Consider the following 72,089-nt stretch of genomic DNA (forward strand, 5'->3'; position numbering starts at 1 on the left):
GATACCGTGTAGGATTCTATTTGTGCATATAAAAATACATGTGCTGAATAGGCTCCAGAAAATGGGAGACAGTAATTCACATATTTGTTAACTTTCAAAACACATGGAGAACTATTTCAATTAAAATTTGCTAGATTTATAACACCTACCATTTATCATACGAAAGGCAAGTCCAACTATACACCATGCCTCCTGTGAACCTCTTGTATTTCTATTCTGTTTGGGTTATTTTTCTCCATAATATTAGCATTAAAAGTCAAGTCTATTAGGGTATGTGTTAGTGTCAGGGATTCAGTATTTCGAATGGAAAATTTGAAAATGTATCCAATGTGTATGCAAATATGTGCTACACAAAAAACTTCCCACTCTCATTCAGAACAATGCCTTGACATTACCTTCGCCCCACATAAGACACAATTAGAGGAGAGGAGTTAGAAAATCTGTGAATACATATGTGGAATGGAAAATGCTCAGGAGTTCACAAATTTGGAGGTGGTAGAAGAGGTTCCAAAAGTAAGGGACAGGGTAAACACTCCACAAACATGAAGTTCTGCCAGCCTGACATCTGGAGAAACTGCCTCTAAGGTTTGGCAATGAAATATATGCTGTTGTCAGGAGCATTAGCTTCATTTGGAGTGACACCATCAAAGCTGGGTCTTCATCTATGTGACATGGATGACATTGTTTCTTATTTTCCAATGAACATGAGGCAGCAGTGCTGAATTTTCTATTTCTATGTAACTTGTGGCCACTGGGGTCTAAGTGTCTCCCCGTGTGCAATGTAAATCCATTTGGTCATCCTCCACTATTCATGGTGTTTCTAGCTGCTGCACTGGGAGTTTGGAATTTGCTTCATGAATTACAAAGAGTTCAACAGGGACACAGTGCTGAAGTGAGTTCTGTCAATTGTGGTGGGTCGGGTTCTACAGGAGAATGCACCAACCAGGCTTCTATCCCACATTGCTTGCCCCATTGACCATAGCAACCTGATTTTGAACATTGCCCTGAAACCTCTCCATATAACAATATGCTTTTACATATAAGAGTCTACTGGCTGCAAAATGTCAGTCACAATCAATTTGCAAGCCAATGGCAGATCCACATGGCCCACCACAGATGTTTTATCACCCACCTGCCAACCAGTGCTCTAGGACAACTACTCAGCAGGATCCAACTTACTGGCATCTCTGTTCTACACCATTTTCATAAAACCAAGTCAATCAGGGCACTGTCTTACATACTCATGATCAGCAACAGGACATCCAAATGTTCTCCTGCCACCCGGTCATGGGAATTTCAAAAATTTTTATGGTATTTATCTAGCCAATTTTCAAGAAAGAAGTTGGAGGCACTGTGGGTTTCAATTTATTCAGGAACCATTAAATGGTGACTAAGCTCATTTCAATGAAAACTCTGGAGAATTCTCACAGGCAAGGCTTCCCAAAGAGTGGCCAAAATGTCAGATTAAGCCAGGCCCATTTAGGTCTACAATGTGAGGTCCATGTGTGTTTTGACTCTCAAAAATGGCTGCCAAGTCTTTAAGAATAAAATCATGTGATATCCTGGATGAGATTTCCTGTGATCTTTGGAAAGTCAACTTGGGCTTAGATGTCACTTTCCAAGGCAACTCTCATGCATGGCCATCTAAAATCCCAACACAATTCATGGCAATACATCTCTGAGATCAGTACCAGAACTCAGTCTCTAAGGGGAATCACACCAGAGTGCAAGCCCAGGTGGACCCAGTCATCTCTTCCAACCACCATTCAAATGTCCACAATTAAAACCAAAACACTCCCACATGGCCCAAATCTTCTTCCATATATACACTCATCATAACCTGTGGCTGGAGGTTTCCATGAGGGGAGCAGCCCACGTCAGTGTCCAAAATAAGCTTCCTGCCCCTCATTTGCCTAAAGTCAGGGTGGCGTGGACACCCTTCCTGTAAACCAGGAGTGATCAAATAGGCCTTCCTTTAATACTGTTTGGCTTCTCCAACTTGAGGACTACTGACTTTGAGGTTTAGATTCTTTAAGTGAATTGGAGTCATGAGAAAAAACAAGCATCTATGGGCTAGCCTCTGCTGGGTTTTGAACTTATTTGACCCAAAGGATCCCTGTTCTCACTTGATGGATTTCAGGAACCTACCAGAGGAAGGCAAGAGAGTTAATCAACAATATCTGATCTTTTTGCCATTTTGGTTTTGGATGCATGCATGGGATCTATCTTTAGATCCATCAGGTGCTGAGAATCTAAGCCACAGCCTCACACAGGGCCAAGAGACTGATTCAGACATATCCCTTTTCAAAGCAATTAAGCATGGATCCACAGGTGATGCCCATTTATTTGCATTTGAAAACTGTTTTCTTCAGGCTTCACAAAGTGGTGGCTTGAGGCAAAGATCTTCCTGACATTCAGGGCAACAGAACAATAGGTAAGCAAAAGGACCAAAGCAGGGTTTCTCCACTGAGACTTTCCTGGTCAACTGATATCTGAGATTTCTGAGATGCTAGCCATTCCCTTCAACTATCTAGTACATGGCCATGTCACAGATATTGGAGGTGGTACATATCTTGGACACAAAACCATGATACTATTCTGGAGTGTTGCCAGAATTGAAGGAGAAAACAGGAAATTATGAAGCTAGTAGGTGTTGCCCATCTATAAGGCAAGCCTGAGTCCACTCATATATTGGGCACAATGAATGCTGGAAAGCTTTCTAGTAGACAGGAAACATCCATTGATCCATTCTCTCTTCTAATGTCTACAATCATGAACACAGTGGGATACACAGACACTCGCATTGTCAAAGGACTTACTAAAAATAGTCCACTCTAAACCAAACAAACCGCCTTTCCTACCTATTCTGAGAACATGAGCCAAAACCACAAAATCACACCCACACCCAAAAAGGCACCTCCTTCCCCCAAGTAGGTCTGTGACTCTCCGGAGTGTCCTCTGACTGGTGGGCCATACTATGTTTCCCCAAAATGACCTCTCCTGTCTCAGTTCTGGTCTGCATGGCCAACTCTGTGAAGTTGTCAAGAGCCAGTGGTGAGACACTACCTGCTTTCTCAGGAAAAGCCCCTCTTCAAAGGTTTCCTGGCATTTCGTCATCCTCACATCTGTAGGTTCCAAGAAAGACTGACTCTGTCCTTGGTAAATCCAAACATGTGAGACCACTGGGACTGGGACAGGGACTGTCTCTGAGTGCCTGGCTTCCTGGATCCCAAGTTCAGAGAGTTTTATCACCAAGGAAGTGAGGTGAGGTCACTTTCTTCAGGATCTGAATTATGTCACTGCCTTGACAACCACTTTGCCCTAACAGTTGCTTCCAAAATTCCCATGAGGTGGACGCTGCCCCAGTTTTCCTGTAACACTTTCACAAGTTAGAATGTCATATCAATCATAAGCACCCCGGAACAGCTCTCCACACAGAACTGGTTTGGTCCATCTTGTATACATTAAGAAGAGAGAGAATGATTCAGACACAACCCTTCAACCCGACCAGGATGATTGCCATGGAAGATGACTTTTGCTTTCTGAGGTCTTTCATAGCTGTCTTCATCTTCACCAGGGATCATTTCTAAATGAACATTTGAGGTTCTCAGCAGGTGAAGATACCCTACATTCCTGTATTTTAATACCAACTCTGTCCCTGCTCTTCGGTAAAGTTAGTGTATGGTTAGGGTTAATTATATGTTCGATTTGGGTTAGGAATCATTCTGCAGGATGAATAAAGGGATTGGGTACCTGCGATATTTATAAGAATATATAAGTGAAATATATGTATGAAAACGGAAATCTAAGAAAGATTTCAAGCCCAGAAGGGCATTGGGCCCTTGATTGGGATACATAGTGTTGAATTACGTTCTGTACACTTGTCTCAGTTAAATCAATATACAATGGCATAGGACCGTGTACCTTGGATGATTGAATGTAGAAGAGAACATCCAGTCAAAAAGTGATAGTCGGTAGGATTAGAAAGATAGTCGGTAGGTTTAGGAAGAAGAGTGAGAATATGATTTGGAGTAAAAAGCTTATTTAGCAATAGGGTTTCGTTTAGAGAGTGAATGTAAATGTCAGTACATGTGAAGAGTCATTCACAATAATGAACTGGGGAAATTATGTAGAAAAGCAAGTATCAATAGCGACATAACGAAATCAGGCAAAGTATAAATGAGTGATAGGATTAGACGTTTTCAACAGGGTTGAGTTTGAATATATAATCATAGATAAAAACAAATATGTTGTCACCAATGGGATTTACATTTGAGAGCATTAGGCAACCTGGACACGGATGTTATTAGTTATCCATGTTCACTTTCCTTTTAGGCTTTGGTACAATCATAAGTGTGACCTTTACATTTTTTTTGTTCAGAATATTACTGTGGTAAAATGTATATGTAGATCAGGTAACATGAGTATTTCTTTCACTATGTCTGGGAGCAATATTTTGAAGACATATACATTAGTATTAGGGGTACAAAGAGGTGTACCCTGTGTCTATGAATATAGAGATAATGCATGAATAGACGATAATATGAATAAATAATGTAACTGGTTCCACTTTAAATAATGGATTGAATTGAAATCTGAAAATATATAAAAAATCTTATATTGATATATAATCATTCATTCCAACCAGTTATATATCTAATGGTAATATTAGGATTATGGTTTATCATGAAGGGTGTTTGAGTTTTGCTTTATAAGTGATGATGTTAAACGAATATAATGTGTTTGGAAAGAAGTCTCATGAAAAGACCAGTCAAGAAACATAGAAGAATCATGTGTTCTGAATCAGGATGTGATTGATCGTGAAACAAATGCCTATAAAGTTTCTAACTTGTGAACGAAATATATATCCTATGATGTGCATTAACTGAAGGAGTAGTAATGTACCAGTGTTGAATAAAAATGAAAGTCAAAATACACATCATGTCCCCTAAGAATATACTTGCATTGATGTTAAACTAGCTCAGTAACTGTAGAAATATTAGGTTTTGTTTGCACCTTTCACTGAATTTAGTTTTCAGTACTAGAAAACAAATATGTATTTCAGGTGGATGATTATTTCTGAGAATAATCTTGTGGAAAGTTGATTATAAATACACATATATGAATATGAATGAATTTAGGGAGTGTATAATAAGACACATATATTTCATATTTTAAAAAATCTGGAGAGTGTATATATATATATATATATATATATATATATATATATATATATATATATATACACTCTCATACATACACACTCCCATGCACAGATATAAAAATTAGCAATACAGGAGATCCATCATGAAGGCAGGCATGGAAAAATCAAGTCTCTGACCTCTTCAGCTGAGCGGGCATAGGGAGTCGTAAACTGTCTAAATGCTGTTTGCTCAGAATCAGTAGGCAATGTTGACCTGATGTGGATCTGGGGCGAACAGTCTGGGCCCCTCAGAACACACACCGAGCCTGGATGGGCTGCATTCAACCTCCGGTTTGCCTGGTTCTCATGACTCAGCACTAAGATCCCACTGAAATAACTGTTCGGCCCTTCTGAACTTTCAGAGGTAAAAGCCAACCAAGCCTTCAAAAGCAGTGGCCACAGGATTGAAACGGCGCTTGGGAGAGACAGTCAGGACCCACCCGTTGCGTTGGTTACCTTGCAAAGGGAACAAACGGTCACCATTTGCATGGGATACCACCATAGCATAGAAATGACTTCACGGGCAGAGGAGATAACTTCATTAAAACCAGCGTGACAGGTGTGTAATCCCCTAGCCATCTCTCTCAACACAGCGGGGAAACCTTAAGGGCCCCTCCCAGCTCAGCCTTAAGGGCCTCTCCCAGCTCTCCCGTGAGCACGATAGCCAGACCTAGGGAATCAGGATTGGCTCGGGACTAGCGCGTGGAATTCCCGGCTCCTGATCCCACAAGTGCTGACAATTGAGGTCTCTTACACCACGTACCGGGGGCATGGCTCCCAGAGGGCAAGAAAATTCGCTGGGGGTCCTCAGCCCCAAGCTCTACAAAACTAGGGTCTAAGGGAGGCAAACAGGGAGAGTGTGCCCAGGCGTTCATGAAAACAGGGCTGCCAGGAGTAGAGTTCTGGCTTGTAACCACTATTGTGGTGAGCGTCACAGGTGAGCAAGGCATGGCTTGAGGAAGCACAAGAGAAGGCCCTAGGCACTCAGGATTGGAGATCCACCAAGTCTGGGAGGAAGAGCTGCTGCACAGTGATTGGTTCCCACTTATTCAGAGGAGAAGCTTGGCCCAGTGCACACAGCTCCACCTACTGAAAGAGAAGTTAATTGAACTCTATGACTGCATTTATTATTATTATTTTTTTAATTTATATTTTTTCTATTTCTTTCATTTTCATTTTTGTTGTTGTTGTTCTTTAACTTTTTTAAATGTTTTTATTTTTTTTATTTTATCATTATTATTATTAATATTATTTTAAATTTTAATTTTCATCTTTTAATTATAATTATTATTTAAATTTTTTTTCTTTATTTATTTTCTATTTTTCTTTTGTCTTTTCATTTCTTTTCAATTTTCTTATTCCCCCTTCCTTGAATTCTACCTGCCTACTCTCATTCTCTTTAGTGACTTCTTCCCTTCCCTTCTAATATCTTTCCTCCGAAGCATCAAATAAATTTATAAGAGTAAGCAGTAACTCAGCAGTCAAACAAAACAAGAAGTAACATGAGCAGCATAAAAAAACAAGGAAGCAAAGGAGTACAAACAACAATGGACAGCCTAAATATTCAGAAGGAATCATCAGAAAAATGGTCATATAAAGAACTCAAGGAATACCTTAGACAGATGGAATGGAACCTTAAAGAGGATACGAGACATCAAAACCAAACAGTGAAAGAACACATTGAAAATGAATTACATAAACAGATATAAAAAGAAATTAAGCATCTTTATTAGGAGATAGAGATTATAAAAAAATCAAACAATAATTCTAGAAATGAAGGAAATGATAAACCAAATTAAAAACTCAATTGAGAGTATCACTAACAGAGTGGAGCGAGTAGAAGACAGAATGTCAGATAATGAAGACAAAATATATCATCTTGAAAAAAGTCTAGCCAACAAAGAAATGCTGGTAAAAAGTCATGAGGAAAACATCCAAGAGATATGGGATATCATAAAAAAAAACAAACTTATGAGTCATCTGGATAGAGTAAGGTACAGAGATTCAAACCAAGTAAATGAGTAACCTGCTGAATGAAATAATTACAGAAAACTTTCCAGAAATAAAAATGGAAACGGATAAAAAAAATTGTAGATGCTTACAAGACACCGAGCACAAAAAAATCACAGTAGACCAATGCCAAGAAACATTGTTATGAAGATATCCAATATACAAAACAAAGAGAAAATATTTAAAGCTACAAGAGAAAGGAGGCAGATTACAATCAGGGGTAAACCATAAATGTTAACAACAGATTTTTCATCACAGACGCTGAAAGTGAGAAGATCCTGGAACAACGTATTTCAAACACTTAAAAACAATGGATGACAACCAAGAAATCTGTATTCAGAAAAATTAAGTTTCAGGTAAGACAACTAAATAAAAATATTTTGTGATAAACAAAAGCTAAACGAATTTGCAGCCAGAAAACCAGCATTGCAAAGCATCTTAAGGAAAACACTACACGAGGAAAAAATGAATATCAACAACGAAAACCATCAGCGGGAATTTCCTCAGTAATGACAGAGGGAGGGGGAAAAGCTAATCATGGATAAACAAACTAAATTTTTAAAAAAAGATAAATAATCAAAGACGGGTGGCAATACAAACCATATATCAATAGTAACTCTAATCGTTAATGGCTTAAACTCTCCAATAAAGTGACATAGGCTTGTAACGTGGATTAAAAAAAAACAAATCCAACAATATGTTGCTTCCAGGAGACACATCTGAATGGAAAAGACATACACAGGCTGAAGGTGAAAGGTTGGGAAAATTTATACCATGCACACGGTCCTTGTAAGCAAGCAGGGGTGGCCATCCTCATACAAAATAAAATCGACTTCAAGACTAATTTAATCAAAAGGGATAAGGAAGGACATTATATACTGTTAAAAGAAACCATTCACCAACAAGACATAACAATTATCAATATTTACGCAGAAAATAATGGTGCTGTGACATTTATAAAACAAATTCTCCTCAATTTCAAGAATCAAATAGACCACAACACAATAATTATGGGAGACTTCAACTCACCTCTCTCACCATTGGACAGATCCTCCAAACAAAAGTTGAATAAAAAAAGTATAGAATTCAATATCACAATCAATACCCTAGACTTAACTGACATATATAGAATATATCAACCATCATCAAGTGGATATACTTTTTTCTCACCAGCACATGGATCCTTCTCAAAAATAGACCATATATTATGCCGTAGGGCAACACTCAGTAAATATAAAGGGGTGGAGATAATACCATGAATTTTTTTCTGATCACAATGGAATGAAACTGGAAACCAATGGTAAAAGAAGGAAGGAAAAATCCTACATCACATGGAAAATAAACAATATATTACTGAATGATCAATGGGTTACAGAAGACATAAAAGAGGAAATCAAAAAATTCTTAGAGATAAATGAAAATACAGACACAACATATCAGATTCAATGGGACACAATGAAACAAGATTCAAGAGGCAAATTCATCGCCTGGAGGTCATTCCTCAAAAAAAGAAAAAAAAAAACAAAAACAACAAATAAATGAGCTCTCACTTCATCTCAAAGCCCTAGAAAAGGAAGAGCAAAACAACAGCAAATGTAGCAGAAGGCAAGAAATAATTAAAATCAGAGCGTAAATCACGAAATTGAAACAAAAGAAACTATTAAAAAATTAACAAAACTAAAAGGTGGTTCTTCGAAAAAATAAATAAGATGGACAGACCCTTAGCCATGCTAACGAGGAGAAGAAGAGAGAGAACTCAAATTACTAACATACGGGATGAAAAAGGCAATATCACAACAGAAGCTACATAAATACGAAAGACAATTAGAAATTATTTTGAAAACCTATATTCCAATAAAATAGAAAATAGTGAAGACATTGATACATTTGTTAAGTCATATGATTTGCCTAGACGGAGTCAGGAGGATACACACAATTTAAACAGACCAATATCAATCGATGAAATAGAAGAAGCAATCAAACGACTACCAACCAAGAAAAGCCCAGGACCGGATGGGTATACAGCGGAGTTTTACAAAACCTTTAAAGAAGATTTAATACCAATACTTTTCAAGTTATTCAGGAAATAGAAAAACAGGGAGCTCTGCCAAGTTCATTCTATGAGGCCAACATCACCCTGATTCTGAAACCAGACAAAGACACCTCAATGAAAGAAAACTACAGACCAATATCTCTGATGAACCTAGATGCAAAAATTTTCATTAAAATTCTGGTGGTTTGGATACAAAGGCACATCAAAAAAATTGTGGACCATGATCAACTAGGATTCATCCCTGGGATGCAAGGAGGGTTCAATATATGGAAATCAATAAATGTTATTCACAACATCACTAGACTTAAAAATAAGAACCATAAGATCATCTTGATAGATGCAGAAAAACCATTAGACAAAGTAGAGCATTCCTTTATGTTCAAAACATTAGAAAAACTAGGGATAACAGGAACATACCTCGACATTGTAAAAGCTATCTATGTTAAGCCTCAGGCTAGCATCATTCTGAATGGAGAAAAAATGAAGGCATTCCCTCTAAAATCTGGAACAAGACAGGAATGTCCTCAAGGAGCTAGATTCAAATCAGAGACTCTGCATTTGATAGAAGAAAAAGTTGGTTCCGATCTACATATTGTATGGTCAGGCTCCAAATTCCTTAATAGGACACCCATAGCTCAAGAGTTAATAACAAGAATCAACAAATGGGAGTTACTTAAACTGAACATTTTTTTTCTCAGAAAGAGAAACAATAAGAGAGGTAAATATGGAGCCTAGATCATGGGAACAAATTTTTACTCCTCACCCTTCAGATGGAGCCCTAATATCCAGAGTATGCAAAGTATACAAAGAACTCAAATAATTAGACAATAAGATAACAAATAACCCAATGGGCCAAGGACCTGAACAGACACTTCTCAGAGGAGGACATAGAATCAATCAATAAGTACATGAAAAAATGCTCTCCATTTCTTGCAGTCAGAGAAATGCAAATCAAAACCACCCTAAAATACCATCTCAATCCAGTGAGATTGGTAGCCATTATGAAGTCAAACAACAACAAGTGCTGGCGACGATGTGGGGAAAAGGGTACTATTGTACATTGCTGATGGGACTGAAACTGGTGCAGCCAATTTGGAAAGCAGTATGGAGATTCCTGGGAAAGCCGGGAATGGAAGCACCATTTGAACCAGCTATTGCCCTTCTCGGACTATTCCCTGAAGACCTTAAAAGAGCGTACTACAGGGATACTGCCACATCGATGTTCATAGCAGCACAATTCACAATTGCTACACTGTGGAACCAACCCAGATTCCCTTCAATAGATGAATGGATAAAAAAAAAATGTTTTTTTTTTTTTATATACTATGGAGGATTACGCAGCACTAAAAAATGACAAAATCATGGAATTTGCAGGGAAATGCATGGCACTAGAGCAGATAATGCTTAGTGAAGCTAGCCAATCCCAAAAAAACAAATACCAAATGACTTATTTGATATAATGAGAGCAACTAAGAACAGAGCAGAGAGGAAGAGCATGAAGAAAAGATTAACATTAAGCAGAGACATGAGGTGGCAGGTAAAGGGAGAGAAAAGAGAAATTGCATGGTAATGGAGGGAGACCCTTATTGTTACAAAAAAATTACATATAAGAGGTTGTGAGTGTAATGGGAAAATAAACAATAAGAGAAATGAATGACAGTAGGTAGGGTAGAGAGAGAAGATGGGAAGAGAGGGGAGGGGGGATAGTAGAGCATAGGAAAGGTAGCAGAATACAACAGTAACTAATAAGACATTATGTAAAAATATGGATGTGTAACTGATGTGATTCTGCATTCTGTATTTGGAGTAAAAATTGGAGTTCAAAACCGACTTGAATTTAATGTATGAAATATGATATGTCAAGAGCTTTGTAATGTTTTGAGCAACCAATAAAAGAAAAAAAAAGTAGCAATATATATGCCAATCGAAATTCATCATGAAATATATATAATTCAAAGATCGAAAAATATTCATTTTACTGAACATGGATTTATGTATAATGTTATTAAACTAGGAAGCTCACCCATAGGTTGAATTTTCAGTTCCAACAGCGTTTAGGAGGAGTGATCTCTTCTCACAATTTGCATCTGCCAATTCAGCCACCTCACATGTGTGTACAAGTGATATCAGGTAGGATTCTATATGTGCATATAAAAATACATGTGCTGAATAGGCTACAGAGAAAGGAAGACAGGGATTCACATATTTGTTAATTTTAAAAACACATGTAGAACTATTTCAACAAAAAAATTGACTAGATTTAAAACTCCTACATTATATAATGCAAAAGGCAATTCCAACTATACACCATGCCTCCTCTGAACTGCTTGTATTTCTATTCTTTTTGGGTTATTTTTCACCATCATTTTAGGATTATTAGTCAGAGACTAGTAGGGTACGGGTTAGTGTCAGGGGTTAAGTATTTCAAATGGAAAATTGGAAAATGAATCCAATGTGTATGTAAATATGTGCTACACAAAAATCTTCCCACTCACATCCAGAGCAATGCCTTGACAATACCTTTGCCCCAAGTAAGACACAATTAGAGTAGAAAAGTGTAAAAATCAAGGAATACATATATGGAATGGAATATGCTCGGGAGTTCACAACCTTGGAGGTGGTAGAGGAGTTTCCAAAAGTAAAGGAAAGGGTAAACACTCCACAAACAAGGAGCTCTGCTGGCCTAAGAATTCTTGGGAAATGGCCTCTGAGGTTGGAATCCTGAAATATATGTTGCTGTCATTAGCTTTAGCTTCCTTTGTAGTGAGACCATCAAAGCTGGGTCTGCATCTATGTGACCGGGAAGAGATGGTTTCTTATATTCCAATGAACATGAGGCAGCAGTGCTCAATTCTCTCTTTGTAGGTAAACTGTGGCCACTGGAGGCTAAGTGTCTCCCAGTGGGGACTGTGAAGACATTTGGTCATCCTCCACTTTTCATGGTGTTTTTTGCTGCTGCACTGGGAATTTGGTATTTGCTTCACAAAATATAAGAAGTTCATGTGGGATACAGTGCTGGAGGGAGTTCTGTCACTTGTGGTGGGTCAGGGTCTGCAGGAGAATGCACCAACCAGGCTTCTATCGCACAGAGCTTGCCCCAATAACCATAGCAACCTTATTCTGAACATTGCCCTTAAAACTCTCGATATAACAGGATGCCTTTACATATAAGGGTCTCATGTCTGCACTATATCAGTCACAAGCCATTTGGAAGCCAATGGCAGATCCACATAGCCCCTCCATGATGTTTTATCACACTCCTTCCCACCACTGTTCTAGGCGCACTACTCAGAAGGCTCCAAATTACTGGCATCTCGTGTTCTACATCATTTTCATGAAACCCAGTCAAACAAGGCACTCTCTGGTATACACATGATAAGCAACAGGACATCAAATTTTCTGCAGTTCCACCTGGTCATGGGAATTTCAAAAATTTCATGGTATTTATTTAGCAATTTTTCAAAAATGAAGTTAGAGGCACTGTGCGTCTCAATTCATTCAGGAACCATTAAGTGTTGAGAAAGTTCATTTCAATGAAAGCTCTAGAGAACTCTCACAGACAAGGCTTCTCAAAGAATTACCAAATGGTCACATAAAGCCAGGCCAATTGACGTCTACAATGTAAGGTCCATGTGTGTTTTGACTCTCATCTATGGCTGCCATGTCTTTCATAATAAAATCATGTGATATCCTGGCTGAGATTCCAAGGCCTCTGTGGAAAGCCACCCTGGGCATAGATCTCAGTTTCCAAGAGTGAGTCTTATGTGTGTCCTCCTAAAATCCCAACACAATTCATGGTAATACTTCTCTGAGGTCAATTCCAGAATGCAGTCTCTAAGGGGAATCACAACAGAGTTCAAGCCCAGGTGGATCCAGTCATCCCTTCCAACCGCCACAAAAATTACCACAATTAAAATCAAAACACTCCCACAGGCCCATCATCTTCTTCCATGTAGACACTCCTCATAACCTCTAGCTGGAGGTTTCTATGAGCCCAAGGTAGTGTCCAAAATAAGCTCACTTGCCCCTTATTTGCCTAAAATCATGGTGGCCTGGACACTCTTCCTGTGAACCAGGCGTGATCAAATATTCCTGCTGTTAAAGTGTTCCACTTCTCCAATTTCAGCCTACTGGCTGTAGGGTATAATTCTTTATGTGATTTGGAGTCATGAGAAAACCCAAGCACATATGGGGTAGCCTCTGCACGGATTTCAAGAACTCATTTGACCCAAATGATCCCTATTCTCACTTGATGGAGTTCAGGAACCTAAAACAAGAAGGCAAAAATATTCATCCACAATGACTGCTCTTTTGGACATTTTAGTTTTGAAAGCACATGGGATCTTTCTTTAAATCCATCAGGTGCTGAGAATCTAAGCCACAACCTCATACAAGGACAAGTGGCTGATTCAGACACATCCCATTCCAAAGCAATTAAGCAAAGAGCCACAGGTGGTGTCCATTCATTTCCATATGAAAACAGTGTTCTTCAGGCTACACAAAGGGGTGGCCTGAGGCAAAGACCTTTCTGACATTCAGGGTAATAGAAATAGAATTAAGCAAATGGCCCAAAGAAGGGTTTCTCCACTGAGACTTTACTGGTCACACTGATATCTGAGTTTTCTGAGATGCTCTCATTCCCTTCAGCTATCCAGAACATGGCCATGTCACAGAGCCTTGTGGTGTTACATATCTGGGAAACAAAACCATGAGTCTATTCTGGAGAGTGGCCAGAATTCACGAAGAAAAGTGGAACTTTAGAAGATAATAGATGTTGCCCATCCATAAGGCAAGCTGCAGTCCATTCATCAATTGCGCAGTATGAATCGCGGAAGCTTTCAACTAGAGACAACACATCCATTGATGCATTCTGTTTTCTAATGTCTACAACCATGGATACAGTGGGATACACAGACATAGAAACACTCACAATGTCAAACGACTTACTAGAAACAGTCCACTCCAAACCAAACAAACCACCTTTCCTACCTATTCTCAGAACATGAGAAAAAACCACAAACTCACACCTACAACGGCAAAGGCACTTTCTTCCCCTAAATAGGTCTGTGACTATCCGAAGTGTCTTCTGACTGGTGGGCCATATTATGTTCCCCCAAAATGGCCTGTCCTGTTTCACATCTGGTCTCCTTGTCCAACTCTGTGAAGTTGTAAGGAGCCAGCGGTGAGCCACTACCTGCTTTCTCAGGAAAGGCCCCTCTTCAGAGCTCTGCTGGCATTTGGCCATCCTCATATCAGCAGGTACCAAGAAAGACTGACTATGTCTTTGGGAAAAGCAAACAAGTTAGCCCACTGGGTCTGGAGTGGGACTGGCTCTTGGTGCCTGGCTTCCTGGATCCCAAGTTCAGAGAATTCCATCACCAAGGAAGTGAAGTGAGGTCACTTCTTTCAGGAACTGAATATGGTCACTGCCTTGGTAACCACTTTGTCCTAACAGTTGCTTCCAAGGTTCCCATGAGATAGAGGCTGCCCCAACATCCTGTGACACATTCAGAAGTTAGAATGATATATCAACCATAGGCACCCTGGAACAGCTCTCCACAGAGGCCTGGTTTGGTCCATCTTCTCTACATTAAGAAGAGAGAGGCTGACTCAGACACATCAATTCATCCTGACCAGGTTGTTTGCCATGGAAGATGACTATTGCTCTCTCAGGTCCTACATAGCTGCCTACATATTCTCCCAGGATCCTTTCTTCATGGATCTTTGAGGTTCTCAGCAGGTGGAAGATCTTCTACATTCCTATATTGTAAGACCCACTCTGTCGCTGCTCTTAAGTTAGTTATATTGAGGGAACAGTGTATGGTTAGGGTTAATAACATGTTCGATTTGGGTTACGAATCATTCTGCAGGATGAATAATGGTATTGGCAACCTGTGATATTTACAAGAGTATACATGTGAAATATAAGTATGAAAGCAGAAATCTAGGTAAGATTTGAAGCCCAGAAGGGCATTGGGGACTTGAGTGGGATACCTAACTTTGAGTAATGTGCTGCACAGATGTCTCAGATAAATCAATATACATCGCACCTTGTACCTTGGATGATTGAATGCTGAAGAGAACATCCAGTCAAAAACCGATATTCGGTAGGATTAGGAAGGAAGTTGGTAGGTTTATAAAGAAGAGTGAGTATAGGATTTGGACCAAAAGTTCTTCAGCAATAGGGTTTCGGGTAGAGAGTGTATGTAAATGTCAGCACATGTGAAGAGTCAGTCATAATGATGAACTGGGGAAAACATGTAGGAAAGCAGATATCAATAGAGATATTAGGAAATCAAGCAAAGTATAAAGTGTGTGATAGGGTTAGACATTTTCAACAGGTTTGAAGTTGAATATATAATCTTATGAAGAAACAAATATGTAGTCACCAATAGGATTGATATTTGAGAGCATTAGGCAACCTGCACATGGATGTTTTTAGTAATGCATGCTATCTTTCCATTTAGGCTTTGGTACAATTGTAAGTGTGATCTTTGCTTTTTGTGTCCGGAATATTTCTGTGATAAAATGTGTATGTAGATCAGGTGACATGAGTATTTCTTCCACCATTTCTGAGAGCAATATTTTGAAGATTTATAAATTAGTATGGGGGTAGAAATAGGTGTACCCTGCTTCTATTAATATAGACATAATGCATGAATAGACCATACTGTGAATAAATAATATAACTGGATCCACTTTAAATAATGGATTGAATGGATATCTGAAAATATATAAGAAATGTTATATTGATATACAATCATTAATTCCAACCAGTTATATATCTAATGATTATCTTATGGTTATGGTTAATCATGAAGGGTGTGTGAGTTTTCCTTCAAAATTGATATGGAAATCGAAAACAATATATTTGGAAAAAAAAGTCTCATGAATAGACCAGTCAAGAAACGTAGAAAAATACATGTGTTCTGGAGCAGGAAGTGACTAAAAGTGAAGCAAATGCCTATAAATTTGCTAACTAGTGAATGAAATATATATCCTATGATGTGCATAAACTGAAGAAATAGTAATGTACCAGTGTGGAATAAAAATTAACGTCAAAATACACATCATGTCCCATAGGAACCAACATGCATTGATGTTAAACTGGGTCAGTTAATGCAGACATATTAGAATTTGTATGCACCTTTCACTGAAGTTAGTTCTCAGTACTAGGAAACAACTATGTATTTCATGTGTATGAGTATTTCTAAGAATAATCTTGTGAAAAGTTGATTATTAATCCACATCCATGAACATGAATGAATTTAGGGAGTGTATATAAGACACATATTTTTCATATTTTTACAAATATGGACAGTATATATATATATATATATATATATATATATATATAGATAGATAGATATATAGATATATAGATATATAGATATATAGATATATAGATATAGATATAGATATAGATATAGATATAGATATAGATATAGATATAGATATAGATATAGATATAGATATAGATATATACATATATGGACACACACACACACACAAACACAGAAATTAAAAAGTAGCAATATATATGCCAATCGAAATTCATCATGAAATATATATTATAAAGATGCAAAAACATTCATTTTACTGAACATGGGTTTATGTATAATGTTGTTCCACTGGGAAGCTCACCCATAGGTTGAATTTTCAGTTCTAACAGCGTTTAGGACGAGTGATCACTTCTCACAATTTGTATCTGCCAAGTCATGTAACTCAAAAGAATGTACGTTTGATACCATGTAGGATTCTATTTGTGCATATAAAAATACATGTGCTGAATAGGCTCCAGAAAATGAGAGACAGTAATTCACATATTTGTTAACTTTAAAAACACATGGAGAACTATTTCAATTAAAAATTGACTAGATTCATAATACCTACCCTTTATCATGCAAAAGGCAAGTCCAACCCTGAACTGCATGTATTTACGTACTGTTTGGGTTATTTTTCTCCATCATATTAGGATTAGTAGTCGGAGTCTATTAGAATATGGGTTAGTGTCAGGGATTCAGAATTGCGAATGGAAAAATAGGAAAATTAATCCAATGTGTATGCAAATATGTGCTAAAACAAATCTTCCGACTCTCATCCAGAACAATGCCTTGAAATTATCTTCGCCCCAAGTAAGACACAATTAGAGAAGAAAAGTTGCAAAATCTGTGATTACATTTCTGTAATGGAAAATGCTCAGGAGTGCACAAACTTGGAGGTGGTATAGGAGTTTTCAAAAGTAAGGACAGGGTACACACTCCACAAGCATGGAGCTCTGCATGCCTAAATCTTTTTGAGAAACTGCCACAGAGGTTGGGCACTGATATATAGGTTTTTGTCAGGATTTAAGCTTCCTTTGTAGTGATACCCTCAAAGCTGGGTCTGCATCTATGTGACCTGGAGGACAAAGTTTCTTATTTTCCAATGAACACGAGGCAGCAGTGCTGAATTCTCTCTTTGTAGATAAACTGTGGCCCCTGGGGGTTTATTTTCTCCCCGTGTGGACTGTGAAACCATTTGGTCATCCTCCAATTTTCGTGGTGTTTCTTGCTGCTGCACTTGGAGTTTGGTACATGCTTCATGAAATACAAGGAGTTCAACTGGGAAACAGTGCTGGAGAGAGTTCTGTCACGTGTGGTGGGTTATGGTCTGCAAGAAAATGCACAAACCAGGTTTCTATCTCTCAAAGATTGCCCCCTTGTTCATAGCAACCTGATTCTGAACATTGCCCTGAAACCTCGCCATATAACAAGATGCCATTACATATAAGGTTCTGAAGTCTGCACTATGTCAGTCACAAGCCATTTGGAAGTAAATGGCAGATCCACATGGACCCACCATGATACTTTATCACACACCTGCCCACCACTGCTCTACGCCCACTACTCAGCAGGCTACAAATTACTAGCATGTCTGTTCTAAACAATTTTCAGAAAACCCTGTCAATCAAGGCACTCTCTGGTACACTCATGATAAGCAATAGGAGATCCAATGTTTCTTGAGTGCCACCGGGTCATGGGAATTTCAAAAATTTCATGGTATTTATCTAGCCATTTTTCAAGGATGACATTGGATGCACTGTGAATTTCAGTTATTCAGAAACCATTAAATGTTGAGAAAGCTCAATTCAAAGAAAATTCTGGAGAACTCTCACAGGCAAGGCTTTCCAAAAAGTGGACAAAAGGTCACTTGAAGCCAGGACCATTGAGGTCTACAATGTGAGGTCCTATGTGTTTTGACTCTCTACTATGGCTGCAAAGTCTTTCAGAATAAAATCATGTGATATCCAGGCTGAGATTCCCAGTTCTTTGTGGAAAGCCACCCTGGTCCTAGATCTCAGGTTGCAAGGGCGACTCTCATGCGTGGCCTCCTAAAATCCCAACACAATTTATGGCAATACTTCTCTGAGGTCAGTTTCAGAACTCAGTCTCTAAGGGGAAACACACCAGAGTTCAATCCCTGGTGACCCAGTCATCTCTTCCAACCGCCACACAAATGACCAGAATTAAAACCAAAACACTCACACATGCCCCTCATCTTCTTTCATATACACACTAATCATAACCTTGGCTGGAAGTTTCCATGAGGCACACAGCACAAGACAATGTCAAAATAAGCTCCCTTGCCCTTCATTTGTCTAAAGTCAGTGTTTCTGGACACCGTTTCTGTGAACCAGGGCTGATCAAAGATGCCTGCCATTAATACTGTTCCACTTCTCCAATTTGAGGCATACTGACTGTCAGGTATAGTTTCTTTATGTGATTTGGAGTCATGAGAAAACCCAAGCACCTATGGGCTAGCCTCTGCAGGGCTTGAAGAACTCAGTTGACCCAAAGGATCCCTCTTCTGACTTGATGGAGATCAGGAACCTTACAGAGGAAAGCAAGAGACTTCATCAACAATGATTGCTCTTTTGGCCATTTTGGAATTGGATGCACACATGGGATCTTTCTTTAGATCCATCAGGTGCTGAGAATCTGAGCCATGGACTCACACTGCACTGAGGCGGATTCAGACATATCCCTTTGCAAAGCAATTAAGCAAAGATCCTCAGGTGATGCCCATTTATTTCCATTTGAAAACTGATTTTTTCAGGCTTTCGAAAGGTGTGGCCTTAGGCAAAGACCTTCCTTACATTCAGGGCAACAGAACAATAGGAAAGCAAATTCCCAAAGCAGAGTTTCTCCACTGAGACTTTCCTGGTCACACTGATTTCTGAGTTTTCTGAGATACTCACCATTCCCTTCAGCTATCCAGTACATGGCCATGTCCCAGATTGTGGAGGAGATACATATCTTGAACACAAAACCATGAGCCTATGGGAGAGTGGCCAGAATTCAGGAAGAAATCAGGAATGTAGAAAGGTAGTAGGTGTTGCCCATCTATAAGGTAAGCTGAAGTCCATTTATAAATTGGACAAGATGAATGCTGCAAAGATTTCTACTAGACAGGACACATCCTTTGATGCATTCTCTTTTCTATTGTCTACAACCACGGACACAGTGGGATACACAGAAACACTCACCTTCTCAAAGGACTTACTAGAAACAGGCCACTCCAAATTAAACAAACCGACTTTCCTACATATTCTTAAAACATGAGACAAAATCACTAACACACAAACACACCCACAAAGGCACCTTCTTTCCCCAAGTAGGTCTGTGACTATGCAGAGCATCCTCTGACTGGTGGGCCATACTATGTTCCCCTGAAATGGGCTGTTGTATGTCAGATCTGGTCTCCTTGGCCAACACTGTGATGTTGTCAGGAGCCAGCGGTGAGCCACTGCCTGCTTTATCAAAAAAAAAAGCCCCTCTTCAGAGCTTTCCTGGCATTTGTCCCTCTTCAATTCAGTATTTGCCAAGAAAGACTGACTCTGTCCTTGGTTAATCCAAACATGTGAGACCACTGGGACTGGGACTGGGCCTGCCTCAGGGTGCCTGTCTCCCTGGATCCAAAGTTCAGAGTGGTACATCAACAAGAAAGTGACGTAGGTCACTTCCTCTAGAACTGAATGAGGTCACTGCCTTGGCAACCACTTTGTCCTAACAGTTGCATCCAAGGGTCCATGAAATGGAGCGTGCCCCTGCTTCCTATGACACTTTTACAAGTTAAAATGGAATATCAACCATAGGCACCCGGGAACAGCTCTCCACACAGGCCTGGTTTGGTCCATCTTCTCTAGATTAAGAAGAGAGAGACTGCTTCAGACACATCCCTTCATCCTTACCTGGTTGTTTGTCATGGAAGATGACTTTTGCTCTCTCAGGTCCTTCATAGCTGCCTATATCTTCTCCAGGGATCATTTCTGCATGGACCTTTGAGGTTCTCTGCAGGTTGAAGATCTCCTACATTCCTGTATTGTAAGACCAACTCTGTCCCTGCTCTTCTATAAAGGTAGATTGAGGGAATCGTGTATGGTTAGGGTTAATAACATTTTTGATTTGGGTTAGGATCATTCTGCTGGATGAATAATGGTATTGGGAACCTGCGATATTTATAAGATTATAGAGGTGAAATATATGTATGAAAACAGAAATCTCAGTAAGATTTAAAGCCCAGAAGGTCATTGGGTCCTTGATTGGAATAGTTAGCTTTGAATTATGTTCTGCCCAGATGTCTCAGATAAATCTATACACAATGGCATAGGATCTTGTACCTTAGATGATTGAATGTTGAGGAGAACATCCATTCAAAAAGGGAGAGTTGGTAAGATTACGAAGATAGTTGGTAAGATTAGAAAAACGTGTGAGTATAGGATTTGGACAAAAAGTTCTTTAGCAATAGGGTTTCAGGTACACAAAAAAATGTAAATGTCAGCACATGTGAAGAGTCAGTCACAATGATAAACTGGGGAAAATATGTAGGAAAGCAGATATCAATAGAGACATAAGGAAATCAGGCAAAGTATAAAATGAGTGATAGCAATAGATATTTTCAACAGGCTTGAGATTGAATATATAATCTTAGGAAGAAACAAATATGTAGTAACCAATAGGATTGACATTTGAGAGCATTAGGCAACCTGGACATGGGTGATTTTCATAATCCATAGTCACATTCCATTTAGGCTTTTGTACAATCGTAAGTGTGACTTTGCATTTTGTGGCCAGAATATTACTGTGATAAAATGTATATGTAGATCAGGTGACATGAGTATTTCTACCACCATTTCTTGGAGCAATATTTTGAAGAGGTATAAATTAGTATTGGGGGTACATATAGGTGTACCATGTGTGTATGAATATAGAGATAATGCATGAATAGACCATAGTGCGAATAAATAATATAACTGGTTCGAACTTTAGAAATTGGAATAAATTGATATCTGAATATACACAGGGAATCATATGTTGATATACATACATTCATTCCAACCATTTATACATCCAATGGAAATATTACGGGTGTGGTTCATCATAAAGAGTGTGTGAATTTTGCTTCAAAATTGATTATGGAAATCGAAAATAATGTGTTTGGAAAGAAGTCTCATGAAATGACCAGTCAAAAACAAAGAGGAATACATATGTTCTGAAGCAGGAAGTGATAGAATGTGTTACAAATTTCTTTAAATTTATGAAGTTGTGGATGAAATGTATATTCTATGATGTACAAAAACTGAAGAAATAGTAATGTACCAGTGTTGTATAAAAATGAACGTCAAAATACACATCATGTCCCATAGGAATCTACTTGCATTGATGTTAAAGTGGGTCAGTTACTGTAAAAATATAAGGATTTGTTTGCACCATTTACTGAAGTGAGTTTTCAATACTATAATACAAATATGTATTTCAGGTGGATGAATATTTCTGAAAATAATCTTATGAAAATTTGAATATAAAACCACATACAAGAACAAGAATGAATTTAGGGAGTGTATAATAAGACACATATATTTCATATTTTGAAAAATCTAGAGAGTATATATATATATATATATATATATATATATATATATATACAAAACACACACAGAGACATTAAAAAGTAGCAATATATATGCCAATTAAAATTCATCGTGAAATATATATCATCCACAGATCCAAAAATATTAATTTTCCTGAACATGGATTTATGTATAATGTTTTTCAACTAAGAAGCTCACTCATAATTTGAATTATCAGTTCCAAAAGCATTTAGGAGGAGTGATTTCTTCTCACACTTTGTCTCTGCCAAGTTAGCCACCTCTCAAGAATATAGGTGTGATACCAGGTAGGATTCTATATGTTCATATAAAAATACATGTGCTGAATTGGCTACAGAAAAAGGGAGACAGGAATTCACATATGTGTTAACTTTAAAAACACATGCAGAACTCTTTCAACAAAAAATTGACAAGATTTATAACTCCTACCCTATATCATGCAAAAGGGAAGACCAACTATACACCATGGCTCCTCTGAAGTGCTAGTATTTCTATTCTGTTTGGGTTATTTTTCTCCATTATATTAGAATTAGTTGTCAGAATCTAGTAGGGTATAGGTTAGTGTCAAGGATTCAGTATTTCAAATGGAAAATTGAAAAATGAATCCAATGTGTATGTAAATATGTGCTACACAAAAATCTTCCCACTCTAATCCAGAACAATGCCTTGACAATACCTTCGCCCCAAGTAAGACACAATTAGAGGAGAAGATTTAGAAAATCTGTGAACAAATATCTGGAATGGAATATGCTCAGGAGCCCACACCTTGGAAGTGGCAGAGGAGTTTCCAAAGGTAAGGGACAGGGTAAACCCTCCACAAACATGGAGGTCTGCTGGCATAGACACTTCTTGAGAAACTGCCTGTGAGGTTGGGCACTTGAAAAATATGTTGTTGTCAGGAGCTTTGGCTTCCTTTCTAGTGAGACCATAAAAGCTTGGTCTGCATCTATGAGACCTGGAGGACATGCTTTCTTATTTCCCAATGAACATGAGGCAGCAGTGCTAAATTCTCTTTTTAGGTAAACTGTGGCCACTGGGGGCTAAATGTCTTTCCATGTGCAATTTGAAGCCATATGGTCATCCTCCATTTTCGTTTTGTTCCTTCCTGCTGCACTGGGAGTTTGGTATTTGCTTCACGAAATACAAGGAGTTCAATTGGGTCTCAGTGCAAGAGGGAGTTCTGTCATGTGTGGTGGGTCAGGTTCTGCAGGAGGATACAAGAACCAGGATTCTATCCCACATAGCTTGCCCCCTTGACCATAGCAACCTGATTCTGGACAATGTCCTGAAAACTCTCCATATCACAAGTTGCCTTTACATGGAAGGTTCTGTTGGCTGCACCATGTCAGTCACAAGCCATTTTGAAGCCAATGGAAGATCCACATGGCCCCACCACAGATGTTTTATCACATACCTGCCCACCACTGCTCTAGTACAACTACTCAACAGAGTCCAACTTACTGGCATCTCTGTTCTACACCATTTACATGAAACCCAGTCAATCAAGGCACTCTCTGGTATATTCATGATCAGTAACAGGACATCCAAAGGTTCTCCAGTGCCACCTGGTGATGGGAATTTCAAAAATTTTATGGTATTTTTCTAGCCATTTTTCAAGGATGAAGTTGGAGGCACTGTGAGTTTCAATTCTTTCAGGAACCATTAAATGGTTAGGAAGCTCATTTCAATGAAAGTTCTGGAGAACACTCACAGGTAAGGCTTCCCAAAGAGTGGCCAAAAGATAACATGATATTATGCCCATTGAGGTCTACAATGTGAGGTCCATATGAGTTTTGACTCTCAACTATGAGTGCCAAATCTTTCAGAATAAAATCATGTGGTATCCTGGCTGAGAGGCCTAGTGCTCTGTGGAAAGCCATCCTGGGCCTAGAACTTAGTTTCCAAGGGCGACACTAATGCCTGGCTTCATAAAATCTCATCACTATTCATGGCAATACTTCTCTGAGGTCAGTTTGAGAACTCAGTTTCTAAGGGAATCACACCAGAGTTCAAGAACATGTGGACCAAGTCATCTCTTCCAACCGCCACCCAAATGACCACAATTTAAAACAAAACACTCCAATGTGGCGCTCATCTTTTTCCATATAGACACTCATAATGACCTCTGGCAAAAGTTTTCCATGAGGGGCACAGCCCAAGACCGTGTCCAAAATAAGCTCTCTTGCACCTAATTTGCCTAATGTCAGGGTGGCCTGGACACCCTTCTTGTGAACCAGGAGAGATCAAATAGGCCTCCCATTAATACTGCTTTGCTTTTTCAATTTGAGGCCAACTGACTGTGGAGTTTGGATTTCTTATGTGAATTGGAGTCTTGAGAAAACCCAAGAAACTATGGGCTAGCCTCTGCAGGGCTTTGAAGAACTCATTTGACCCAAAGGATCCCTATTCTGGCTTGATGGAGGTCAGGAAAGTTACAGAAGAGGCGAGAGACTTCATCCACAAGGACTGCTCTTTTGGCCATTTTGGTTTTGGATGTACACATGGGATCTTTCTTTAGATCCCTCAGGAGCTGAGAATCTAAGCCACACCCTCACACAAGGCAAATAGGCTGATTCAGACACATCCTTTCCAAAGCAATTAAGCAAAGAGCCACAGGTAATGCCCATTCATTTCCATTTGAAAACTGTTTTCTTCAGGCTTCACAAAGTGGTGGACTGAGGAAAAGACCTTCCTGACATTCAGGGCAACAGAAGAATTGGTAAACAAAAGGCCCCAAGCAGGGTTTCTTCACTGAGACTTTCTTGGTCAAACTGATATCTGAGTTTTCTTAGATGCTTGCCATTCCCTTCAGCTATTCAGTACATGGTCATGTCACAGAGCTTCAAGGTTGTACATATCTTAAAGACAAAACCATGAGCCTATTCTGGAGAGTGGCGAGAATTCAGGAAGAAAACAGGAACTTAGGTAGATAGCAGGTGTTTCACATCAATAAGGCAAGCTGCAGTCCATTCATAAATAGGGCAGGATGAATGCTGGGAAGCTTTCTACTAGATAGGACATATTCATTGATGCATTCTCTTTTCTAATGTCTACAACCACGGACATAGTGGGATACATAGACATAGAAACACTCACCTTGTCAAACGACTTACTAGAAACAGTTCACTCCAAACAAAACAAACCGCCTTTCATACCTATTCTCAGAACATGAGACAAAACCACAAACCCACACCCACACCACAAAGGCACCTCCTTCCCCCATGTAGGTCTGTGACTATCCGGAGTGTCCTCTGACTGGTTGGCCATACTATGTTCTCTGGAAATGGCCTGTTCTGTCTCAAATCTGGTCTCCTTGGCCAACTCTGTGAAGTTGTCAGGAGCCAGCGGTGAGCCACTGCCTGCTTTCTCAGGAAAGGCCCCTATTCATAGCTTTATTTGCATTTGGCCATCCTCACATCAGTAGGTTCCAAGAAAGACTGAGTCTGTCCTTGGTAAATCAAAATAAGTTTGACCACTGGGACTGGGACTGGGACTGGCTCTTGGTGCCTGGATTCCTGGATTCCAAGTTCAGAGAGTTCCATCATAAAGGAAGTTAGGTGAGGTCACTTCCTTTAGCAACTGAATGAGGTCACTGCCTTGGCAACAACTTTGTCCTAACAGTTGCTTCCAAGGTTCCCATGAGAAGGAGGCTGCCCCTACTTCCTGTGAAACTTTCACCAGTTAGAGTGGTATGTCAACCAAGGCATGCAGGAGCAGCTCAACACATGCCTGCTTTGGTCCATCTTCTATACATTAAGAAGAGAGTGGCTGATTCAGACACATCCCTTCATCCTGAGCAGGTTGTTTGCCATGGAAGACTTCTGCTCTCTCAGGTCCTTCATAGTGGCCTACATCTTCTACAGGGATCATTTCTGCATGGACCCTTGAGTTTCTCAGCAGGTGGAAGATCCTCTATATTCCTGTATTTTAAGACCAACTCTGTCCCCACTTTTCTGTAAAATTAGATTGAGAGAACAGTGTATGGTTAGGTTTAATAACATGTTCGATTTGGTTTAGAAAGGAAACTACACGGTTGAGCAAACAGGGTCCTACCGTTAGCAATAATATGAGGATTATTAATGGAACAGCCCTGGCAGATAAAAGCATAGTTAACCAGGTTGACTATGTGAACAAAGACTCAAACCTTCCTTCTGGGGCCTCTGTCTCTCTTTGACGCTCTTCAAGTCGTTTTCTTAATTTACTCATTGATTCTTTTACAACTCCAGTATTGTCGGCATAAAAACAACATTCTTCCCTCAATGCAAGCAAAAAGGCACCTTTCTCTCATGAAGAGGAGGTCCAACACTCGCCTGCTCTATAAAACAACTTCAGAGAGAGAGAGGTTAAAATTCCTGTAAAGCTGTGATGTCGGTTTTTAATGTCTTTAAGCTTTGGTCTATTTCTGCTTCTAATTGTGTCTTTGTTGTGTCTCATGGACTAGGGCAGTTCTTCCTGTGCCCAAGCCTTCAGCAATTATTATTCCTAATAGGATGGCTAAAGTGAGGGATACAGGTTCCCGGTGGAACCGGGTTGTATGCCCCCCTATTTGAACTTTAAATGAACCTGCGTCATGATAGAGCACTCTGAAAAACATCTACATCATTACATAATTAATCACATCTATTGACCATTTTATGAAAACATAAATAATGTTAAAGTGCATAGAATTATACTGTTTTATGGATGGACAAGAAAATGCACCTAAGATAGCACAAAGTGAGGAAAACATTCTTATTTGGTTGCATCCGGATTTAGAGGGCATTGCTTCTTTTGTAATCAATTAACCCCCTGAAACCCAAGTTTTGGTAGTTTTAGAGTTTGTACCCAGCATGTAAGGGAAGGGGCTCAGAAGTTCACAGTCTGCAGAAATTCACAAAAATTAGTTTTTGTTTCTGTTTTTTTTCCTCTCTTCTGGGCAAGTTAACTTTTCAAGGACACCTTGGAAGGGGAGAGCTTTTTTGTCTCTTTTTTTTCTCCCTGCCAGCTGTCACCATGGAGCCCAGTTGCTAACATTTTTATCTTAGAAATGTAGCCATCTCGGTGAAGCCCCAGCTCAAGGCCAGAGGCCTTGTTCACATATTTTGTGAAAAACTGGTAAGGAGGTGTCTAGCTTAGGGGTGGTGATTTTTCCAGCCAGTGGTCAAGTAGAACAGGGCAACACGAAAAGTGCAAGTTTATGTACATTGAACTCTTTCAGAGGGACTCTTTTGCTGAAAGACCTAAAGTAAGCCTTGGTGAAGACTTCTGGAGAAGGTCATTTAAGACATTTCTATGGACCTAGTACAGAGGGGGAAGACGGGGTAGTCGAGGCTGAGAGCAGCTCCGTGGATCTAAGAATGAGGAAAGAGAGATGTAAAAGAAAAATGGGAAAGGGGTTTGGGATTTTCCTAAAACAAAACTTGAGCAGTAGAACAGGTAGAGCAGAGGGGAAGATGGGAGTAAATATTCCAAAAAGCCTTTGAGGGACTTTAAATTCTTAGAAACCTGTTTTCAGTGATGACAAAGCAACTTTAAAGGCCATTTTCATTACATCTTGTATAGGGGTCTGAGGCCTCTTATCAGCTGGTTTGAGCTTTGGGTTAGCTTGCTAGAGGACTTGCTGGGACCTAGTGCAGGCACTGACAGGAAAAGAGAGGAGTGAGTGGGTGAAGGGGTACCTTGGTACCTGCTACCTCAGCAAGGGGGCAATGTTCTGAGAACCAGCGGAGGTTTGGGTTTTTGATTTAGTAATTGGAGAGGAGAAATCAGGTTGCTAAGATGGGAGTGATAGCAGAGAGTCTAGAGCAGAAGGCTGAGGGTGAGGAACTATTGGAGAAGCATAGTACAGGATGTGAGCAAAGGAGGGAAAAGGATTCCACATAGGGAAATTTCCCCCTTTTGAGAACTTGCCAAAGTTAAAAATGTCACTCAGAATTTGAGGATCTAGAGAACCCTCTGGGGGCCATAGTATTTGGTTGTCTAATTGGTAATATGGCCAATGCTGTGTACTGAATTTGATGAGGAGTTTGGGTTCCACCAGGCAGCCCCTGTATGCTCACATTCCCTTGACTTACACAAGAAGTCGGCTTCTCCCCCACACAGCCGTGGCTGTTTGTGGCTTTGATAGTCCGTCAGGCAAACATAGTAATCTAGGCTAGCCAACCTGAATCTGTCTCGCATGTCCCTGCATCCATAATATTTGTTTCCATTATCTATGGTACAGAAGAGATTTAATGGGATTTTAGTGGGATCCTCTTCATCAGGGATATCTCAATAGGAAAGACCTATACCGACCTGACAAATGTCTGGGTGGAGAGATGGCCACCAGGTCTCTATGGGGCCTGTATGCGAGATAGACTATACTTCTTGTCTAGTAGGATTTGTGATCAGCCATTGCTGCTGAACGGGGTGATGAGGGTTAGAACTACTGGTGGCCAAGGGGAGAGTCTATAGTCTTATCCACATAGCGAATACGCAATTTGAAATGGTTACCACGCTTTTCCAGTTTCCAACAAGAGTCTGGACACAGCGAAGGCTTGAGATGAGAGGCATGGATCCAAAAAGTGATTCTGTCTACTTTAACGCTTTAGGTTTTATAAGTAGCACCTGGTATGTTCCTTTCCAGTGGGGTTCCAGGGATGACACCTGATGTTGTCTTATGTAGACGAAGTCTCTTACATGATATTGATTTAGAGTCCCCTCCTCCCCTGGTTGGTAGGCAGTGGCCAGCTGTTTCCACAGTTATCGCTGAGTTCTTTCAATGACTTTAAGTCTGTCAAGCAAGGGGGTGTGGAAGTGATCGTTAGGCCTTAGAGTTGGGGTTAGGTCCCTTATTGGATGATGGGAATCATAGAGAATTTCATAGGGGGTGAGGTTACACAAAGAAAGAGAGGGAATATTTCTCGCATGAAACAGTGCATAAGGCAGGAGCATAATCCAATCTTTTATGCCGGGCTCTAAGCTTAATTTTGTGAAGGTCTCTTTAATGGTTCTATTTATTTTTTCTACCTGTCCTGAGCTCTGGTGTATATAAGCATAATGTAACTTAAAATTAATCCACAGGGTCCCAGTTAACACCTGACTTACCTGGGCCATGAACACCAGTCCATTATCAGACCCTATTACCTTAGGCAGACCGTATCTTGGAAAAATATATCTTTCAGAATCTTCTTGAAAATCATTTGTGCAGTTTTTTTTTTTTTTTTTTTTTTTTTTTTTTTTTTTTTTTGTGTGTGTGTGTGTGTATGTGTGGAAGGCTTCAGTCCATCCTGAAAATGTATCTACAAAGACAAGGAGGTATTTAAGTCCATACCTTGCTGGCTTAATTTCACTATTGTCCACTTCCCAAAATTGTCGTTTTCTGGTTCCTCATAGGTGCTTTCCTCTAGGAAACTGGAAGGGTAAGCATTAACCAATTGACGGACTCGACAGGCTTTTGTTACCCGTTCAGTTATTTTCTTTCGCTGTGAGTCGGTTAGTGGAAAACTCTGTTCTTAATCCTACAGGAATGCCTGCAGTTTCATTGAACCAAGGTGAGTGAGTTGGTGTACATTTTTAACGTAGTGTAGGGCTTTCTGTAATTGCAGCCTGAGCTCAGTGAAGTTGAGGTGTTCAGTGTCAGTGTCCATAGATATTATAAAAAACTTCCTGGTGATCAGGGGTCCATTGGAATTGGGCATCTCCCTCTAACACCGGGTATAAAGGAGCAGCTAAAAACGCAAACCCAGGTATCCATAACCTGCAAAAGCCAGCAGTCCCAAGAAACTCTCTGAGTTGTCTCCTGTTAGATGGGGGTGGTATCTAGGCAATGGTTTGTTTTCTAGGCTCAGTGAGCCATCGTTTACTGCCCCTAAGGAAACAGCCCAGTAAGATTACTTCATGCCAGCAAATTTGGGCCTTTTTGGCCGAAACTCTATACCCGAGTTGAGCAAGCTCATATAATAGTGCTTGGGTCCCAGACTCACAGTTTTCCTTGGTGTTGGCTGCCAGTAGCAGGTCATTCACGTATTGAAGCTGGGTGATTTGGGGTGCATAGTTCTGAAATTGCTGAGATCTCTGTGGAGGGCTTCATCAAAGAGAGTGGGGGAGTTTTTGAACCCCAGTGGGAGTCTAGTCCAAGTTAGTTGACCAGACGTTCAGGTTTCTGGGTCTACCCACCCGAAAGCAAACAGCAACTGACTATCTTTATGCAGAGGCAAGCAAAAGAAAGCATCTTTTAAGTCCAGAACAGTATACCATTTCCGCTCAGGGTTCAGAGTGCTAAGCAGATTGTACGGATTAGGTACCGTGGGGTGAATGTCCTGCACTCTGTTGTTGATCTCTCTTAGGTATTTAACAGGGCGATTGTCCCGGTTCCTGGCTTTTTTTTTTCTAGTAGCAGGGGAGTGTTCATGGCCAATTGACAGGGCCTTAGGACGCCTAAGGTCAGATATTTCTGAATATGGGGCCTTATCTCATCTTTAGCTTTTTTTGCTTAGAGGATATTATTTGACATTAATTGGGGAGGCTGAGGTTTTTAACTCCACTGTTATTGGAGGTTGTTTCACGGCCAGGCCTAACCCAGCAGTTTTTGCCAAGGCATCTGCGTAATCTGTTATCCATTTCTGGCGTAGCTTGCCTGTTTGATCAGTCTTGGGGGGTGTGAAGAGTGGATGTTCATCTTCTACTAATTTAGTTAAAGCCGTGACTATAGGAGTTTATACTAAAGGATTTAGAAATTTCATTTGGTAGCCTTCAGGGTTAAAAGTTATTTAGGCCAAGAGCTTGGTGAGCAGATCTCTGCCCATCAATGGGTCCAGGCATTCCTGGATTACTAGGAAGGAGTGATGGATTTTTCCTTTACCTAGGTCCATGGTCCTCTTAGTAGACTAAGCCCGATATTTACTGCCATTAGCCCTTTGAACTACAGACCTTTTATTTGATAGAGGGCCCAATGGGGCCTTAAGGGCTTCGTATACTGCTCCTGTATTCATTTCAAAGTTTACTGGGGTCCGCTACACTTCAAAAGTTACCCTGAGCTAGGGGAAGTGATCTGAGCCCCAACTTTCTTAGTCATGCACCAGAGTCACAATGGCTGGCTGGCGTGGCTGTCTCTTTATAGGGCACTTTTTTGGCCCAGTGTCCTTTTTTTTTTACAGTAGGCACATTGATCTGAGGCCAGGGGTGGCCTCTTGCATGGCCCCAGGTAACCCTTACTGTCACCTTACATCTTAATTTCTGGCCTCTTTCTTGTTGTGACAAGGATCTTGGTCAATCCCTTAGTCTGTCTTTTGCTTCTCTCATCCTTCCTTTGCTCCCTTTCTTTCTGCCTGTTTCTCTCTTATAGTATACTTTCTCAGCTTCTCTGACTAAATCTCTCTTTTAAATTTTTTTTAATATCCATGGCAGCTTGCCCAATTAAGGCCATTGTTACAGATGAATTTTGATCCGCTGCCTGAGGATCGAAAGGAGTATATCTTTTATATGCCTCCATAATTCTTTCTAGAAACAAAGAGGGAGATTCATCAGGCCTTTGAATAATTTCTCTTACCATGGCCAAATTAGTTGGTCACCTAGCAGCCCCTTGGAGACCTGCTATTAGAGCCAGGCAATAATTGGACAGATGCTCTTTATCTTCAAAGGTGTTGGGGTTCCAGTTGGGTTGGTTTAAGGGTAAGCTCGCTTTGATTATGTTGGGAAGTTGTGTTGGTCGCCAATCAGGTCCGAGGATATTTTTTTTTTTTAGCTTCTTGGAGGTTTTTCTCTTATTCCTCTGTCATAAAGAAAGTCCCTAGGAGTTGTTGGCAGTTATCCCAAGTAGGCAGGTGTAAAAACGTTGGCGAGTTCTCTGAGTTCTTTTAGCCGGGCCAGCTTCCTCCAGGGAAGGAGGGGCTCTGTGTGCCACGGGACTGTCATCTGGATGGCGCTGGGCCATCCTAGCTTCTTTGAATGGTGGAGAGGCTGAGTCAGCAGCAGGGGAATCACTTAGAGGGTGTTGGCAGTTGGGGGATGAAGGCAGAGGATAAGGAGGGGGAGGAGAGTCCAGTAGAGTCTTGAGACTCAGGGAGAACAGAGGGTGCAGGAGGAGGAGCAGAGAGTTAAAGAGATAGAATCATGGGGGAAGGAGTAGGAGCCGTGCAGGGACAAGGAAAGGCTTCACCCTTGGAGGAGGAGATTTGCAGAGGTCCTGACAAGTTAAGATATATGGCTGTTGATCTGGACGTCTACGTGGCCCCGGCTAAAAGACAATATCTCGAACTTTTCAAATTAGTGCGAAGTAGAAAGATCCTTCTAGGGGACATCTGACTACAAAGTTGGGTCATTCTGAGACACAGAATCTGCAAGATCCGGCGTTTTACTGAAAAAGAAAGATTCTGAGCCCTTAAGCAGACTTTGGTCTAGTGATCAAGGGTCATGAACAGAGGCATTGAAGTGCTCTGTCCCATAATGAAATATACACAGACAATAAAAGCAATGACACAAGACACAGACAAGACAAGACAATAAAGACAGGCAATGGACGTCCAATACTGAGACCATGACTGAGTAGCCGGCAAAACACGATGGGCTGGCAATACCGAATCCGAAACAAAATATCACTGAATAAAGGAGACTATTGTTCCTCGATTTCATGAGTTCACCCCCAGGGACATGGCCTGTGGCTCTGTTACATGTGTGTCAGCCACCATGGGAGAGAGCTCACGCTCTTTACCAATAGCCATTTTGTGAAACCCTAACCTGAATCCTGAAACCAGAAAGAGGGGCCTTATTTATCCCCAGAGGAGCCCGTTGGGGGTCTTTCATCTGCGGCTGCCGGATCTCACTGGGGCCACCAGATGTAAAGATCGGGCGAGGGTGGGTGGTAGAGACCACCAAGAGACTGTCTCATGCAACAGCAAAGGCTTTATTGGGAGTCCGGCATGCAAGGGCTCAGAGCTCACTTGAATAGAGCAGAGAGCCCTGAGAACAGCTTAAGAAGTGCTTATATATTTTCCTTGGAGAGGGCAGGAAGGAAAGTTTATTGATGGGTAAGTGCGAGTGGGCGGTTTGCGTGCAACTGGTTGACCGAGTACATTCTGCAGTTTGGCAGTTGGGGACAGCACATTCTGGGAACAAGAATAGCAAACAGTTCTCAAGATTTCAACAGTGTTTTGTTAAGCATACAGAAAATCAAGAAGTGACAAGTACCTATTTTATTAACCTTTCAATATAAGTATGAAAACAGAAATCTAGTTAAGATTTGAAGCCCAGAAGTTCATTGGGCCCTTGATTGGTATACTTAGCGTTGAATTACATTCTGTAGTGATGTCCCAGAAATATGGATATACAATGGCATAGGACCTTATACCTTCTCGGAGGTCAATTCCAAAACACAGACTCTAAGGGGAATCACACCGAAGTTCAAGCCAAGGTGGACCCAATTATCTCTTCCAACCGCCACACAAATGACCACAATTAAAACCAAAACACTCCCACATGGCACTCATCATCTTCCATATAGACACTCACCATAACTTCTGGCAAGAGGATTCCATGAGAGGTGCAGCACAAGACAGTGTCCCAAATAAGCTCCCTTTCCCCTCATTTGCCAATAGTCAGGGTGGCCTGGACACCCTCCCTGTGAACCAGGAGTTATCAAATATGTCTGCCATTAATACAGCTCTGTTCTCCAATTTGAGGCCTACTGACTGTGGGGTTTAGATTCTTTATTTGAATTGGATTCATAAGAAAACCCAAGAACCTATGGTCTAGCATCTGCAGGGCTTTGAAGAACTCATTTGACTCAAAGGATCCCTATTCTCACTTGATGTAGGTAAGGAACCTTACAGAAGAATGTGAGGCACTTCATCCACAGTGACTGATTTTTGGCCATTTTGATTTTGGATCCACACATGGGATCGTTCTTTAGATCCATCAGGTGCTGAGAATCTAAGCCACAGGCTCACACAGGACCAAGAGGCTGATTCAGACACATCCCTTTACAAAGCAATTAAGCAAAGAGCCACAGGTGGTGCCCATTCATTTCCGTTTGAAAACTGTTTTCTTCAGGATTCACAAAGGCGTGGCCTCAGGCAAAGAACTTACTGACATTCAGGGCAACAGAAAAATAGGCAATCAAAAGGCCCATTGCAGGGGTTCTCCACTGAGACTTTCCTGGTCACATCGATATCTGAGTTTTCTGAGATGCTTGCCAATCCCTTCAGCTATCCAGTACATGTCCATGTCACAGTGCTTGGAGGTGGTACATATCGTGGACTCAAAAGCATGAGCCTATTTTGGAGAGTGGCTAGATTTCAGGAAGAAAACAGGAACTTAGGAAGATAGCAGGTATTGCCCATCAATATGGCAAGCCCTAGTGCATTCATAAATTGGGCAGGATGAATGCTGGGAAACTTTCTACTAGACAGGAAACATCCATTGATGCATTCTCTTTTTCTAATGTCTACAACCACGGACACAGTGGGATACACAGACATAGAAACACTCGCCTTGTCAAACAACTTACTAGAAACAGTTCACTCCAAACCAAACAAACCGACTTTCCTACCTCTTCTCAGAACATGGGGCAAAACCACAAACACACATCCACACCCAAAAAGGCACCTCCTTCCCCCAAATAGGTCTCTCACTATCCGGAGTGTCCTCTGACTGCTGGGCCATACTATGTTCCCCAGATATGGCCTATCCTGTCTCAGATCTGGTCTCCATATCCAACTCTGTGAAGTGGTCAGGAGCCAGCTGTGAGCCACTACCTGCTTTTTTAGGAAAGGCCCCTCTTCAGAGTACTCCTGGCATTTGGCCATCCTCACATCAGTAGGTACCAAGAAAGACTGACTCTGTCCTTGTTAAATTGAAGCAAGTGAGACCACTAGGACTGGGACTGGGACTGACTCTGTGTGCCTGGCTTCCTGCATCCCAAGTTCAGAGAGTTCCATTACCAAGGAAGTGAGGTGAGGTTGCATCCTTCAGGAACTGAATGAGGTCACTGCCTTGGCAACCACTTTGTCAAAACAGTTGCTTTCAAGCGTACCATGAGAAGGAGGCTTACCCTACTTTCTGTGGCACTTTCACAAATTAGAATGGTATATCAACCATAGGCACCAAGAAACAGCTCTCCACACAGGCCTGATTTGGTCCATCTTCTCTATATTAGGAAGAGAGCCTTTAGTCCGGGGAGCACTGCAGTGAACCTCTGCACTAAAACTATTAGCAAGCACCTGGTGGAGGAGTCCTCCATAGGTAAGTGGGGCTTTTATAACATCTGATATCCGGTTAAGGGAGATCTCTTCTGATGACAGAGATGTGGCCTGGGGAGGCTCACATATACTCCTTTCCAGGAGAGTAACCAGAATCGTTCTGTCCTCTGTTCTGTTCTGTAGGGAATTCCTCTGGAACTGTAGAGAGGGGCCGACGGGCACGCAAGCACTCCTACCCTGGAGCTATAGCAAGATGTTGCACTGTTGCACTGTTTTTCTGTTTAGGCGCATGGTTTCTGTTTTTTGTGTTTTGTTTTGTGTTCTATTTTTTTGATTGTTTGTTTGTTTTTGTTCATTTTGTTGTGTGATTTCAGTGGTAAAAACTTAAGGATTTTGGACGTAAAAATAGGTAATAAAGAGAGTAAGCCTGACACCCCTTTGGACTGTGTTTTAGGGAACTGCAATGAACTTTACTCGCCTTTGTTAAGCAGGATGATAGAAGCTCCTAGCTGGCTGCCTGGAGCACACCCATTGCAGAGGGCAATGCTTGGTGGGGACCTAAGAACTGAGCATCTCCGAGGTTAACAAGTGAAACTCCTTTAAAACCCCTTGTCACTCCAGATCAAGAGAGTCACAACCTTTGGCAGAGTCCCCTGTGTTTCTCCTTTGTTCGCAAAGCAATAAACCTCCCTTTTTCTTTTTCTCAAAACTCAGTCCTCATTATTAAATTGGTATTAATTGGCGTCAAGTTGAGGAATCGAACTTTAATTTACAAATTTGGTACCCGCCCTCCACCCCGGAACTTTGTGAGAGCTGTCTACTGAAATATTAGGAGATGAAGCATGCTTAGTGTGGAACTGAACAAGAGGAGCTAATCCTGTAAGTAAAAGGAGGGACTGAGGGATTCCCAGCAGCTGCCAAAGCCCTGTTGATTCAGGGAATTACCTCCTTCCTACCCGCACTGTAAGAATTATGCAACCTCTGTCTTGTTAAAAAAGAGAAAAAGAAAAAGGGGACACTAAATGCAGTGAAGTCACCATGGAGACACTTTATTTTACATTTCAGGTTTCCCCTCTGTTAAAACATGTGGTGCCCCCCCTGTGGATATCTATGGTGCACACTGGTGTAGGAGATTTTTCTCTTATCTGCTCTGGTTTAAACGGTTCTCTCTGACAGCCATAGTCTGAACCTCCTTTCTGTCTGTCTTGTGTCTTTGTATCTGGCCCTTTAAGACATGTGCAATAATGTGTTGATATTATAAATTGTTTCTTGGGAATGATCTTAGCTGAATGTGTGTCTAAATGATGATGTTTTATTTTAACAATCTGGTATCTGAATGGATTTTTGAAGCATTGCAGAATCTTGCAGTTAAAAGTCGGGTTTAGGTAATTGTTTAGTTTATGATTTCAGATAATTCATGCCAGAGAACTTAAATACTTAGTATGGAAAACTGAAGAACTCTACTTCCAAGTTGGCAAGTAAATTCCCAATCATACAGTCTTTTTTTCACCAATTTTGAATGGGATAGCCTCGGAAAATGTCACTGTGTGTACCACTGCATTAATTTGGACAAGGATAGTAAATCATAGAATGGTATCTGTTGACAAAACAAGATGTAAAGATATAAAATTTTGTGAATTGTATCTTAAATTTGTATCATAATTTTCAACATCCGAACCTCAAAATTATGGTTAAAATGCCTTAGGCCTGAGGTGTCTGCTCAGAATAGCAGTTTTTCCTGCTCCTTCCAGACCTCAGCCATGATTTATATTGAAATGTAAATGAAAGAAGCCTGAAAGCTTAGTAGGAGACTGATTTGAGGCCTAAGGGGAAAAAAAGGTAAATTGTATGGTATTTACTAATTACTAGCCAGTCACTTTTTCTAGGACTCTTTTTTTTTCCTTAGATACTTTTTTTTTGAGCTCATGATTTTGAGCATACAGACCTAGGTTAATGTTTTTCAGATCAGTTCTATCTTTGACCAACTGTAGACTTTTTGAAACATTGCAATGGAGATTTCACCTGAGAAAAGCTACAAGGCCTTTACTATTATTATGTGTGCACACTTTTGTTATGTGTTGTATGTCCACATATACATATGTCCGTATATCATATATATGATACACAAATTAACATATACAAGGAGCGCTCATAAAAAAGTGCTCATTAAAACAAATTTAAATAGGAGATCCAAAGATCTTTAATTCACGTGATTTAAATGTTTCAATTTAAATTGGATAAACAGATAAAAATCAATGTCTTTAAATTTAAGCTTACAATTTTTTTAGGTGTTCAAAAATCTAATAAAATATTAATATCTACAAAATGTCTAATATGCCTTGGTTCTAGGACCTTTCCTTCAACATAAAAATGGTTTACACTGTCAACACATTTCTCTAATATTTTGATAAATAAGTAAAGTAAATTTGATATGGGATTGCTCATTCATGAGTACTTTTCTTAGATATCTGATTGATTTACTAAGGTCTGAATAAGTTCTTATTAAAGTCTGTATAAGAATATAAAAATAAGTCATGTGTTAATGAGACAAAAATTTTTTAAAACATAAGTTTACCCATAACGTTGTGTTTATTAAGTTTTATTTTCTCCAGAGCAAGCAACCATAAAAATTAAACAACTGATTAAATAAGAACTGTTATTTTAGAGCACTGTACTGCCATTGCTTTAAAAGCTAAACTTGGTTAATGTAGAAACATCAATGTAATTGTGATGCTATCAATGTTTTCATATCTTATAGGTATGCAAGTCTGTAAGGTAGAAACTTTAAAAGAGCATTATATCAAGCTGGTGCTCTGAAGTTGTATGGTAAAAAATATATTGGGGATTTATTTACCTGTTATCAATAAGATATGTAAACTTTTATGTTACTTTTTACATTGGGGAACAATTTAAATGTATTTTTTAGTTAATGAGAGCCTAATCGATGTAAAGGTTAAAAACTTTCAGCCTTTCTTTAATTCATGTTTTAAATGTGATATCATATGGTGTTAGCTAATGTTCATGTGACCTCAAACAATTTATGTAAACTTTGTCAAATGATATTTAAAAATAAGAATTAGCTTTAGAACTAAAATACTTAAGATTTATAAAGAGCCCTGCCTTACCTGAGATAAGGCTCTGTGTCCCATCTTACTACATGTGAGAATGACTACGAAACCAGTAGGTTAGATAATATTTCTTTAAAGTTATGTTAAAAAGTTGGTTTTTTTTAAGGTCAATATTCCTAGGATCTCAAACAGGGGATATAATGTATAACTCAGCCAAAAAATTCAGGGTAGCTGTTACACAAGCTAAGTATTTTTACTTTTGTTAATTTTATTTTGAAATTTTCTTATAAGTGATCTAAAGATTCTCTGTTACTGTTTTACAAACGTGTTGCTTTAAGAACACAACATGGGTTTTTTCAATATAATAAGTCATTACTTACAATACAGACAGAATAATACAGATCCCAATTAATAAAAAGATAATTATATAGTTATAGACATTAAAGCCCAGTACTCTTAATATAAGGCTGTTAAAATTTATTTGCTGGATGTTTAAGATTAGGATTTAAAATTAAAGTTAAATGAAAAGAGCCAAGAAAACCAATATTTGGCTTTTGCCCTCTGAGTCAGTCTGAATCCAGGGAACAGGGGACTTCTCTAAAGAGCTTTGAAACTCTGAGCCACATAACCTCCTCCTGATCAGGGAGATTAATGAGACCACTGGAGAACAGAAAGCCAATCAGTGTATTTGTTACGAAGAGGAGAGTCATCAAAGAAAGGAGACATCCCTGTTGCTTCCGAGGGAAGCCAAATGGTCAAGCAAGATCTGGACCCACCTAGCGCAAATGGCACTAGCAGAACTGAGAATCTGCTCTCAAGTTTCCCCAGAATTGACTCCCATAAAAGGTCAGCTGACTGTTAACAATAAATGGAAACAAAAGTCAGTTTGACTGCTTCATCTTAAACACTTAGCAAAGACAGTTAAGAACAAAATACATCCATTCCTGGGCATTTTAAATTATAATTATAATAATAATAATAATAATAATAATAATAATAATAATAATAATATAATGTTAAGGTATGCACTTTATGTTTGCCTCCCAAAATAAGTAAGACTGGTGGCTACAAAGAAGAATTCTCAGACAGGAATGCCTGATACTTATAAAAAGAGACTATCAAGAAGACCTGCCACAGGGAGAAGTTTTCAGTTTAAGGCCTACAGATATTCCTAACCTACACAGGTTGGCTTGGTGTTTGCTAGTACAATTATCTAGCCCTGAGTAACAGAATTAAAGGTTTCTCAAAGAGACACAGAGGTCATACTAGTAAAAGGATTTTACAAGATCAGATGACATTAAATAATTAAACTGTATCTTATGGGGAAGGACAAGTGTAACAGTAAAAGTTAAATATTAAATTGACAGTCCTGATAACTGGGGATATTAAAGACTGTTGAGGGAACTTCTATACAGTGACATGTTCCAGGTGCTGCAACATTTATTCAGTACTCATGGTTTTTGTTTCTCTCATAGAAGAACCCATCCCCAGATGACTTTACAACCTGTTCTTCCCCAATCAGACTTCAAACCGAACTGACTTCTAAAAGGCAACTCATGTCCCTCAACTGACTTCTAAAAGGCAACTCATGTCCCTCATCCCATGCCCACTCACGTCACCCTGTCTCAGGTCAGAAGAAGAAAAAATGAGTGACACCACTCTTCTTATAACAATGGAGAGAAAGACAAATAGACTATCAATATAAGTAATTAATTAAGTCAGGTAAAATCAGGGAGATCGGTTTTGGGTGAGTTCTAAAAATTTGGAGACTCTTACCTGAGGGATTAAAATTTCCTCAGTGCTCTTCCCGTAATCTATCAAAGATTTGAAAGGGACACAAAGAAAAGGCGGGAATGATAGACCCAACCTGATCTTTAATTTAAATTGGGAGCCATCTTGCCAAAAAGCCATGAAAAGATAATTTTGGCTTTACCATAAATTACTTCAAATTCTAAACCTGCTTGGAATGCCTGCCCATGCCTTGAACTCACCCATGCCCGGCTCTCTGACCAGATAGCAGCCCTCTCTGAAACTTTAGTGACACATCATAAATATTTGCCTTCTCTGGCCAGACAACAACCCTCTCTGAGGCTCTAATGGTCTTCATGAACTCTGATGTAGGGACAGCAAAAAAAATGTAGACTGCCATTAGTGTGATGTTTGTCAGAGTTCTGTTATCTGTAAACCCCCTTTTGTGTAATTTTCTGGGCTATTAAGCTGCCTGTAGGAAAGCTGGGGTTGCTGTCTTTTTCCTGCCGTTTTGTGAGGGAGAGGTAGCACAGCCAGTGGAAATAATAAGCTTAATTTAATTTGATTTTAATTAGAGTCAGTGGTCTTTTCTTGTGTCCTGGTCTAACAGGTAAACACTCCAAAAACATGGAGCTCTGCCAGCCTAAACACTTCTTGAGAAACTTCCTCTGAGTTTGGGCACTTGAAATATATGTTGTTGTAAGGAGCTTTAGCTTCCTTTCTAGTGATACCATCAAAGCTGAGTCTGCATCTATGTGACCTGGAGGACATGGTTTCTTGTATTCTAATGAACATGAGGCAGCAGTGCTGAATTTTCTCTTTGTAGGTAAACTGTGGCCACTGGATACTAAGTGTCTCCCCGTTTGGACTGTGAAGCCATTTGGTCATCCTCCACTTTTTGTGGTGTTTCTTCCTGCTGTACTGGGAGTTTGGTATATGCTTTATGAAATACAACGAGTTCAACTGAAACCCAGTGTTGAAGAAAGTTCTGTCACTTGTGGTGGGTCAGGGTCTGAAGGAGAATGCACCAACCAGGCTTTTATCTCACAGAGCTTGCCCCCTTGTCCATAGAAATCTGACTCTGAACTTAGCCCAGAAACCTCTCCATATAAAATGATGCCTTTACATAGAAGGGTCTGCTGGCTGCACCATGTCAGTCACAAACCATTTGGAAGGCAATGGCAAATCCTCATTGCCACACCACAGATGTATTATCACACACCCACCCACCACTGCAATAGGCCCACTTCTCAGCAGGCTCCAACTTACTGGCATCTTTGTTCTACACCATTTTCATGAAACCCGGTCAATCATGGCATTCTCTGGTACACTCAAGATCAGCAACAAGACATCTAAGTGTTCTCCAGTGCCACCTGGTTAAGGGAATTTCAAAGATTTCATTGTATTTATCTAGCCATTTTTCATGGATGAAGTTGGAGGCACTGTGGGTTTCAGTTCATTCAGGAAATATTAAATGGTGAGGAAGCTGTTCTCAATGAATTCTCTGGAGAAATCTCACAGGCAAGTCTTCCCATAGAGTGGTCAAAAGGTCACATGAAGCCAGGCCCATTGAGGTCTTTAATGTGACGTCCATGGGTGTTCTGACTGTCAACTATGGCTGCCAAATCTTTCAGAATAAAATCATGTGATATTCTAGCTGATATTCCAAGGCTCTGTGGAAAGCCACCCTTGTATTTGATCTCAGTTTCCAAGGGAGAATCCCATGCGTGGCCTCCTAAAATCTGAACACAGTTTATGGCAATATTTCTCTGAGATCAGTTCGAGAACTCAGACTATAAGTGGAATCACACCAGAGTTCAAGCCCAGATAGACCCAGTCATCACTTCCAACCACCAAACAAATGACCACAATTAAAACCAAAGCACTCCCACAAGGCCCTCATCTTCTTCCATATAGACACTCATCATAACCTGTGGCTGGAGGTTTCCATGAGGGGCTCAGCCCAATACAGTGTACAAAATAACCTCCCATGCCCGTCATTTGCCTAAAGTCAGGGTTGCCTGGACACCCTTTCTGAGAACCAGGAGTTATCAAATGAGCCTGCCGTAAATACTGCTCTGATTCTCCAATTTGAGGCCTACTGACTCTCGGGTATAGATTCTTTATGTGAATTGGAATCATGAGAAAACCCAAGCACCTATGGGCTATCCTCTGCAGGGTTTGAAGAACTCATTTAACAAAAAGGATCCCTATTTTCACTTGATGGAGATCAGTAATCTTACAGAGGAAGGCGAGAGACTTCGTCCACAATGACTGCTTTTTTGGCCATTTTGGTTTTGGAAGCACACATGTAATTGTTCGTTAGATCCATCAGGTGCTGAAAATCTATTCAACAACCTCAAACATGGCCAAGAGTCTGATGCAGACACATCCCTTTCCAAAGCAATTAAGCAAAGATCTACAGGTGATGCCCATTAATTTCCATTGAAAACCGTTTTCTTCAGGCTTCAAAAAGGGGTGGCCTGAGGCAAAGACCTTTCTGACATTCAGGGCAACAGAACAATAGGTAAGCAAATGGCCCAAGGCAGGGTTTCTAAAATGATATCTGAGTTTTCTGAGATGATCCCATTCCCTTCAGCTATCCAGTACATAGCCATGTCACAGAGCTTGGAGGTGGTTCATATCTTGGAAACAAAACCATGAGCCTATTCTGGAGAGTGGCCAGAATTCAAGAAGAAAACAAAAATTTAGGAAGACAGTGGTTGTTGCCCATCCATTAGGCAAGACAAAATCCATTCATAAATTGGGCAGGATGAATGTTGTGAAGCTTTCTTCTATTCAGGACACATCCATTGATGCATTCTCTTTTCTAATGTCTACAACCACGGACACAGTGGGATAAACAGACATAAAAACACTCGCATTGTCAAAAGACTTACTAGAAACAGTCCACTCCAATCCTAACAAACCGACTTTCCTACCTATTCTCAGATCATGAGACAAAACCACAAACTCACACCCACACCCAAAAAGTCACCTCCTTCCCCCAAGTAGGTCTATGACTATCCGGAGTGTCCTCTGACTGATGGGCCATAGTATGTTACTCCAAAATGGACTGTCCTATGTCAGATGTGGACTCCTTGGCCAACACTGTGAAGTTGTAAGGTGCCAGTGGTGAGACACTACCTGCTTACTCAGGAAAGGCCCCTCTTCAGACCTTCCTGGCATTTGGCCATCCTCACATCAGTAGTTACCAAGAAAGACTGATTCTGTCCTTGGTAAATCCAAATATGTGAGGCCACTGGGACTGGGACTGGGACTGCCTCTGGGTGCCTGTCTTCCTGGATCCCTAGTTCAGAGAGTTCCATCACCAAGAAAGTGATGTAGGTCACTTCCTTCAGGAACTGAATGAGGTCACTGCCTTGGCAACCACTTTGTCCTAATAGTTGCTTCCAAGTGTCCCAATTGATGGAGGCTGCCCCTACTTCCTGTGACACTTTCACAAGTTTGAATGGTATATCAAACATAGGCACCCGGGAACAGCTCTCCACACAGGCCTGGTATTGTCCATCTTCTCTACATTAAGAAAAGAGAGACTGCTTCAGACACACCCCTTCATCCTGACCAGGTTGTTTGTCGTGGAAGATGACTTTTGCTCTCTCAGGTCCTTCATAGCTTCCTATAGCTTCCCCAGGGTTCATTTCTGCATGGACCTTTTCATTTCTCAGCAGGTGGAAGATTTCTTACATTCCTGTATTGTAAGACCAACTCTGTCCCTGCTTTTCTGTAAAGTTAGATTGAGGGAACAGAGTATGGTTAGGGTTAATAACATGTTTGATTTGGCTTAGGAATCATTCTGCTGGATGAATAATGTTATTGGGAACCTGCAATATTTATTAGAATATATAGAGGGGAAATATATTTATGAAAACCGAAATCTAGGTAAGATTTGAAGCCCAGAAGGGCTTTGGATCCTTGATTGGGATACTTAGGTTTGAATTATGTTCTGCACATGTGTCTCAGATAAATCTATACACAATGGCATAGGACCTTGTACCTTGGATGATTGAATGTCAAAGAGAACATCCAGTCAAAAAAGGATAGTTGGTAGGATTAGGAAGATAGTTGGTAGGATTAGGAAAAAGAGTGAGTATATGATTTGGACAAAAAGTTCTTTAGCAATAGGGTTTTGGGTAGAGAGAAAATGTAAATGTCAGCACATGTGAAGAGTCAGTCACAATGATGAACTGGGGAAAATATGTAGGAAAGCAGATATCAATAGAGACATTAGAAAATCAGCAAATGATAAAGTGATTGATAGGATTAGACATTTTCGACAGGCTTGAGTTTGAATAAATAATCTTAGGAAGAAACAAATATGTAGTCACCAATAGGATTGACATTTGAGAGCATTAGGCAACCTGGACATGGGTGATTTTCATAATCCATACTCATATTCCATTTAGGCTTTGGTACAGTCGTAAGTGTGACTTTGCATTTTGTGGCCAGAATATTACTGTGATAAAATGTATATGTAGATCAGGTGACATGAGTATTTGTTGCACCATTTCTGAGAGCAATATTTTGAAGAGATATAAATTAGTATTGGGGGCACAAATAGGTGTACCATGTGTGTATGAATATAGAGAGAATGCATGAATAGACCATACTGTGAATAAATAATATAACTGTTTCCAAATTTAGAAATTGGAATAAATTGATATCCCAAAATACACAGGAAATCTTATATTGATATACATACATTCATTCCAACCAGTTATATATCTAATGGTAATATTAGGGTTGTAGTTTATCATAAAATGTGTGTGAGTTTTGCTTCAAAATTGATTATGGAAATCGAAAATAATGTGTTTGGAAAGAAGTCTCATGAAATAACCAGTCAAAAACAAGGAGGAATACATGTGTTCTGAATCAGGAAGTGATTGAATGTGTTACAAATGTCTTTCAATTTGTGAACTTGTGGATGAAATGTATATTCTACGATGTATAAAAACTGAAGAAATAGTAATGTACCAGTGTTGAATTAAAATGAACATGAAAATACACATCATGTCCCATAGAAATCTACTTTCATTGATGTTAAATTGGGTCAGTTACTGTAGAAATATAAGGCTTTGTTTGCACCATTCACTGAAGTGAGTTTTCAGTACTAGGAAACAAATATGTATTTCAGGTGGATGAATATTTCTAAAAACAATCTTATTAAAAGTTGATTATAAAAGCACATACATGAACATGAGTGAATTATTTAGGGAGTGTATAATAAGACACATATATTTCATATTTTGAAAATATATATATCACACAGATACATTAGAAAGTAGCAATATATATGCCAATCAAAATTCATCATGAAATATATATCATTCACAGATCCAAAAATATTAATTTTACTGAACATGGATTTATGTATAATGTTTTTCAACTAAGAAGCTCACTCATAGTTTGAATTTTCAGTTCCAAAAACATTTAGGAGGAGTCATCTCTTCTCATACTTTGTATCTCCCAAGTTAGCCACCTCACAAAAATGTACGTGTGATACCAGGTAGGATTTTATATGTGCATATAAAAATACATGTGCTGAATTGGCTACAGAAAAAGGGAGACAGAAATTCACATATGTGTTAACTTTAAAAACACATGGAGAACCATTTCAACAAAAAATTAACAAGATTTATAACTCTTACCCTATATCATGCAAAAGGCAAGACCAACTATACGCCATGCCTCCTCTCAACCGCTTGTATTTCTATTCTGTTTGGGTTATTTTTTTCCATCATATTGGGATTAGTAGTCAGAGTCTAGTAGGGTATGTGTTAGTGTCAGGGATTCAGTATTTTGAATGGAAAATTGAAAAATGAATCCAATGTGTATGTAAATATGTGCTACACCAAAATCTTCACACTCTCATCCAGAACAATGCCTTGACAACACCTACGGCCCAAGTATGACACAATCAGAGGAGAAAAGTTAGAAAATCCGTGAATACATATCTAGAATGAAATATGATCAGAAGTTCACAACCTTGGAAGTGGTAGAGGAGTTTCCAAAAGTAAGGGACAGGGTAAACCCTCCAAAAACTTGAAGGTCTGCTGGCCTAGAGACTTCTTGAGAAACTGCCTGTGAGGTTGGGCACTTGAAATATATGTTGTTGTCAGGAGCTTTAGCTTCCTTTCTAGTGAGACCATAAAAGCTGGGTCTGCATCAATGTGACCTGGAGGACATGGTTTCTTATTTTCCAATGAACATGAGACAGCAGTGCTGAATTTTCCATTGTAGGTAAACTGTGGCCCCTGGGGGCTGAATGTCTCCCTGTGTGGTCGTTGAATCCATATAGTCATCCTCTATTTTCATGGTGTTTCTTGCTGCTGCACTGGGAGTTTGGTATTTGCTTCACGAAATACAAGGAGTTCAACGGGGACACAGTGCAGGAGGGATTTCTGTCACGTGTGGTGGGTCAGGGTCTGCAGGAGAATACAAGAACCAGGCCTCTATCCCACATAGCTTGCCCCCTTGACCATAGCAACCTGATTCTGAACAATGTCCTGAAACCTCTCTATGTAACAAGGTGCCTTTACATATAAGGGTCTGCTGGCTTCACCATGTCAGTCACAAGCCATTTGGAATCCAATGAAAGATCTACATGGCCCCACCACAGATGTTTTATCACACACCTGCCCACCATTGCTCTAGGCCCACTACTCAGCAGGATCCAACTTTCTGGCATCTCTGTTAAACACCATTTTCATGAAAACCAGTCAATCAAGGCACTGTCTGGTATACTCATTGTTGGGAAAAGTATAAACGGCAGCCATACCCCAGAGAAAAACCCCAACATGGTGCCTAAGGACTTCTTCTTCTTACCTTCTTTTTTCTGCAGTGGTGCCAAATGTTCCCACCCGTGTGAACTCTCCCGCTGGCGCCAATTTGAAATCTCACTGGTGGGGAACCTTAGCCCCAATAAGAACTAATTCCTGGGCTCCAGAGCTGATATCTGAAAGAACTTAGCAATAAACGGTTTGCCTGCCATTTATCTAAGCCCTTCCATCTTCCCCTTAGTTCTATATAAGCACACAGCTTTTTGCAATAAAATTGGAATTCTCCCAGCGAAGTGCCTTTGCGTGGGAAGTTCTTTCATTCTGGTGCCCCATGTGAGGATACGGGTGAGCTCTTTCTAACAAGAGCCCCGTCCCCTGCTCCCCCGGAGACACTCCGCCATGGTCCGCTCTTTTCAGACGCCAGCTTCCTGCACCCACCACAGATCTGATATGTGTAAGCCTCCCCTGACCCTGGCTCTGCAACTCCCTTCGGGCTACCACTGGTTTTGTGACCTTGATCTTCTGGCCCACTCTCGACGCCCTGTAGGGGGCAGGAAATTCCTGCCACTAAGACCTTTACTGGTCGCAGTGGACCCTCTGGTGATCTGTTTTCCTTTGGGGCGTGAGGCTTCTGAGTTTACACAAGAGGCTCTGTGGTTTTTTCTCCTCTGCTGCCGCCGCTGCTGGCTAGAGTTGCTGTTTGCTGCGGGGCTGCTGTGTCTGGCTGAAGCTGCCTCTCTGCTCTGCGAAAACTGAACTCCAGTCCTGGAACTACATTCTGCCGGAACCGGAGTTCTGTTTTCATTACTGACTTTTTCCGCTGCGTTCAAAAACTTTCCTGACTTCAGGTTGCCCGTGGCTCCGAACCCATTGGGTCTCACAGATCGCACTTCACTGGTGACGCCCAGGTAGTGCCCTCTGTATTTCCTCATGATGGCTGGTCATTTTGGGGACGCCCACCTGACCCCCGTTCGCCCTGAGCTTCCTGAAAGCCGTTCCAGCCCGGGTTTTCTCTTTGTCTCTCTCGCTTACTCTTATTCTCTCTCTCTCTCTCTCTCTCTCTCTCTCTCTCTCTCTCTCTCTCTCTGTCTGTCTTCCTTCTCTCCCTGTGACTATGGGCACCTCTTCATCTGTACCTGAAGCCTCACCTCTCAAATGTCTACTAAAAAATCTGGCCACACTCTCCCTCACACCAGACATCAAGCCCAAACTTGTAATCAAATTCTGTACCCAAGATTGGCCTACATATCCACTGGATAATGGCAATCATTGGCCTCCAGAAGGCTCCTTACATCCAAAATTCATCTGCGACCTTTTTAACTACTGCCAGCATCTGAAAAAGTGGAGTGAGATTCCCTGCATTTAAGGTTTTAGCCTTCTCACACAGCACCCTGTCGCTGCTCCTTCTGCCCTCCCTCTCAGGTCCTCCTTGTTTGCAAACCCTTCTCTTCCCCTACGTCTACTCCTGACTTCACAGATTCTTCCTCATTCAACCCAGCAGATGAACCCCCACCTTATCCCCCAGTCCTATCTGCCTCTTCTCTCCCACTCTACCCTCCTCTTCCTCTGCCTGATTCCAGGGATCCTCAGCCTTCCATTTCATCCTCCTCCCCTCCGCCCTCTTCTGCCTGCTCCACCTCCTCCTCTTCCAAAGAGACACTCCCTTCCCCTCCCTCTCCTTCCTGTCCGCCTCCTGCCTCTTTCAGTCCTCCTGTTACCAGGTCTAAGGGACTCCTTCCCACCCCCAAGACAATCGCACCCCTTTGTGAGGTAGCTGGTCCCGAGGGTGTCATCAGAGTCCAAGTGCCCTTCTCCATGTCGGACATTACTCAGCTAGAGAGGAAGTTAGGCTCATTCACCACTGACCCCACCACTTACATTCGGGAGTTTCAATGGGTCCTGCAAGCATATAGTCTCACTCATCATGACATCTACATGCTCTTGGCCAATACACTTCTCCCTGAGGAAAGTCAATGGGTCTGGGAGCTAGCCCAAGCCCATGCTGATGAAAATCATAGGACCAATCCTAACCACCCCACAGGCCCTCATGCTGTCCCAGAGCAGGATCCCCTATGGGATTACAACACCCCTGAAGGCTTACAGTCTAGTGACCTTTTTACATCCTGCCTCTTGGCGGGCCTGAAAAAGGCCATCCGCAAGGCTGTTAACTTTAAAAAGGTGCAGGAGGTCATTCAAAGGAAGGAGGAAACACCTTCAGAATTCCTGGATAGACTAACCAAGGCCCTTTAACAGTACACAAACCTCAACCCAGAAACCCCTGATGGCCGTCATGTCTTAATGAAATATGTTCTGGCCCAAAGCTACCCTGACATTAAAGCCAAGCTTAAAAAGCTTGAACAGGGCCCTGCTACTCCTTAGACTAAAATCCTCGCTGTCGCTTTCAAGGTTTTTTATGATAGAGAGGATGAAAGTGAATGCCGTAGGCAGAGGGCAGAAAATGCCAAGTTCCAAATGTTGGCCCAGGTCATTCAGAGAAGGCCATCACCACGCCATCCCAATATGACACCCCCGGGAGCTTGCTTCAAATGTGGTAAGGAGGGACATTGGGCCAGGGATTGTCCTTCACTGAGGACACCCTACAACCCTTGCCCAAAATGCCATCAAAGGGGACACTGGGGGGCAGACTGCCCAACAACCCGAAAGGGAGGTTGGTCAGCCGCCAGGCAACCACAGCCTTTCTTGGGCTTAGCAGCGGAGGATTGACGGATCCCTGGGCTTTCCCTCCAGACTATTACCATCAAGAATCAAGAGCCTAGGTTTACCTTCCTGGTGGATGGATGCTTCATTACCTTCCTCTTGGATACTGGTGCCACTTTTTCGGTCTTAAGGGAGTATGGGGTTCTACCACACCCTCAAAAACTCCTATTGTCAGGGTAGGAGGTAAACAGATTTTCCCTCAAACCCCCCCATCATGTTATATGCAAGGATCCCTTTTGTCCTTCACTCACTTCTTTCTCGTTATGAGCCATTGCCCAATTCCCCTTCTGGGAAGGGACATACTCTCACTATTAAAAGTCAGCATTCACATATCACCCCACACATCTCCTACCTCTCATTTCCTCATGATGTTCCTAGGGCCAGATACACCTCCTTAATGCACTCTCCCATGACTCTCTAAACCAGTTAAGCCTGAGGTTTGGGACACAACTACACCCCTTATGGCTAAATGCAGTCCTATTCATATTGTCTTACGGGACCCTTCAAGATATATTAGTCAATCACAATATCCACTCACAACCACAGCCCTCCTCGAATTAGAACCCATCATCCAGGATTTATTACGAAAGGGGTATCTTAGGCCTACACACTCTCCTTTCAACACCCCCATTCTGGCACTTAAGAAACCTAAAGTGTCCTACAGGCTGGTTCACGACCTTCTCCTTGTCAACTCCTCTGTGGTCCCCATCCACCCGCTAGTGCCCAACCCTTACACCCTCCTCTCTCAGATCCCTGCCACTACTACCCACTTCTCGGTCCTAGGTTTAAAAGATGCATTCTTTTCTATTCCCTTGTTCTCAGAATCTCAGAATATCTTTGCTTTTACATGGACTGACTCTCACATCCACCATTCTCATCAGCTTTCCTGGACTGTCCTCCCACAGGGATTCAGGGATAGCCCCCATCTCTTTTGCCAAGTTCTTGCCCAGGACCTCACATCCTTTCACCCGACCTGTCCTGACACTATTCTCCTTCCATATGTCAATGACCTTCTTCTATGTAGTCCCTCTGGGAACACTCTCAATCCCACACCGCTCAGCTTCTTAATTTCCTAGCAGACAAGGGATATAGGGAGTCTCCCCACAAGGCCCAGGTTTCCCATTCTTCTGTCACCTCTCTTGGTTTTTGCCTTAGACCCGGGAAAAAGGAAATAACACTGGATAGGAGGCAACTCCTCTCTGATCTTCCAGTGCCCCATATGAAAGCCAAAATACTATCATTCCTAGGATTAGCAGGTTATTTTAGGGCCTGGATCCCAAATTATTCTCTTCTATCCAAACCCCTGTATGACCAAGCAAATGGACCCCCTAGTGAATCTCTTGTCTCCTCCCCCATCTACCACTTCCGCAGGTTTCAGCAACTCCTCTTAAAGGCACCTGCCCTTCACCTTCCTGATCTTTCAAGACCATTTCATCTATATGTCCATGAAAAAGGGGGGCAAGCACTTAGGGTCTTAGGTCGAAACTATGGGCCTACATTTGCACCTGTGGCATATTTTCCAAGAAACTAGACTCTACCATCCGTGGGTGAGCCCCTTGCTTAAGAGCTCTGGTTGCTGGACAAATTTTACACAAAGAAGCCTCTAAGCTGAGTTTTGGGGGACCTTGAACTATCCACTCCCCACATCACTTGAAAGATCTTTCAGCTTATAAGGGCCTTCAAACCCTTCCTCCATCCAGAGTTCTGTCGCTCCTCACTTCCTTTCTGGAAAACCCTAATATTACTTTCCTCCCCTGCTCTGCACTGATCCTTCCCTCACTGCTCCCAATGACTCCCACGTCTAACACACCAACTCATAATTGCTTGGAAACCTTAGAAGATTTCCTCCCCTGTCATTCTTCCATTTCTGAGGAACCACTCACCAAGCCTGACCTTATCTGGTTTACTGACAGCAGTTCCTTTAGGCAGAACGGCACTCATTACTCTGGATATGCTGTAGTTTCAGCCACTGAGATTATAGACGCCAAAGCTTTGCCTTCAGGAACTACCAACCAGCAGATTGAACTTATAGCAGCCACTCGTGCCTGCCTTCTAGCAAAAGGCAAATCCCTCACCCTCTATACTGATTCAAAATATGTCTTCCAGATCTTATTATCCCATGCTTCAATATGAAGGGAGTGACGCCTACTTACCACCAAAGGTAATGCGATCACTAATTCGGCTCTTATAACCAATCTGATGTAGGCCTCCCACTTACCCACCCAGTTGGGAGTTGTCCATTGTAGGTCCCATCAGAAGGATGGCTCTCTTATCACTGAGGGCAATGCCAAAGCTGACCAGGCGCCACGAATGCGTGCTACCACTTCCAATTATGGCCCCTATGGGGTACATATTATGGCCACTTTAGACAGCTCATCTGAAGCCCCTACTTCTTCCAGTAAGAACAAGGATCTTTTCAAGTTCCTTCATACTCTACACCATTCCAATTCTCAGTCTTTGACCCTTTTTTTACAGAGCTTCTTCTCCCTCAACCCTTCTGACATAGCCATGATAGAGAATATAGCCTCTAATTGTCAGATCTGTCAGGGGACCAAACCTCATACTCCTTTAAGGCCCAAACCTTTCCCTTTCCACCAAGCCCAGGGACACATTCCCATTGCTGACTGGCAAGTAGACTTCACCAACATGCCCACAGTATGGCACACTAAATACCTCCTTGTCTTTGTGGACACTTTCTCTGTTTGGGTTGAGGCATTTCCCACTTCCAATAAAAAGGCTTCCACTGTAGCTTCAATCTAACTGACAGACATCATCCCTAGGTTTTGTATGCCCACTTCCCTACAATATGACAATGGCCCTGAGATTATGTCTAGGATCACACAAAAGGTCTCTCAAGCCCTCTCCTTCAAGTGGCATTTCCACTGTCCATATTACCCCCAGGCTTCAGGGAAAGTGGAAAGGGTAAATCATACTCTGAAGGAAGTCCTTACCAAATTGACAATGGAATTAAACTTAGACTGGGTCAAAATCCTTCCCTTTGCTTTGCTTCGAATCAGAGCTCTCCCTAAGAAACCATCTTTACTGTCTCCCTTTGAGATAATGTATGGAAGACCTCTTATACCCTCTGGGTTGGTCACTTCACAAGGACCTCTCACCCGAGATTTGTCTTTGCCTCTCTTGTTTCATCTCCGCGCTGAACACTGGAAATGTCAGAACTGGCTTCTTCCGGACCCAGTCTCCACTCCAAACACTCCTCCCTTAACACCTGGGAGTCTAGTCTATTATAATACCCCAGAGGAGAAAGGGACTCTTGCACCAAAATGGGAAAGCCCCTATCCTTTCATACTCTGTACCCCCACCGCCGCCAAACTCTCCTTACCAGACAACCGTCTCACTCCCTGGATTCCCATTTCTAGGTTGAAGCCATATCACCAGGAGGCCCCACCTGCTGACGACAGGACCATGCCAGAGGAACTCCAAGAATCACCTCCTGAAGCTCCCCTTTAATCCTGCTTTCCACACCCATCTCACCCATTTAAGTTGCGGCTCACACGGTGTTCCCTGAAGCCCAATTCCTCTTAAAGAGGGCACAATGAGCTCTCCCAACACCCTAGTCTTCTCTAACTGCTTGTTTTTTGTGCTCTGCTTTTTTTCTGTGCTCTGTTGGGACTTGTCTTTACCCTCCTAACCTACCATGTATTTATTCACTCTTCGGGAACGATACTCAGAACATGGCATGCAGAAGGTCCGCGCAGTGGATGCAACTACTTGCTTCATCCACAACTGCACCTCTATTTCCCTAAAATTGTCACCTTCAAGGACCTTCGTCCCTGGTAGCTGGAACTGGCCTTTCATTTGCTTCCTTTTTAATCAAACCAAAGACTATTGTCATTGGTGGCCTGAGATATATAATGGGTGTCCCTATTGGTCATGCAGGTTCCATGATGAACGTGGTAGCTGTTCTTACCACTCACTTGGCTACTCTGAAGGGTTGACTTCTAGTTACCTAAAGTGGCATAAAGGCTCTTCATCCGATAACAATGGATCGTATACTTCAGATATACCTGACCCCAAGGCCAAACTTTGGGGCTATGTTGAGTTTGCTCTCTATGCTCGGACAAACTCAGCAAGACCCACAGGGTGGATGACTGTTGGCCGCACCCTGATTACGCCACCTAAAGCAACCAATCATGTAGTCGAACACATTAAGGAGTCAGAATCAAAACTGGATAAAGGCCATTGCAACAGATGTTTTTCCGTCCTCTGCCTGAGGATCAAAAGAAGTATATTTCCTATATGCTTCCATAATTCTCTCCAGAATCATAGAGGGAGACTCATTAGGACCTTGGATTATCTCTCTTACCATGGCCAAATTAGTCCCTGTGGCGGCCACTCGGAGCCCCGCCATTAGAGCCCTGTGATAAGTGGAAAGATGCTACCAACCTTCAAAGGTGTTGGGATCCCAGTTTGGTCGGTTCATGGGCCCATAAGGATGAAGAGGGAGCATCACAGTGGCTTCTGAGTTTTCTATTTTCTGTAGCTGGCGGGTTTCTTTAGGTGGCCCAGCTTCCACCAGAAAAGGAGGGGCTGCTGCTGCTGCGGAGAAGTCCCTTGGAGGGCTTGGGTCTGGCCCAATTGCCTCTAGTGGCGGAGGGGCTGAGTCAGTGGCGGGAGAATCATCTGGAATGTGTTGGGGGTTGGGGAGCGAGGGCAGAGGATAAGGAGGGGGAGGATTGTCCAGTCTTGTGACTCAGGAAGAATGGAGGGAAGATGGGGAGGGAACGGAAGGTTTGAATGATAGGATCCTGGGGAAGGGGTATATGGCTGTTGATCTGGGTGGCCACGTGGTCCCGGCTGAAAGACAATATCTCTGACTTTTTGGATTAGATTGAAGTAGAAGGATCCTTCTGGGGGCCACCCGACTTTGAGGATGGGCAATTCTGAAGCACAGAGAGTCTGCCAGGTCTGACATTTAACTGAAAAATAATGATTCTTGGCCCTTGAGCGGACATCAGTCCAATGATCAAGGGTCAGGGACAGAAGCGTGAAAGTGCTTTGTCCCATAATGGGAGTTACTCAAAAAGAGACAGTGAAGACACAAATGCAACACAAACAAAGACAAACAGTAAACGTTTAACATGGGTCCAAGACAAATATTAGAACTCAGTAACTGGCAAAACCTGATGGGTTAGACAATAAAGACAGACAGTAAACTCAACATGAGTTCGGGACAATGAACAAAACTGTGTAGCCAGCAAAACCTGATGGGCTGGCAAACCGAATCCTGAAGCAAAATATAACCGAGTTGAGGAAACTAATATTCCTTGATTTCCCTCGTCCTCTGGAGTGTCCCCCAGGGACGTGGCCAGTAGCTCTGTGACACGTCTGCCACCCACTGTCAGAGAGAGCTAATGCTCTTCACCGACAGCCACTTTGCCAAGCCCTAACCTGAAACCCGAAACCAGAAAGAGGCGCCTTTCTTACCCCGAGAGGAGTCCCTTGGGGTCTTTCGTCCGCTGCTCCGGATATCTCACCTGGGACCTCCAGATGAAAAGGTGGGGCGAACATCGGAGGAAAAGACCACCAACAGGCTTTCTCATGCAACACCAAAGGGTTTATTGGGGGTATAGCGTGCTGGAGCTCAGGGCTCACTTCACAGGAACAAAGAACAAAGAGCCCCGAGAACCACTTGAGTGGAGTTTATATACATTCTTTAGAGACGGCAGGGACTTTACATACATCATAGCCTCCTTTAGCAAATCATCATATACCGCGGGAAAATCAAATAACAACTCTAAAACATGATTAGCACATTCATTGGCGGGAACAGGTTGAGCAGGGGGTGATTGGTCAGCCGTAAGAAGGGGTATACATTTAAATTGATTGGTGGATGCACTGTGATGTATACGTGGTGAGCTGCATGGTTTCTGGGAAGGGGCTGTTAAGTAACTAGGTCCTCAGGGAAGATTTCAACACACATCTAATGTGCAAATCCGGGAATTGTCTTAACTGCCACAGAAATTTCAGGTGCTGAGTGCAGCATGGAAACTTTACAAAACCTGGTTCTTTACATTTCAATTTCAATTTCTTTTATTCTTTCAGAACCTTACAGAGGAAGGCGAGAGAGTTCATAGACAATTACTGCTCTTTTGGCCATTTTGGTTTTGGATGCACACATGGGATCTTTCTTTAGATCCATCTGGTGCTGATAATCTAAGCCACAGCCTCAAACAGGGCCAAGAGGCTGATTAAAACATATCCATTTCCAAAGCAATTACTACTCTGAAGTCAGTTACAGAACTCAGTCTTCTAGGAGAATCACGCCAGTGTTAAAGCCCAGGTGAACACAGTCATCTCTTCCAAAAGCCACACAAGTTACCACAATTAAAATCAAAACAATCCCACATGGCCCTCATCTACTTCCATATAGTCACTCATCATAATCTCTGGCTGGAGGTTTCCTTAAATGGCACAGCCCAATAGAGTGTCCATAATAAGCTCCCTTCTCCTCATTTACCTAAATTCAGGGTGGCCTGGACACCCTTCCTGTGAACCAGGATTGATCACATAGTTCTGCCATTAATACTGCTCTACTTCTCCAATTTGAGGCCTACTGACTATCAGGTATAGTATGTGATTTGGAGTCATTATTAAACCCAAGCACCTTTGCAGGGATTGGAAGAACTCATTTGACACAAAAAATCCCAATACTCCCTTGATGGAGGTCAAGAACCAAACACAGGAAGGCAAGAGACTTCACCCACAATGACTGATTTTTTGCCATTTTGGTTTTGGATGCACACATTGGATCTTTCTTTAGATCCATCCGATGCTGATAATCTAAGATACAGCCTCACACAGGGCCAAGAGGCTGATTCAGACACATCCCTTTCCAAAGTAATTAAGCAAAGAGCCACTGGTGATGCCCATTCCTTTCCATTTTAAAACTGTTTTCTTCAGGCTTCACAAAGGGTGGCCTGAGGCAAAGACCTTCCTGACATTCAGGGCAACAGAACAATAGGTAAGCAAAAGGCCCAAAGCAGGGTTTCTCTACTGAGACTTTCCTGGTCACACTGATATCTGAGTTTTCTGAGATGCTTACCATTCCCTTCAGCTATGGATTACATGGCCACGTCACAGAGTTTGGAGGTGGTACATATTTTGGACACAAAACCATGAGCCTATTGTGGAGAGTGGCCAGAATTCAGGAAGAAAACAGGAACTTAGGAAGACAGTACATGTTGTCCATCGATAAGGCAACCTGCAGTCCATTCCTAAAATGGGTAGGATGAATGCTGGGAAGCTTTCTAATAGACAGGACACATCCATTGATGCATTCTCTTTTCTAATGTCTACAACCACGGACACAGTGGGATACACAGACATAGAAACACTCGCCTTGTCAAAAGACTTTCTAGAAACATTCCACTCCAAACCAAGCAAGCCGCCTTTCCTACCTATTCTCAGAACATAAGACAAAACCACAAACTCACACCCACACTGAAAAAGGCACCTCCTTCCCCAAAGTAAGTCTGTGACTATCCAGAGTGTCCTCTGACTGGTGGGCCATACTATGTTCCCCAGAAATGGCCTGTCCTGTCTCAGATCTGGTCTCCATGGCCAACTCTGTGAAATATCAGGGGCCCGCGGTGAGCCACTTCTTGCTTTCTCTGGAAAGGCCAGTCTTCAAAATTTCCTGGCATTTGGCCATCCTCATATCAGTAGGTACCAAAAAAGACTTACTCTGTCCTTGGTAAATCCAAACAAGTGATCCCACTGTACTGGGACTGGGACTGGTTCTGAATGCCTGGCTTCCTGGATCCCAAGTTCAGAGAGTTCCATCACCAAGGAAGTGAGGTGAGGTCACTTCCTTCAGAAACTGAATGAGGTCACTGCCTTAGCAACCACTTTTTCGGAACAGTTGCTTCCATACTTCCTCTGACACTTTCACAAGTTAGATTGGTATCTCAACCATAGGAACCCGGGAACAGCTCTCCACAAAGGCCTTTGTTGGTCCATCTTTTCTACATTAAGGAGAGAGGGTGAATGAGACACAACCCTTCATCCTTACCAGGTTGTTTTCCATGGAAGATGACTTTTGCTCTCTCACGTTCTTCATAGTTGCCTACATGTTCTCCAGGGATCATTTCTGCATGGACCTTTGAGGTTTTCAGCAGGTGGAAGATCCACTACATTCCTGTATTGTAAGACCAACTCTGTCCCTGCTGTTCTGTAATGTTAGATTGAGGGAACAGTGTATGGTTAGGGTTAATAACATGTGTGATTTGGGTTAGGAATAATTCTGCTGGATGAATAATGGTATTGGGAACCTGCGATATGTATGAGAATATATAGGTGAAATATATGTATGAAAACAGAAGTCTAGGTAAGATTTGAAGCCCAAAAGAGCATTTTGCCCTTGATTGGAATACTTAGATTTGAATTAGGTTCTGCACAGATTTGTCAGATTAATCAATATACAATGGCATAGGACCTTGTACCTTGGATGATTGAATGTCGAAGAGAACATCCAGTCAAAAAGGGATAGTCGGAAGTGAAAGGTTAATAAAATAGGTATTTGTCACTTCGTGGGAAGAATGTTGTGTTTATTCCGAGCATAATCGAGTTGTAAAAAAAAAATATGATTAAATTAAAAAGACACCATGAAGAGTGTCAATGAGAGAGTGAGAGGACCAAAAAAAGTGGTTTGAGTCTTGGTTCACATAGTCCCCCTGTTTGACTACTTTTTTATCAACCCTGGCCTGTCCGATAATAATCTCCATATTATTGCTAACTATAAAACCCTGTTTGCTCAACCGTGTAATTTCTTTTCTCTAAGCTCAAATTGGACAAGTTAAACTCATGGTAATACCCCACTAGCAGACATAGAATGTGACACCCCACAATGATCACTTTTATGATTAAAAGTAGCTAGAAGAAGAAGTGGGGAATGAAAGATTAATAAAATAGGTACTTGTCACTTTTTTTTCTGTATGCTTAACAAAACACTGTTGAAATCTTGAGAACTGTTTGCTAATCTTGTTCCCAGAAAGTCCTGTCCCCAAATGCCAAACTGCAGAATGTACTCCCTAACCCGGTTGAATGCAAACCGCCCACTCTCCCTCACCCATCAATAAACTTCACTCCCTGCCCTCCCCAAAGAAAGTATATAAGCTCTGCTTAAGCTCTTCTCAGGGCTCTCTGCTCTATTCAAGTGAGCTCCGATCCCCTGCATGCTGACCCCCTATAAACCCTTTGCTGTTGCATGAGATAGTCTTTTGGTGGTCTCTTCCTCCGAAGCTCGCCCAGTGTTTACTTTGATGATTGCATGTAGAAAAGAACATTCAGTCAAAAAGGGATAGTCGGTAGGATTAGGAAGATAGTTGTTAGGTTTAGGAAGAAGAATGAGTATAGGTTTTGGAAAAAAAGTATTCTTTATCAATAGGATTTTGTTTAGAGTGTGAATGTAAATGTTAGCCCACGTGAAGAGTCAGTCACAATAGTGAACCGGAGAAAATATGTAGGAAAACAGATATCAATAGAGATATTATGAAATAAGGCAAAATATAAAGTGGGTGATAGGATTAGACATTTTCAACAGGGTTGAATTTGAATATATGATCTTAGGAAGAAACCAATATGTAGTCACTAATTGGATTGATATTTGAGAGCATTAGGCAACCTGGACATGGCTGTGTTTAGTAATCCATGTTCATTTTCAATTTAGGCTTTGGTACAATAATAAGTGTGAACCTTGCATTTTGTCTGCAGAATATTACTGTGATAAAATGTATATGTAGATCAGGTGACATGAGTAATTTTTCCATCATTTCTGGGAGCAATATTTTGAAGATTAATAAGTTAGTATTGGGGGTACAAAGAGGTGTACCTTGTGTCTATGAATATAGAGCTAATGCATGAATAGACCATACTGTTAATAAATAATATAACTGGTCCACTTTAAATAATGCATTGGATTCATATCTTAAAATATATAAGAAATCTTATATTGATATACATACATTCATTCCAACTAGTTATACATCTAATAGTAAAATTAAGGTTATGGTTTATCATGAAAGGTGTGTGAGTTTTTCTTCAAAAGTGATTATGGAAATCAAAAATAATGTGTTTCGAAAGAAGTCTCATGAAAAGACCAGTCAAGAACCATGAAAAAATACATGTGTTCTGAAGCAGGAAGTGATTGAAAGTGAAACAAATGCCTCTAAATTAGCGAACTTGTGGATGAAATATATATCCTATTATGTGCATAAACTGAAGAAATAGTAATGTACCAGTTTTGAATAAAAATGAACGTCAAAATACACATCATGTCCCATAGGAATCAATTTGCATTGATGTTAACCTGGGTCAGTTACTGTATTAATTTTAGGATTTGTAGGCACCATTCACTGAAGATAGTTTTCAGTACTAGGAAACAAATACATATTTCAGGTGGATGAATATTTCTGACGATAATCTTGTGAAAAGTTGATTATAAATTCACATATATGAATATGAATGAATTTAGGAAATGTATAAAAAGACACATGTATTTCATATTTTGAAAAATCTGGAAAGTTTGTATATATATATATATATATATATATATATATATATATATATATACACACACACACACACACACATACACACACACATGCACACAGACATTAAAAATTAGCAATATATATGCCAATTGAAATTCACCATGAAATATATATCATCCACAGATTCAAAAATATTCATTTTACTGAACATGGATTTATGTATAATGTTGTTAAACTAGGAAGCTCACACAGAGTTCGAATTTTAACTTCCAACAGCATTTAGGAGAAGTGATCTCTTCTCACAATGTGTATCTGCCAAGTCAACCACCTCACAAGAATGTATGTGTTGTACCTTGTAGGATTCTATATGTGCATATAAAAATACATGTGCAAATAGGCTACAGAGAAAGGGAGACAGGAATTCACATATTTGTTAACTTTAAAAACACATGGAGAACAATTTCTACAAAAGTTGACTAGATTTATAACTCCTACACTACATAATGCAAAAGGCAAATTCAACTATACACCATGCCTCCTCTGAACTGCTTGTATTTCTATTCTGTTTGGATTATTATTCTCCATCATATTAGGATAAGTAGTCAGAGTCTAGTAGGCTAAGGGTTAGTGTCAGGGATTCAGTAATTCCAATGGAAAATTGGAAAAGGTATCCAATGTGTATGTAATTATGTGCTTTGAAAAATCTTCCCACTCTTATCCAGAACAATGCCTTGACATTACCTTTGCCCCAAGTAAGACACAATTACAGGAGAAGAGTTCGAAAATCTGTGCATATATATATGGAATGCAATATGCTCAGTTGTTCACAAACTTGGAGGTGGTAGAGGAGTTTACAAAAGTAATGGACAGGGTAAACCCTCCACAAAAATGGAGCTTTGCTGGCCTAAAGACTTCTTGAGAAACTGCCTCTGAGGTTGGGCACTTGAAATATATGTTGTTGTCAGGAGCTTAATCTTCATTTGTGGTGAGACAATTAAAGCTGGATCTGCATCTATGTGACCTGAAGGATCTTGTTTCTTATTTTCCAATGAACATGAGACAGCAGTGCTGAATTCTCTCTTTGTAGGTAAACTGTGGCCACTGGGGGCTATGTGTCTCCCTGTGAGGACTGTGAAACCATTTGATCATCCTCCAATTTTCGTGGTGTTTCTTGCTGCTGTACTGGGAGTTTGGTATTTGCTTCGTGAAATACAAAGATTTCAACTGGGACAAAGTGCTAGAGGGAGTTCTGTCACGTGTGGTGTGTCAGGGTCTGCAAGAGAATGCACCAACCAGGCCTTTATCCCACATAGCTTGGCCCCTTGACCATAGCAACCTGATTCTGAACATTGCCCTGAAAACTCTCCATATAACAGGATGCATTTACATATAAGGGTCTGCTGGCTACACTATGTCAGTCACAAGCTATTTGGAAGCCAATGGAAGGTCCACATGACTCCACCACAGATGTTTTATCACACACCTGCACACCACTACTCTAGGCCCACTACTCAGGAGGCTCCAACTTACTGGCATCACTGTTCTTCAACATTTTCATGAAACCCATTCAATCAAGGCTCTGTATTGTATACTAATGATCAGCAACAGGACATCCAAAGTTTCTCCAGTGCCACCTGGTCATGGGAATTTCAAAAATTTGATGGTATTCATCTAGCCATTTTTCAAGGATGAAGTTGGAGGCACTGTGGGTTTCAATTCATTCAGGAACCACTAAATGGTGAGGAAGTTCATTTCAATGAAATCTCTGGACAACACTCACAGGAAAGGCTTCCCAAAGAGTGGCCAAAAGGTCACATGAAGCCAGGCCCATTGAACTGTACAATGTGAGGTCCATGTGTGTTTTGACTCTCAAATATGGCTTCCATGTTTTTCATAATAAAATCATGTGATATCCTGGCTGAGATTCACAGTGCTCTGTGGAAAACCAACCTGGGACTAGATTTCAGATTCCAAGGGTGAATCTCATGCGTGGCCTCCTAAAATCCCAACTCAATTCATGGCAATACTACTCTGAGGTCAGTTCCAGAACTCAGTCTATAAGAAGAATCACCCAAGAGTGAAGCCCTGGTGGACCCAGTCAGCTCTTCCAACTGCCACAAAACTGACCACAATTATAACCAAAACACGCCATCATGGCCCTCATTTTCTTCCATATAGATATTCATCATAACTTCTGTCTAGAGGTTTCCATAAGTGGCGCAGCTCAAGACAGTTTCCAATATAAGCTTCTTTGCCCCTCATTTGCCTAAAGTAAGTGTGGCCTGCACACTCTTCCTGTCAACCAGGAGTGATCAAATAGGCCTGCCATTAATACTGCTCTGCTTCTACTATTTGAGGCCTACTGACTGTCAGGTATAGATTCTTATGTGGTTTGTAGTCATGAGACAACACTAGCACATCTGCAGGGCTTTGAAAAACTCATTTTACTCAAGGGTCAATAATCACACTTGATGGAGGTCAGGAACCTAACAGAGGAAGGTGAGAGACTTCATCCACAATGACTGATCTTTTTGAATTTTGGTTATGGATGCACACATGGGATCTTTCTTTAGATCCATCAGGTGCTGACAATCTAAGCCCCAGCTTCACCGAGCGCCAAGAGACTGATTCAGACACATCCATTTCCAAAGCAATTAAGCGAAGAGCCACAGGTGATGCCCACTCATTTCCATTTGAATACTGTTTTCTTCAGGCTTCACAAAGGGGTGGCCTGAGCCAAAGACTTTCCTTACATTCAGGGCAACAGAAAAATAGGTAAGCAAATGGCCCAAAGCAGGGTTTCTCCACTGAGACTTTCCTGGTATCTGAGTTTCCTGATATCTGAGTTTTCTGACATGCTCCACTTCCCTTCAGCTATCCAGTACATGGCCATGTGACAGAGCTTGGAGGTGCTACATAGCTTGGACACAAAACTTTGAGCCTATTCTGGAGAGTGTCCGGAATTCAGGAAGAAAACAGGAACTTAGAAAGATAGTAGGTTTTGCCCATTGATAAGGCTAGTCGCAGTCCATTCATAAATTGGCAGTATGAATGCTGGGAAGCTTTCTACTAGACAGAACACATCCATGATGCATTCTTTTTCTAATACTAAGACCACGGAGAGAGTGGGATACACAGTAATAGAAACACTCACCTTGTCAGAGGACATACTAGATACAGTCCTCTCCAAACCAAACAAATCGCCTTTCCTACATATTCTCAGAACATGAGACAAAACCACAAACTCACACCCACACTCAAAAAGACACCACCTATCCCAAAGTAGGTCTGTGACTATCCGGAGTGTCCTATGATGGGTGGGACATACTATATTTCCACGAAATGCACTGTGCTGTCTCAGTTCTGGTCTCCTTGGCCAACTCTGTGAAGTTGTCAAAAGTCACTGGTGAGCCACTACCTTCTTTCTCAGGAAAGGCCCCTCTTCTTAGCTTTCCTAGCATTTGGCCATCCTCAGATAACTAGGTACCAAGAAAGACTGACTCTGTCCTTGGTTTACCCAAACAAGTGAGACCATTGGAACTGGGACTGGAACTGGCTGTGGTTGCCTGGCTTCCTGAATCCCAAGTTTAGAGAGTTCCATCACCAAGGAAGTTATGTGAGGTAACTTCCTTCAGGAAGTGAATGAAGTCACTGCCTTGGCAACCACTTTGTCCTAACAGTTGCTTCCAAGGGTCCCATGAGATGGAGGGTGCACCTACTTGCTGTGACATTTTCACAAGTTAGAATGGTATATCAACCATAGGCACCTGGGCACAGCTCTCCACACAGGCTTGGTTTGGTCCATCTTCTCTACATTAAGATGAAAGAGGCTGATTCAGACACATCCCTTCACCCTGACCAGGTTGTTTGCGATGGAAGTTGACTTTTCCTCCCTCAGGTCCTTCATTGCTGCCTACATCTTCTCCATGGATCATTTCTGTATTGACCTTTGAGGTTCTCAGCAGGTGGAAGATCCCCTACACTCCTGATTGTAAGACCAACTCTGTCCCTGCTTTTCTGTAAAGTTAGATTGAGGGAACAGTGTATGGTTAGGGTAATAACAGGTTCGATTTGGGTTAGGAATCATTCTGCATGATGAATAATGGCATTGGGAACCTGTGATATTTACAAGAATATACAGGTGAAATATAAGTATGAATACAGAAGTCTAGGTAAGATTTGAAGCCCAGAAGAGCATTGGGTCCTTGATTGGGATACTTAGCTTTGAAATACCTTCTGCACAGATGTCTCAGATAAATCGATAAACAATGGCATAGGACCTTGTAAATTGGATGATTGAATGTAGAAGAAAACATCCACTTAAAAAGGGTAGTCGGTAGGATTGGAAAGATAGTCAGTAGGTTTAGGAAGAAGAGTGAGTATAGGATTTGGTCCAAAAGTGCTTTAGCAATAGGGTTTCTCGTAGAGAATGAATGTAAATGTCAGAACATGTGATGAGTCAGTCACAATGATTAACTAGGGAAAATATATAGGGAAGCAGATATCAATAGAGACATGTAGAAATCAGGCAAAGTATAAATTGATTGATAGGATTAGACATTTTCAACATGGTAGATGTTGAATATACAATCTTAGAAAAAAACAAATATTTAGCACCAATAGGATTAACATTTGAGAGCATTAGGCAATCTGGACTTGGATGTTTTTAGTAATCCATGCTCACTTTCCTTTTAGGTTTTGGTACAATCATAAGTGTGAACTTTGCATTTTGTGTCCAGAATATTACTGTGATAAAGTGTATATGTAGATCAGGTGACATGAGTATTTCTTCCACCAATTCTGTGGTCAATATTTTGAAGATGTATAAATTAGTATTGGGTGTACAAATAGGTCTACCCTGTGTCTACAAATATAGATAAAATGAATGAATTGACCATACTGTGAATAAATAATATAACTGGTTCCAACTTTAAATTATGGATTGAATTGATATCTGAAAATATACAGGAAATCTTATATTGATATACATACATTCATTACAACCATTTATAGATCTAATGGTAATATTAAGGTTATGGTTTGTCATGAAGAGTGTGTGAGGTTTGCTTCAAAAGTGATTATTGAAATCTAAAATGAAAAGTAGTCTCATGAAAAGACGAGTCAAAAAACATGGAGGAATACATGTGTACTGAAGCAGGAAGTGATAGAAAGTGAAACAAATGCCTATAAATTTGAAAACTTGTGAATGAAATATATATCCTATGATGTGCATAAACTGAAGAAATAGTCATGTAACATTGTTGAATAAAAATGAATGTCATAATACACATCATGTACCATAGTAATCTACTTGCATTGATGTTAAAGTGGGTCAGATACTGTAGAAAAATTAGGACTTCTATGCACCATTCACTGAATTTAGATTTCAGTACTAGGAAACAATATGTATTTGAGGTGGATGAATATTTCTGAGAATAATTTTGTGAACATTTGATTATAAATCCACATACATGAATATGAATGCATTTAGGGATTGTATAATAAGACACATATATTTTATATTCTGAAAAATCTGGAGAGTGTATATATATATATATATATATATATATATATATATATATATATACACACACACACACACACACACACACACACAGACATTAAAAGGTAGCGATATATATGCCAATCGAAATTTATTATGAAATATATATCTTTCACAGATCCAAAAATATTCATTTTACTGAACATGGATTTATGTATTATCTTGTTCAACTAGGAAGCTCACCCGTAGTTTTAATTTTCAGTTCCAACAACGTTCAGGAGGAGTGATCTCTTTTGACAATTTGTATCTGCCAAGTCAGCCACCTCACAAAAGTGTACATGTGATACCAGGTAGGATTCTATATGTGCATACAAAAATACATGTGCTGAATAGGATACAGATAAAGGGCGACAGGAATTCACGGATTTGTTATCTTTAAAACACATGGAGAACTACTTCAATTTAATATTGACTTGATTTATAACACCTACCCTTTATCATACAAAAGGTAAGTCCAGCTATACACCATGCCTCCTCTGAACTGCTTGTATTTCTATTCTGTTTTGGTTATTTTGCTCCATCAATTTAGGATTGACACAGTCTGGCTGGGCACAATTCAGGAGCCACTTGTCAAAAGCTAACTTTTTTTTTAGAACCACACACGCCAAAAAATAGCTCCTCGGGAAAAACACTCAGAGCACAACTGCCACCACCGGCTTCCCACAAGCTCTCAACCTCCCCTCTCCTCCTGCTCTTGAGGTCGATTGGCTGGGTTGTTTGAGCAGAGCCAATAAAGTCCCCCAAAAAGCAGCTCCATAATTTGAAAGGGTGGGGAAACAGCCCAATGGGCATCACCGCAGAGGAGCCAATCAACTAGATGTTGCTGGGGCCGCTGTGAGCCAACCATCAGCTGGCAGTCTGAAAGTTTGCTTTGGCCCCTTGGGCTGTGACTCTCAACATCTAACCCTCTCTGTTTAAACAACAAGCATGTGGCTTAGGGACCATGCCTGCCTTAGGTTGTCCAATAGTACATATGATTCTTACCCATTATCGAATGAGCTGACCTCAAGGTGTCAGCCTCCTGTCTTAGATTGGTACCATTGTAATTGGATCTTACCCGTCACTGACTACAGGTCCAGTATACATCCACACCTGTGGAGAGGTCTTTGTACCAGCGGGCGGGTGAGGCTCTTTGCCTCATCTCTGTTGGCCCCCTAATTTTAGCTGAACAACCATGACAAGCAGAAGGGAGGAAGATACACCAAGGCAATTGATGGCTCTTTTTGAAAAAATTTTACCACCGATGACATCATCAGAGAAATACCCCAACACTACCACACGTCACTGCACCAACAGATAGTTCACAATGCAGGCAGGTGAGTTCACAATGCATACAAGTGATACATAGTCCAGGCAAGTTCTGCAAGCAGTTCAGTGATGGCTATTGCAGAAGCTGTAGATTGGTTTTATCTTTGACTTCACATGCACTGGGATGAAGATAGAAATTCTGGCAACAATGCCTAAAGAAAGAATTATGTAACATTCCAAAAGGCACTAAAAGAAAACAATTTTCTTAACAATTTACATTGTCTAGAAGAGAATTATTAAATATAATGAAAAGAAAAGGTGGATCCAACATGGCGGCGGGCAGAGAGGCTGCGCTTTTAATGCACTCCCAGTGATGGGGTCATAAAGTCGCAAGGATAACTCTTTGATTCTACCAACGGAGATTCTCCTAGCAAAATTCCACTGAAGGGAGACTGCCCGGGAGCTACAAGAATTTTTTTGAAGCGTCTGTGTGACCCGGACGAGTGGGACCCTGCCACTAGACGCGGAGTTCGAGATTCACCAGCCACAGTCTGCGCACCGCGGGCACAGCTGCAGATCCGTCCACCGGCCCGCAGCCAAAGTGACTGGGTCCTGCTAGACGCCGAGACACAGCTTGGCAGGAAGAAGTCTTTAGCCAAGCCTCCACGCGCCAGGAGCTGAGGTGAACTGGGCCGGACCAGTCCCACCCCTCCCCTCGGTCAATCCGGCAAGAAGCCTGGGGCCCACCATAGCAGAGAGGTGACATCATCGGAGTTCGGCCGGCGAAATTCCTTCCCAGCAAATTCCACTTTAGCAGGTGTGTGACTCCCCATACTGATACAAGCAGCCAGGAAACTTCATTGACTTCTCAGGGGTCGTGTCCGTAGGGAAGCAGAGGGGATCCCAGAACCGAAGGCCCCCATATCACCAGTGGTGACCCCTAAGGTCTTATCCGCCAGTTTACCACAGCACTGAGGCTTAAAAGGGGCACTCGGTGGGGCTGCAAGTGTAACTAGATCTCTGGAGAATCACTTCTGGGGAACAGGACCTGGCTGGCAGGCTGACAGGAGGAAGGGGGTTAAGAGCTGGAGAAGTGAAATGGCTCTGGACTGACAAGTCTGAGAGACCCCCAGAAGACGCCCTACAGGGATAGCTCTCGGCAGGTAGAGAGCAGACACTCCGCTTGGAAGGCACAGCTCCGCCTACTGGAAGAGAAGAAGGTGGATCTCTAAGACTTTAATTTTTTTGTTGTTGTTGCTGTTGTTGATATTTTTTTCTCTCCTTCTTCTCTCCCTGTTCCTTTCCCCCCTTTTCCTTCTCTCTTTCTATCCCATTTCAAGTTTTATTGTTCTTTTCATTCCCCTTTAATCTATCTCTCCCTCTATCCTTTTTTTCTTTTTAAGAGCACCTTCATTCTCCTACCCCCCAACTCTCATTCCAAGCATTACATCTTTCATTGTGTGTAATTGTCTAAATGCAAATAGGTGAATGTCTCGAGGCTGTCTATAAGACTCCTAAATACCTAGCTACTACCAACACCCTGATCCAATTGCCTGGTAGTATCCACCTTCAGTGGAGCAATCTTCTAAAGTAGCCGAGACATACTAACCATTGTACCACCAGAGCACCCAACCTAAACATATAGTCCTAAGAACAAACAGCAAATCATTATATGCATACAGAACCTAGAAGCCTTATATGAATTAAATGAATCAGCTTTAAAGTACAACAAAGCCCAAAATTTTTAGGCATAATCTTCCACCACAAAAGAGAGACAACAGAGATATACAAAGCCAAAACAAATGTATCGGAGAAAGCAGTTACAAAGCAGTCAAACAGAGCTGGAAAGCAACGTGAACAATATGAAAAACAAGGGAAAAAGGGGTTACAAACAATGCAGGACAATCTAAATATACAGGAGGACCTAGAAGAATCAGAAATATGGACAGGGAAAGAAATCAAGGCATTCCTAATTCAGATGGAACGGAATATTAGAGAAGACATGAGACAGCAAATCCAAGCATTGAAAGTATATTTTGAAGAGGAACTAACCACACAAATTAAATCCGCAAAGAATGAGCTTTATCAGGAGATAGAGGTGTTAAAAAATAATCAAGTTGTAATCATAGAAATGCAAGAAACCGTAAATCAGATTAAAAGCGCTAATGAGAATATTACAAACAGACTAGATCAAGTAGAAGTCAGAACATCAGATAATGAAGACAAAGTATATCAACTTGAAAAGAATATAGTCAACACAGAAAAGATGTGAAATCAAACATATAACACGAAACACAAGTGCACACATAATATAATACATACAACACATGACATAATATTAAAGGCCTTATGACTTTTTACAGGTGAAATCTCCATTGCAATGTCTAAAAACTCTATTGTCCAAAAATAGAACTGATCAGCAAAACATTAACCTAGTTCTGTATGAGCTAAAAAAAAAACAAAATAAAACTTCATGATATGAGAAAGGGGAATAATAAAATAGATTTGAAAAAAACATTCTGGTTCTGTGACAGATGTAAGAACAGCCAAACTGGAGTTCTGCATATCAGCTCTTATTGATTTGAGCCAAATCATCTTATTTTTGTTCTGTAGAAATCTCTTTAGTTAATCTCTCTGGAATCCAAATTGGCTACTGTTCTCCCTGTGGAAACACAAAAACAGACGCCGGACTCCAGACAATTACTTGGTCATGACCTTTCCATTGTCCTGTTAGAATATCCTTCCAAAGTACCTTGGGCTTATGTACATTTTTTGGACATATATGCCTTTCTGCAGCACTAAGCCCTGATGAACCCAAATTTAAAAAGTTTAGAGTAAAAGGGTTATTTTAAGTTTACCTTTGGGGAATATATACCCCTTCCCAATTTGTTCTTTTTGCTTTAATATGTACGTTTTAATAGTTTCATGTGCTCTTTCAACTATGCCTTCTCCCTGTGGATTGTATGGGATTCCTGTTATATGAGTAATGCCAAATGATGAGCAAAATTGTTTAAAAGAAGTAGAAGTATAAGCAGGGGCATTATCTGTTTTTAACTCTTTTGGAACGCCCACAGTGGCAAAATTTTGTAAGCAATGAGCTATAACATCTTTAGTTTTTTTCTCCAGCAAGAATGGAGCCCATCAAAAATCCAGAAGAAGTATCAACTGTAACATGCAAATATTTTAATTTTCCAAATTCTGGCAAGTTTGTGACGTTCATCTGCCAAATATGGTTAGGTATCAATCCTCTAGGATTGACTCCAAGATTAACTTGTGGTAAAAAGGTCACACAATTTTGACATTGTTTTATTATTTGTCTAGCTTGTTCCTTAGTTACTTTGAAATGCTTTTGTAAAGTATTAGCATTGACATGGAACTTTTTATGAAAATTTGTAGCTTCTTCTAGTGTATAGAAAATATGTATGAATGTCATGTGTTGTTTTATCTGCTAAATAATTGCCCAAACTAAAAGCTCCAGGCAATCCTGTGTGTGTCCTGAAATATCCTATAAAAAACGGATCTTTCCTGTCCCAGATTAGACTTTGTATAGTCGAAAGCAAAGAGAAAATAGTAGAGGAAGGGGAAATCCTTCTACCATCTTCAAGTGATACTATAGCACTAACTATATACTGATTATCGGAAAATAAATTAATTACAGATGCTTAAAGCATCACAAAAGCTTGTAATACTGCATTAAGCTCTACATTTTGAGCTAATTGTTTGGGTACTAAAAATGTAAAAGTTTGATCAGGTGTAAATATTACTGCTGTACCATTATTTGACCCATCAGTGAATATATTTGTAGCATTTATAATAGGTGTTTTTCTTGTCATTTTTGGAAAAATTTATGATGTGATGACCAAAAAGACAATAAAGGATTAGATGTTAAGTGGTTATCAAATGAAACATTAGATTTGCACATGATTATTGCCCAAGTATTTAACTAATTATCTAAATCATCAATTTGATTCATAGTATATGGAGTAATAATTTTATCTTCTTGGGTTGTATTATAGTTATAGTAGAAATATTCAAGTAAAAGAGAAGGTCTCTCGAGCTAGTCAGACAGAGATAAAAATTCAATTAAAAGAGAAGGTCTCTCTAGCTAGTTAGACAGAGGAAAAAATCAAGTGATTGATCCTGATAATGTGTCTGAATCAGCCTCTTGGACCTGTGTGAGGTTGTGGCTTAGATTCTCATCACCTGATGGATCATTCCGTGTGTGAATCCATACCCAAAATGGCCAAAAGAGCAGTCCCTGTGGATGAAGTCTCTTGCCTTCCTTTGTAAGTCTACTGAACTCCATCAAGTGAGAATACGCATCCTTTGTGTCAAATGAGTTCTTCAAAGCCCTGGAGAGTCTAGCACATAGGTTCTTGGGTTTTCTCATGACTCCAATTCACATAAAAATATCTATACCTGACAGTCAGTAGGCTTCAAATTGGAGAAGCAGAGGTGTATTAAGGGCAGGCCTATTTGATCACACCTGTTTCACAGGAAGGGTGTCCAGGCCACCATGACTTTAGGCAATGAAGGGCAAGAAAGCTTATTTTGGACACTGTCTTGGACTTCGCCACTCATGGAAACCTCCAGACAGAGCGTAGTATGAGAGTGTATATATGGAAGAAAATGAGGACCATGTGGGAGTGTTTTGGTTTTAATTGTGGTCATTTGTGTGTTAGTTGGAAGATATGACTGGGTATACCTGGGCTGAACTCTGGTGTGATTCCCCTTAGAGACTGAGTTCTAGAGCTGACTTAGAGAAGTGTTATCATGAAATATGTTGGGATTTTAGTTGGTCACGCATGAGAGTCGCCCTTGGAAACCGAGATCTAGGCCCAGGTTTGCTTTCCACAGAGCACTGGGAATCTAATCCAGGATATCACATGGTTATATTCTGAAAGACATGGCAGCCATAGTTGAGAGTCAAAACACACATGTACCTCACATTGTAGACAGCAATAGGTCTGGCTTCCTGTGAAATTTTGGCCACTCTTTGGAAGCCTTGTCTGTGAGATTTCTCCAGAGCTTTCATTGAAATGAGCTTCCTCACCATTTAATTGTTCCTGAATGAAGTTAAA

The sequence above is a fragment of the Callospermophilus lateralis genome, unplaced genomic scaffold (assembly GCF_048772815.1).
Source record: "Callospermophilus lateralis isolate mCalLat2 unplaced genomic scaffold, mCalLat2.hap1 Scaffold_305, whole genome shotgun sequence".
Taxonomy (NCBI): domain Eukaryota; kingdom Metazoa; phylum Chordata; class Mammalia; order Rodentia; family Sciuridae; genus Callospermophilus; species Callospermophilus lateralis.